Source organism: Strix aluco, chromosome 3 (genome assembly GCF_031877795.1).
Source record: "Strix aluco isolate bStrAlu1 chromosome 3, bStrAlu1.hap1, whole genome shotgun sequence".
Classification (NCBI taxonomy): domain Eukaryota; kingdom Metazoa; phylum Chordata; class Aves; order Strigiformes; family Strigidae; genus Strix; species Strix aluco.
The window spans coordinates 113,194,159-113,266,247 of record NC_133933.1 but is presented as its reverse complement, the minus strand read 5'-3'; the positions used below and the strand labels follow the sequence as shown (position 1 = coordinate 113,266,247).

The 72,089-nt window shown below is 37.9% G+C and overlaps 1 long non-coding RNA gene across 1 annotated transcript; it reads right to left on the bottom strand.

Annotated features, from left to right (window-relative positions):
• Nucleotides 1-29,189: 29,189 nt before the first annotated feature.
• On the bottom strand, nucleotides 29,190-60,513 carry LOC141921872 (uncharacterized). Its single transcript, XR_012622809.1, has 2 exons — nucleotides 60,456-60,513; nucleotides 29,190-29,372 (listed from the first exon to the last, which is right to left on the bottom strand). It is a non-coding gene; the product is annotated as an uncharacterized LOC141921872 (long non-coding RNA).
• Between the last annotated feature and the right edge of the window lie 11,576 nt (nucleotides 60,514-72,089).

Sequence of the window (72,089 nt, the reverse complement as noted above, 5' to 3'; positions counted from 1 at the left end):
CTTGAAATTCTTAGTAACATTCACTCCCTATGAGCACCTAGCACTAACCACCATTTCAGAAGTGATCTACCTGGAAAACAACACTCAAAATCCAAACATTTACCCACAATAACTGAAATGGCCTCTGATATTAGGTCATTACTAGCTATAACCTCCAATGCCTGAGGAACGTTCAGCTCTACAGCAATGAACAGTACACAGACAAATATCTTGCAATCATATATGACTATGAACAATTACAAAGCCTCTATACCTGGACTTGCTATATTGTAAACCCATTTATTTTATAATGACTGGATTAGTACTGAAATTATTAAGGTAGTAACTGAAACATTCAGTAGCATTAGGAATCTACAGGAAAAGAGCTGTCTCTGGCATCCTGAGACTTCTATTCAAATGTCTGTGTCTAAATCCCGTTGGCGGCCGGTCACGAGTGGTGTCCTCCAGGGCTCAGTTTTGGGGCCACTCCTGTTTAACATCTTTATTGATGATCTAGATGAGGGGATCGAGTGCACCCTCAGTAAGTTTGCAGACGACACTAAGTTGGGTGGGAGTGTTGATCTGCTCGAGGGTAGGGAGGCTCTGCAGAGAGACCAAATGCCGGGTGCTGCACTTTGGCCACAACAACCCCCAGCAGCGCTACAGCCTTGGGGAGGAGTGGCTGGAAAGCTGCCAGTCAGAGAGGGACCTGGGGGTGTTGATTGACAGCTAGCTGAACATGAGCCAGCAGTGTGCCCAGGTGGCCAAGAAGGCCAATGGTATCCTGGCTTGTATCAGAAATAGCGTGGCCAGCAGGGACAGGGAAGGGATCTTACCCCTGTACTCAGCACTGGTGAGGCCGCACCTCGATTACTGTGTTCAGTTTTGGGCCCCTCACTACAAAAAGGACATTGAATTCCTCGAGCGTGTCCAGAGAAGGGCAACAAAGCTGGTGAAGGGTCTGGAGCACATGTCGTACGAGGAGCGACTGAGGGAACTGGGGGTGTTTAGTCTGGAGAAGAGGAGACTGAGGGGAGACCTCATCGCCCTCTACAACTACCTGAAAGGAGGTTGCAGAGAGCTGGGGATGAGTCTCTTTAACAAAGTAACAAGCGACAGAACAAGAGGTAATAGCCTCAAGTTGCGCCAGGGAAAGTTTAGACTAGATATTAGGAAGCATTTCTTTACAGAACGGGTTGTTAGGCGTTGGAATGGGCTGCTCAGGGAGGTGGTGGTGTCCCCATCCCTGGAGGTGTTTAAGAGTAGGGTCGACATAGCGTTTAGGGATATGGTGTAGTTGGGAACTGTCAGTTTTAGGTCAATGGTTGGACTAGATAATCTTCAAGGTGTTTTTCAACCTAGATGATTCTGTGATTCTGTAAATCAGAACACAAACTAACTGGTAAAGTTTTAGCAAAAAAAAACCCAAGCCAACAACAAAAAACTCTTAAGTTTATAATAATAGTTCAAGTTATTCTAAGTTCTTTTATTTCAGAAAATGTCTCTCTTCCAGAACAAATTTTCCAAATGATACACATGACCATACAGAGATTTCAGTCACAGTAGGAAGAACAGCTGAGTTTCTAATGCAGAACCTCTAGATTTAGCAGGATGCATGGGTAGTTCAAACTTGAGATCTTGAATCTAGATCTCAAGCCTTAATGAGAACTGTCTTATTAACTGAATTTACTTTTATGAGATATCAGACTATTAAAAACCAGCACTGTAGTCTGTTCTTTTTTTCTTCACATTCTAGACTGTACAGATTCTATTTATTTTTATTATTTTTTCCTAGACACTGGGCTCTAGACAGAACGATGCTGTATGACTTGCTCTGTTTCAATAATTTACTTTGTGATAGCAACTACCATAAAATGAGAAATTTCTTCATGTATTAGCTAAGATAAGGTCCTGTGGTAGCACAGACAGCCTATATTTTATTCCTAGACACTGTATTTTAATATATAGATAAGCTCTAAAAGGAAGTTCATATTCAGATTATCCAGCGAAGCTAGCCAAGGCACAAAGCTATCTTGTGTTTACCACTGCATACCAGCTAAGAAGCCTCTCAAAACCGGGACCACTGGGGAACAATTTGCAGGTCCCCAGTGGCTGTGTACAGAGCCAACACAGGTCTTGGAAGTGAAAATCGTGTTCACATGACACTGTACCTGAACTTAAATGTTGCCAAACCACCACACTGAAATGTACTGATAGTGGTTGTGGTGTTTCTGCAGCCAGGGCAAAACTCATTTGAAACTCAGATGTGTTGCTTTCAGGTAATTCAGCTGGCTGTGTGTGAAGTACAAGACTGTAAAAAGTCACTATTCCTTGTGCAGTTTATTTCTCAACTCTGTCCCCTTCCTTCCTACTGTAGGTAATCCTCAATCCCAAGTCTTTGATGACAAAACCCAGAACAGAGCTTCCCAGCTCTTACAAACTGTTGCCACATTCACTTTCCTTTCATTTTCCCTTTCCTCATTCCTTTACTTTCCCTCCTTTGGTGGATTGTTGTCTGCTTGCTCGCTCATCTGCTGTTCCTCCTCTGCTTCCCCTTAGAGAGATACTATTATGCCAATAGAAAAGTGTTTGTACAAGTACATATTATCACCCTGCCTGCAGGAATATGTATCAGAATAAATCCATTTTATCAGCACCTTTTGCATCTGTAGTAAGTAAAAATGTTGGCCAATCAATACTCTTCTCCCTCTGCCTTGCTTCTCTTCCCTTTCCTTGCTTTTAATCTCCTCCTTGTCTCTCTCTTTTCCAATACCAATCAAAATACCTGGAAAACTCTGTGTTTGGCAGTTTTGTTCTGCATAGCAGAGGTCAGATTAAATTGCTTATGCAGTGTAGAAACCTCATGTTGCCCATTTTTAGTCCAGGATGAAAGAGGGGGCAGGACCTATCCAATGGACCTTTATGAAGGGAAAAGGCTGGTATGCAATTACAACCTGTGTTATTCCCATTCTTATTTTGTTTCTCAGTTTGTACAGATTATGTTAACTCTCATTGATCTTCCCCATTTTTTCTAGTTTTAATTTGCTCTGGACATTTGCAAGGACAGTTAATTGTTGCATCCAGATGCAAGACTGACAGAAGTAACACTGACACTGTAAGGGTGATTTGGGAACAACAGGCTTTAAGTGAAAATACAAACAGAAGTGAAGCCCAGAAAAAAATATGTGCAGAATTTATGTTTCATTCATTAGCCTCATATTTTTTAATACTAAAGCAACATGGGTATATGTGTTACACAGAGTCTTACCATGCCCAAAACTTTTATCTGAGCCAAGACAGGAATTGTATCCAATAAAAACAAGGATTTATGTATCAGTTACATCAAAATACATGAATTAGAACTTTATTAAGGTTGCAGACTGAAGTACTCCAAAAGATACTAAAAGTGCAGACTGGGGTTAACTGACAGTCTTATTTTGACTTTCCTGAGGCTTTATAACAGAGCTTTCATTCACTTGACCACTTGCTCTGTCTTTCCCAGGATCCACTCCAGGGTACAACTGTGCATGAAATAGAACTCAACACAACTAACTTTATTCACTGAACAAGAGCCTGGGCATGACCCTAAAGGTTGGAGGTTAAGGGCAATCAAAAGAGAAATTTAGGATTTGGTTTTTAATCCTGCTATTATTTCAGGTTCTTTACAGAAAATGGAAGACCTTCAACAGGACAGACTGAAATACATTCAGACTTAAATACACTCTCATCTCTTGGGGATGGAAGAGCTGTTTCAAAAGGATTTCAATCCAAACTCTAGCCACTCTAACTAAGCATTCTACCCATTAGGGGTTTTGGGCAAAAAACCATGCAGGTTATCTCCTTCATGCTCTAAAAAACATCAGCCTTTTCTTATCACATCTTTCCAAAATATATGTGTGTGTGTGTATATATATATATACACACATGTGTTTCATTTCAGGAAGACTAAAATGTACTGTATATTAAATTTGACCTGAAATTACAGTTTCGATAAATCTCAACCTGAACTTTTCACAAACAAATAGCTTGCTGAAAAGTATTTTCCCAGTCCTGATGGGACTTGCAAAGTATATGTTTAAAATCTGTGTCAGTTAATCAGAGAAAGTAATCTCTGGTTTAGTTGACAGTATCTGCTAAAAAGCAGCAGAAACTTGTTATCATATAATCTTATTCTGGATGCTTTAATCTGGATTTTATAGAACAGCATGCCCCAGACTTCATGCTACCTTTTTAACCCATAGTGTAATAAGCAAAAAAAAAAAAAAAAAAAAACAAATGAATTTAAAAAAAAAATAAAAAGACCATAATATTTACTTCTCTCAGAATGGTCAGTCCTGCAGGTGGTTTCTAACAGTTTCTTTCACCTAATGTCTGTCCTGCATATTTGTAAACCCCACTGTGCACTGTGCTTGCACAGACTAACATAGGAGGGTCCTGTTCTCAGGAATTTCTAGTCACTACCTTAATTAACATAATTAACCATAACAGTTCCACGAAGCCCAGGAGAATTAGTCTCTCTCACTCTGAAAATGGTAGTTTGCTCATCTCACTGTAATGGATATATTTTGGCTTCATTTTTAGGCTCAAGCTATGAAGTTACTCATTAAGATTTTAAAGTATAAAGAAATATTAAGGTATGCAAAAACCAGGGAGTTCCTGGCTCCTGGTCCTCTAAGAACTGCCTGCCTCTGTAAAAGAATGTTACCAATTTGAGAAAACTCTTCTTTGCATTTCCTTGAAATAAATATTTAGACATTTTAATTGATTTGTGCCATACTGGAATAATTCAGGAGACTAAGGAATTGATTATGTATCTCATTTAATTAAAACACAGAAATTACACAGTATTGCAATCAAATTAATACAAAGTGTGCTGTATAATTTGAGAGTTACATATATGCATATGTCAAATCAAATAAACCTCAGTGGGAGAACACAAAAGCATATCACGCTGTGGACTTTTCCCAATTAATATATTAGCTTATAACCATCAGCTATTTTAGTATTAAAACTACTAAAATATACAATTTTGGGAAAAGAATCCACTCATTAAAAATGTTTTCATAATATTTCTTAAAGCTGGCAAAGGAAACAATTACCTCCATGGCCCCTCCTTTGGTTTCATCTTTCTAGATGAAACCAAACAGAAAATCTAAACTGAAAGTTTAAAAACACAAGGATCTAAAATAAGGTCACCTTTATGCAACGCAGTAAGACAATCTTAAGCACAAGAATCAGAACTACACCCTACTACAATGCAGAAAACATTCAATAATGTCACCTATGGTTGTCACCACAGTTCTGATTTGTTTTTTTCTTAATGACAAAAAATTAAATCAAAGGCGGCCAGGAAATCAGACAAAAAAATTGGGCAGGGTTCGTTTTGGTTTTTTGTTGTTTTTTGTCATTTAGAAGTATTATTTCTCTTCATTTAAATAACTCCTTCTCTATACTTAAGGAAGGTCAGGCTGTCCTCTGTTTAGTTTTTGGTATGGAGTACATGATAACTTGCATCTTCCATCAGAATTGTCAAGTTCATGGAAACATGAGAGTAAGGAACCCTTTCTGGTGAGGTGCCTCACCAAATCCCCTTTTTTGCAGACAGGTGTAAGTGAGACTATGCGGCTGCTTCAAGCTTAAAACAGATCCCTTCATTCTGTATGGAATTTCCCAGCAGTTTTCACGTCCTTATCAGTACTCACCCTTGGAGTCAAGCCTTTCAACCAGGGGATGACAGATTCTAAAAACAAAGAGATGATATTGTCATACCAGTAATGACCCTGTGAACAAAGTACGAAATGGCTCTGGGTTGCATTTTGAAAGGTGGATGGGAATTGATCAGCACAATTTTCTTCTGGTTTCTGGGAGGGAGGAGGTGTGGGTTTGGGGTTTTTTTTGGCCTCCTCTGTTCTTTTACTTAGCCTAGCCATCATGTGGTTGGTAAGAACACATGCTCTGCACTAGCACTGCACAGAGCTACCCTTACTGGTGCCAGATATTACTGTGTTCTCTGGGCAGTCTGTCTCTAACCATTCTAATAGCCAACAGGTAATCACCAGGTAAGGTGCTACTCAATTTGCACACTTCTAGATTTTTACCATGCAGAGGGAGAACAGGATGGAGAAAAGCAGCAGATGTGGAACAAGAATTGTAATCACAGGACCACTCTAGCAGCAAGTCCTTCTTAAAAAGTGAAAACCAATTTTTGTCATGCTGGTTTGAAGTCTCACTATACAAATGTTTTTTTAAATTTGTGTTACGGTTAAATTGTCAGCTTATCATGGGTCTTTAAGAACTCAGATGGAAACAGAATGCTATCACTGACTAACTAGACAATTAAATATCTTGCTCCTTCCTAATACAAATTTGATTCTGTCAAATGCTCATAACCACACACAGAATTTACTAGTGATTTTTTTTTAATTGGTCACATGATCAGATGGAGTAGTTTTTGCAAAATCATGTATTATTTATTGTACCTAGTATTACATAGTATTTACATATATATTAAATATATTTACATCAGATTATCCTCTTCCATTTATAGTTTGGAATACTTCTTTTCATTCACAAAGGTTGCTACTGATTAACTAAGACAGGAAATACTAAACTGCAGCAAAAAGTCCGGAGGCCTAATTCAGTAGTAGATGAAAGCTATTACCTATCAATAATAAACTCTTGTTTTGTGTATCTGGAGAACTTTCTGGAGAACTAGAATTTTTACTTACTACCATGAAAAATCAGAAATAACCAAGTACAGTAGTCTAGACTAAAAGTGATTTCACAAATTACAAGGAAATAATACTTGGAAGATTTTTTTTAAATAGCTCTTAAAATCCGCTGCAGATATTTAAACCTCTAAGCATTCTGTAATGTCTTTTGGGTTTTGTTTCTTTTCCTCTATGAAAAGACATTTCAATGTTCTATTTGATAAAAAGTTTTGTAGTGAAAACAATAATAACTGACACTAGTAAAAAGCCATGCTTCTAACTATGTCTCACTAATATTACTTAACATTTCAAAGCTTGGCCAAGGCTTTTAGTTTCTCTTCCTTATGACAACGTATTTCAGCTAGAAAATGTTTCTACTATAAGACTTTAATGTCAAGCTTCTCTAATTTTACTGGGTTTGGAATCAAACCATCAGGAACTGTATTTCAGAAATCAATATTTATGCTACACAAACAAAAGTTGTTACACTGATCGTTTAAATGTTTCACAAATTTACCATCATCAACTTGCAAGATATCTATTAAAAATACCACTTCAATTTTTTTTTTTCTTGTGAATGGATTTTGTTGACATTATTTTACTATATCATAATGTGATGGTTTAGTCCCTGCCGGGGTCTGAGACCACACGGCCGCTGCCCCTCCCCCACAAAGGGAGTGAAATACAAAGCCCCGAGACTGAGATAAGGAGAGGTTTAATACAACAGTGCAATAGCAACACAACAAACAATAACAATAACAGTAATAGTGATAACAATGAACAGAGCAAAATATCTACCAATACAACAGTGAGAGAACCGGCTGTGCCAACCCACGCGATCACCAATTCTTCCCGCTCTCGCGCCAGGAAGTGATGTCAGCATGATATATGAATAACCCGGCTAGAGCTTCCCCCCACTGCTGGGGAAACTTAACCCTATCCTGGCTAAACCAGGACACATAATTAACATGGAGACAAAGTAATTTTGTTTCTTTTTATATAAGTGTAGTTTATATAACATTAAACTTTAATTTCAAGGACATAAAAATTATTTTTTTTAGAGGGAGAAACAACACTGAGATATGGGCAAAAGTGGTAGAAGATATTAAGTCTCTGTACAAACAGTTTCAAGGAAATGTTACACTTACTGAGTCATACTATATCTCTAGTAATAATGGCACATACAAACCGGTAATTAAACATTTTCATATGATTATTTGAAATCAATAAAACACAGATATTCAGAGCAAACCACTTGACTGCTGGTGCAGATGCAGAAGACATACCAGTATCTTACAGTTTTTATACTCTGACTCCTGTGTGCTAAGCAAAGAAAATAACAGATTTCAACTGTGTATTGGAGATCCACAGTCTTTGTAATCAAATTTCAATTATCCAAGTGTCTTTCTTTCCCTTATATGAGTAGCAGTTTTAAAACTGTATAAACTTCTTTACCCAACTGATCATTTCAAGTGTGAAGTGTCCAACTGAGAGAACTGAAAGGCATCCAAGGTCAGCAGTTTATTTTATCAAATTGTAGTTTATAACTCCTGCATAAATGTGTGTCAGTTGACAGTATGTAAAAATTACATTAACCATTATCCACTTCAATATGGCAAGCCCGTCTCCTATTAAATGAGTTATTTCTCATAGCTAGTCTTAGTTAATACACAGGTGTTTTGATCAAGAGCAGATATTAGAGTATCTGTGACTCCACGCAGCAGCAGGATATAGAACCTGCCCTTCTTGCTGCCCATGTAGTACTTATGAGAATATCTAAAAAAGCATCAAACATTACACTTTCTTGTGATATACAGTATTATCTGCCTACTAGTTTTACAGTGTGTCACGGTCTGGTGAAGTGACTTCAGTCTATTTTTGCCATCCACTGAAGAAAAAAAGGATTGTAAGCATTATTACTAGGAGGCTGAAAATCTGCATATTTATGAATAAAGGATTGATGTGTAAAATGAAAGCTTCTGTTTATTGATCACAAGCTTCTTTCTGTGACTGGAATAGCTATAGCAGAAAAATATTGGAATGAACTTCTCAGCAAACAAGAGAATGTACCACTGGGGATAACGTTAATATTCAAGGCCACTAAAGGGTGGACAGCTACCAAAACAGTATTTATGTATGAAACTTCAGGTTTTTGTACTGACATCAATGTTCAAATCATTTTCTCACTTGGGAGAGCTATCCCACTGACCTAACCAACAGTCCTTACAGAAACTTCTCATATTTGGAAATACTCCATATAAATGAGATGGAGCCAGATCTTACCCGATCATTCCCTAGAATTGGTGTAAACCTAGAGATAAAGCAAAGTTGCAAGACAACAAGCTCTCTAACTCTACTGAAACTATCATTTTTTTTCCCCTTCTGAGCAGGCATGCAAATTATGTGGCTCCAAAGAACATTTTTACAGAGAATAAAAAATTATTATAGTATTGCTACATCAACCCGAGTTTCACAGTTTAAGCATTAATATGTTGTTTTAATCTAAAACATATCGCCAACAACATTAAAGAAAGGAAAGATAAAAGGCCAATGAAGAAAAAATATTGGAGAAGTACCTGATATAGAGGTGTCCTGGCTGGTTAGAGCTAGGGGGGAAATACTGTAGGAAGTATTACTATTTACAGAAATTAATTTCTACACAGATTATGTTCACATAAAATTGAATATTTTTATATGGTTTTTTAAAATTACAGAAGTGATTCATTTATTATGCATTATAAGAAGAACTCTAAGGTCACTCAAAATTTATTTTCAGCAGCAGCAAAATTCAAACGAGCTTGGTATGACTCAACAGATAGCTGGTTTATATATTAATATTCTGGGGAAAGTATTCAACAGACAATTGCTTATTTACAATATATATTCTATTCTCAGGGCCTCTGAATATCAGATATTTTACTTTGAAAACTTTAGTGGAGTCAGACTAATAGAATATTAATAGAAATTCATCAAGTAACAACCCAACATCCTTTAATGATTCAAGACTGGAGTTAATGGCTACTCCCATTGAGCTGGAAACACACATAAGGGCAATCTTTCAGAACAGAAGAGAGAGAGGACTGGAGAAGGGTAGGGGGATTCAGCCAAGGTGTCCTCCCTGTTTGTGCCCAAGGAAAAGATATTTTGTGTTGCCTGCAGAAGTGGTATAAGAACTGGGAGAGTAGTAAATCATCCTGTAAGTCAACAAGATTCTTCTGTGCTTGCAAGCCAGCAATCTGTGTGCCTGTAAAGCCATTCAATATACATTTAATCCTTCATAAATAAGCACAGTAATAATATTAATGTACAAGTTAAAGGGTACTACAGATTGGACTGAATATCCTGGTTCTCACTGCTTGACACATATCCCTGACTTTGCATCCCATGTACCAATACATAAAAGAAAACTACTTCAGTCTGGATTGTTTCTAAGGGCTGATCACGCTCCCTATTTTGCACATTTAACCTGCTTCATTTCAAGATAGGCACACTGTTTCATCTGTATTTACTTACCAAATACAGGTTTTTTATAGTGAAAAATGGTGGTATCATGCATGAAAGTGACTACTTCAGCTTGAACAAAAAATTTCAGGCTGTATTCACAAAACTGTGGGTTTGATGGTTCATTTCTCACTTGATAGTCACCCTTTTGGCTGATCAACTCCTTTCATGAGCAAGTCCCTAGTTCAAGTCACTCCTCCAGCTAACAAAAAATAAGTTACAGAGTATTATAACTACCATCACAATAAACATAACATCAATGTATTCCTGAGAAGTACTAAATTTTTGTATTGTAAATTGATATTAATTTTCTTGTAAACTTCAGGGTTCTATTAATTTGTTGCCTGTACAATGGATTACTGAGTAGAACTGAATGGATTAGCAAATTCAGACAAATTAAAACATACTGGTTGAAGTTTTATCAGAAATGTATATACACAGACATCATTAAACACCATAACTTAAGCTGGTCTAATCCAGACATAAAATACAAAATAGCTGTCTGCTGAAGAGGCATCAATATGTGTCATCTCTGATGGTGAAATAATTATTAAGCCACTTAAATCATCAATATGCCTGACAAGAGATTAGTATAGAACTGGGTCACTGTAGACATGCTTTGACATTTTCTATAATTTTTCTGGTTTAGAAATTCACAGCTATTTTCTACAAAAGGGGTAAATACTTGCAAAGCTTATTTAGAAGCCTTCAACCTTCTACTGTTTCCCATAAGCCTTCTCTGACATTTGACCTACCTCTTACAGGTCAGAACATTTTATCCAAGTTGGGCATAATTACAACTGACAGCAGCTCATAGCTTTTTTTTCCTTAGTCTTAGTTATAGAGAAAGAAGAACAGAGACAACAGATTAGGGGATTGTTCAGCAATCCAATTTGTGGCCTATTAGAGTCTTGAGCAATCTTTTACTCTTGCTGGATGGGCTCATTTATAAGTTTATCTCATGGAAACTTTGGTCACAAGGAAAATCACGTGATAAGAAACTTCATAAACAATTCTTAATGAATTACGGTCAGAAATCACTTCCATGGAATCTGATCCATTATCAGAGAATTCAGTATCAAGGAATAATGCTGGTACTTTTGCAAGTAGGCATTTTCTAATGTAATTCTAAAAGCAGATGCTGAACACTTTTGAAGATTTTTGCTATTCTTTTTTTTCTATACAAGGGTTTCATCTCGTCTTCAGATGGTCTATTAGAAATGGGTCCTGTCATTGCTAATTTAAAAATGATAAAAAATACAAATTCTCTGACTCCATTGCCCAATTATCTGTTATAGCCAGAGCTTAGCTTTAGGATTAAGTATGGCCCAAATCAAAATAAATTCATAAGATCTGGGCATTAAATTAGCAAATGGGCTGTAACAAAAGTTCCTGGTAGTTCTTTATTCCAGGATAAATTTCCCCTTTTCTGGAAGAAAATTTTTAGTTATTTCGTATTTAGATATTTATGTTTCTCCTTAAAAACAGCAGTTAGCATCTTAGTAGTTCAATATCTTTTAATCCTTAGTGGTTTTGTTCTAACAGAATCCCTTCATCATTAGATGAACATGTTTAAATAACAGCATGATCCACCTCTAAACAGCTATTCTGCATAAATCCCAAATATTTCATTTTCATGAAGAGGAAACATTCACACGTCTATTGCAGAAGATTCTGCAGAAGATTCATGTAATAACATGAGGGCCCCTCCAGCAGTGTCCTCCAGCCTCTTGTAGAACTGATGCAATTGCTGTCGGGTAGCCACCCACTCTCTCCCTCTCCACCCCGTTTTAGTAACATTAAGTATTCCATTCAGCCCAGAGAGCAGCAGGTTCCAGTCCTTTCATAAACCTCCCACATCCAGAGAAGCCCTGTTATCTGGCAAAGCTGCCGCTGCTTCTGTCCTATGAATTAAAAAGAAAAACATAAAATCATAGAATGGTTTGGGTTGGAAGGGACCTTAAAGATCATCTAGTTCCAACCCCTCTGCCATGGGCAGGGACACCTTCCGCTAGCCCAGGTTGCTCAAAGCCCCGTCCAGCCTGGTCTCTTGCTTTTCTTAAGGTCATACTGTATGAAAATCACCTAAATGGTGCACAGAGGTTGAACATTTATTACTACAGGTATTGTCATGCAAGGGTTTGTGTCTGTTACTCAAACAGTTCAGAAAAGCTCTGCTTGTGCCACCCCATGCCTGTGCAGGTTTTATATAGCTTTTCATGCTCTGAGATTTCATCACCATCCCAGATGAGGTATACAAGGGTACGACAGGATGCGTTTGGCTTTGTCAACAAAATCACTGATCACTGAAGAATGTCTGAGCCTGTGTAAAGGAGGTAGCTAGTTTTGATTCCCCTTGTCAAGTTAATAATGTAGCCTTAGTTCAGAAAGTGGCAGGGGTAGGTTTTGTTTTGGATTTCAGTTATTATTCTTTTTGGCTCTAATTTAGATAAAGCCCAGGTTAAGCTACTTTACAGCTCCTATTTAATCATCAAGATTCTTCATTTCACCCACAAACAATGATTAAAATGACCTCATTTATTAGTGACAGCAGGGGTATTTAGCTGAAAATCTCTTTTAAATAAGCCACAATTACTGATAAATGACATAGGGCAACTAGAAGGAATACTCTGTAATTTTTTTATTAGTAGGAGGAAATTATTTAGCTATGGTGTGAATTAAACAAAATCACATTGCAGGAGGCAGTAGAAATAACATTTTCCATTACTATTGCACTACTATTCTGTACTATCCCATCTTTCACAGGTACACTGTTTTTGTCTAAAGTGTATAGAATAAAATACTATTATACACAATAATAGGATTGTAAGACAGGTCTAAATAAAAAAGAACAAAGGAATTTCAGTTTGACATAAAACATTTTCTTGTTATTGTAACAACTCTAACATCATAAAGAAAATGTTTTCAACACTGATTACTGAATGTATTTTTAATATTTGAACTATAATTATAATGGTATGTTCAGTTTTATATGGCATTTACTACATAATTTCACCAAAGCCTTGACTAAATTTGCTTAATAAGAAATATGGCCAGTTAAGAAAAGGGGAAATGTTCACTAAATAGCAGCAAAATAACTGTGACTGAAGATATAATGAAGAACCGTAAGGAAAAAAGCATCTCACAAAAACAGAACAACTCATAATTATGTAGTGCATGTTCTATTTATTGAATTCTACTTATTCATGCTATTAAGTGAATCTAAAGAACACCACACTCACCTCCCATGTATTCTATTGGGGGGGAAGGTTAATATCATTGTTAGCACTGTAGGATATGAATACCTTAGTAATTTTAAAAGAAACTCATATTTTCTTTCTGCCTCTCACCAGGTGAGAAATTACTTGGGTTTGTTTTGTATCTGTTGCATTACTGAAGTAGAAGTTCTTGGGAGTATTGCAGCTTGTTGCTGCTCTACTGAAGTGTGGAAGTGAATTCAACACTGAAATACACCTCTATCTCTATTTTCTGTGTAGCACTCACTGGGGCTAGTAATTCCCCTTCTCCAGGGGATGATAGGTGTTGATGATGATCACAGCCAAGGCAGGTGTGTTAGCTTAGGTAGCTGAAGCTGTTTCCATGGAGACCTTTGAAAACCACAGTTAAAGCTTTAAACATGGGCATACTACATGTGGAGCAAAAACCAAGGGAGCCATCTAAGCTAGGCAGTAGCAACAGCTAAGGATACTGGGCAAGTGCTTAGACTCTGCTCTTCTAGCACACTTAGGTAGGTAACTCTGAGGCAAAAAGAAGCACCTAACTTCTCTCAGCATTCACAGCTATGCATCCTCCTTTGCAGACAGATGAACAAGGCTATTTCAGACATTTGCTGCAGCAATGCTGCTCTTTTCCCTCCCCAGAAACCAGCAGACAGAGCAATTACAGTACATGTGCTAGGCACAGGTCCCCACCTTCTTCTCCACCAGATGCAGAACACAAATCTAAAGCAAAAGTCACCCCTCCATAAATACTACATTAATACCTCGGGGGTTTTGTAGGTTCCTATTGTGAATCTGCTCTTGGTTATAAAAAACAGAGGTCTCCCAGAAGACTATCTACAACACCAGGCTAGATTTACTTTTCCTTCCACAAACCCACAGAAGTATGAAAGTTTTTTGAGCTCTGAATCCAATTCCCTGTTAGTTCAACCACCAAATCTTTTAGGAACCTGCCAATTTCTATCTTAACAGTACTTAAAATTGTACTTCCTCCTACTAGGAGGCAGAACTCTGTCACTCTAATGAGTTAGAAACGTTCAGATTTCCAGCCTGTGTTTATTTCTGTCTGTTAGTTACACTCAGTTTTTCACGTGCCAATAGTGTCTCTCACCTTAAGCAGTCCTTTTCCACCTCCAGCGTTCACTGACCAGCATATTTATACTTGGCAACCCTATGCCTTCTTAGTTCCCATTCCGTTGAGTTAAACAAAGTAGTCTTTTAGGTGAGAACAAATAGGGTTAAAACAAATTGGAATTGTTCCTCTTCCTCTTTTATTAAAAGCAAAGTAATAATTCCCTTTCTTTTTCCTGTTCCCACAGCTCCCCCTCCTGTTTCCATCTATTCAGGCCATTGGGAAAAGGCAATAGCACCTGAAGCAAATTTCCTTTCCCTGTCACAGTATGGAAGTCAGTGTGAAATGCAATCTGTCAATATGTGGTGAGTTTACTTATCGTAATACTCAATTAGGCTCAAATACAATTGAGGACTAAAGACACTAGGCCAAATCCAGCCCTTTTGTTCACCTGTGAAACCACCAGGCCTAATTCTGTATTCCCACATATGTAAATATTACTCTGGGTGAGAGTTTGCATTGGTATGAGAGCAGAATTCACCCTCTGACCCAGCTATGTAGGCTCTCACACCTCTTGCAATTATCTCACATCTGTTCAAAAGAGAACTGACCTATATGTGGGCGAAGGTCTCTGCAAGCTGACGTATTCTCCCAGGAGAAATGTCATGTCATGTCATGTCATGTCATGTCATGTCATGTCATGTCATGTCATGTCATGTCATGCTGGTGTCAGACACAGACATAGGGACGCTTTTTTTGTAAGATCTCGTGAGAATTGCTTTCTTTAAATTTAGCCTTTACTATAAAACCTAAAAATTGCAAGAACTTGCAAAATATTTTCATGGTTTCAATACTTAATGACACAATTTTCAAAGCCATGTCTGCTGTTTGGATGTTCGTTTTCAAGTAAAAGTAGCAAGAACTAGAAGGTCAAAACAAATTTGAAAAATCTCAAGCTAATATATATTTTAAATGTTATGTTTTTAATGCTCTAAATGTACAGTTTTGAAGTGATGGATATAAAGAGATTAATTTACAACATTTTCCTCCCATGCTTACATGTGAATTTTTGTACCTGTAAGTAAATACAAAGTCACTTCATAGCCTGTGATTTCTGTGCTTTTTACATGCACCTGTATAGCACATAGTTTCCCATCTGATACAAAATGTTCTAGAAATAATATGTATTAGTACATATAAGCAGCTATTAGGGATGCAATACCATTTCCCAGTCATGGCTGTTCTGCAAATCAGGATCTAAGTAGGTATCACCTTGAAAATTCAAACCTTATTCATTAATGGATAAATTATTTTAGGACCATGATGTGGTACAGAAAAAAAAAAAAAAAAAAAAAAGTGAGAGAGAGAAAGGAACTTAATATATTAGAGTCTAACTCAGGTGCAGACCTCCTCAGTTTAACATACCTCCATCAACCTCAATTTTTAAAATTGAGAGCACTTCCCTGTTCTAGTATCTCTGGAGCCAGACTGATTTCTAAAAAGCTGGAGAGGATACCAGGAGAACTAGCATACAATTCAATAACAAAGATATTAGAATATATGACATTCTTCCTTTTCAAAATGCCAGTAGTCCAGACTATCGGTTAAGTGACATGCATCCCTACCCACACAACTGTACCATTTTTCTATTTTGGGCCTATACGTTAAAAACATAAAGGCATTGTTATGAGCAAAAATTGTTTATTCAAATCCATAACACATGTATGACAATGAGCCAGTGATCAGGAATACAACTGCCAATGTCTCCACTCCTACAGTTCCACTCCTTCATCTTCATCTCACAGATGTATTCTGCAACCTACAAATACCACACATCCCCAACATTGTCCCACCATCACCCACTGCAACACCTACACAAAGCTACCCAGCACAATGACTGCCCCACATTTCTCTTTATTATTTACTAGGTCCTCACACATCTCATTAAGTCTCAACAACACATTTCCTCTAGTCTACCCCACCAACTATGCAAAATCTATTTTTTCAGGATGCACTGTTGGCCAACACTCTGCTTATCAGCAGATAAACGTGCAGTTTGCAAATCATGTTAAACAGCAACTTATCTCCCTACAGTACTCTGTAGCCTTTTTGTATATTAAATTCATTTGCCAGTTCCCCTAATGAAATAGTGGCAGCCTTAGCGGTAAGAAGTGTAAACTAGTAAATAATGGTAGGCAGGTTCTTAATGTTGTAGAGGTTACTTAAACAACATGGCTTCTGGTCCATGCTTGCTGTCACTGGTTTGGCATCAGAGGAATCTGGAGAAAACATCAGTTGAGGCCCAGAAAAAGTCTCTCTGATGAGACAGTTCAGAAAGAGACCATAGAAGTGCAGGTTGGGAAGTCCCTGTGGAGGAATCAGGATAGCAAAAGATGTTGGGCAAACATAAAGTAGCAAAGGTAGGCCCAAAACAGCCCTATGTTTGTTGGCCTAAAGTAATCATAGAGCTTCACATATGCTGCTCTTAGTACCTGGAAGACTCTCAGATTCTTCACATTCACGATGTTTGTAGATACTAATTAGTAAGTTAAGCTAAAAGTTTTTAGAAGCCTAAAAAGGGCTTACACACAAGGAGTGGGATTCGTCTCACCTAGAAGTAGAACACCTACTAAGAAATTATTCTGTTCTGGTTTTCTACATTCTGCCATAGTCAAGAGGGAGAGACAAGAACATCCACAGCCTGATTCAACCCATCTGTCTAATTGCCTTAGCCAGACAGGATCTGGGTCCACTGCCTACAGGAAACAACTACCCCAGGGTAGGTGCACAGCTCTTGGTGACTGATATCAGGACATGAATCCTATGCTATGGCACAAAAGTTTCCTCAAGGTATTGTGAGTCCCAATGTAACTAACTCGATCAGTGGGAACTAGGCACCTCAGTAGCTGAGGACCCCAAACACTAAATGTACATTTAGCTAAAATAAAGCAAAAGTTATAAAATTATAACACCAAATATTGGGAAAGATAGCTCCAGTACTTTATTGTTTCTCCAGAAATTTGTTTCTCCAGAAACTATATTGTTTCCGTGAAATTCTAGAGTTACTTAGTAATGCATCCAATGCATCCTATTTGGGAATAACCAAGTACAGAAATATAGAAGACCCTAAATGCATTGTGCAGAAATGCAGACTTCAGATTTTTTTGTCTTTTTCCATCTGAGCCATGTAGTACACATATATCATAAACACAAGGCATTTAAACATTGCCAACCTTCCAGACGTTATCGGCTTCCTTTGTGGGCTATGCTATTTGCTAAAATAGACTTCTTGTTCAGGAAAAGTCTTTGGCCTACTTAGTTGACAATTCATCACTGTTTGAAAGATATCATCCCTACCTAATGTACTAAGTACAAATGAATAAATTAATCTTTTTCATAAATAAATAGAACATGTAGGCAGCAATCATAGATCTAAATGTTAAAATATGGAAAGCTTTTTGCGGTCACAGTGCAATGCTTCTAGGTTAAGGCCTGACTTATTAAATCACCATCAAAGTTTACTATTTCAGGCACATCAACTGTCGATAAAAAGCAAATAAATATTTTACTTCCCAGGTTAAGTAGAATTCATGAAGCCAAAATAATACTAATTGCTTGTTCTCTCAAAAAAAAGCTTTGGCAAATAGAAAGAAAAGGAATGTAAAGTGGATGGAAAAGAACTTGTGATAATTATCTGTCACTAATTACACATCTGGTCTCTAAAAACTGGTAGGTTAATGATGGCAACCTACATAATGATGCTGCTAAAGACTTCCTCCGACACACATGTACACTCTAAGAAACCTTTTAACTCCAGCTTCCACCTCAACATGGCAAAACATCTCATTGCTTTGCAGATGCCCAGGGAACAGTTGTGAGGCAGGGGAAGAAACAGTTCTCAACCTGGTAAAAGCCGTTTAACTTGTCATTCCAGGCAAAATTTGGACAGCCAAAAGAAAAGATTTGTTTCAGAGAGCCAAGAAAGCAGACAGTCCCATCAGGGGAGCAGCATATAAATGCTGCTGGCATTTATATGATCTCAGATTACTCGCACTGCCAGACTAAGAAGCTGCTGATTTAAAACTATCATCTCTGTTGTCTCTATCCTACATAGGAAGAGTTCAGCAGCATCTAGGATTTGGTGTTTGCCAATGGAACAATGGCATACATAATGCACACCAATCCAGCAGCTCGGAGGAGTGGAAGTAGTCATCACATCACCAAAAAGAAATAAAAAATTATGGGTAAAGTGGGGAAATATTGAGAAGTATTTGTATTTTCCTCCTTGTAGAGTGCTCGAGTGGGGAACAGCAACTGAAAATCATGAGAGAGAAGTCACTGGCAACTTTTCTGACAGTGGCATATGTACAGTTCAGCAATCTGTTACTCTCAGAGAAATGGACATGGGATTGACAAGTGACTGGCATGAATGTCTCTGGAATAATTGTGGCAGAGTAGTATAATAAGCATCAAGGGAGGATTAATTGCAGGGTGCTACATAAAAAACTGGGAAGGCTCCAGTATGGAAAAACTGTGTCCAGTAACCTTTTCTGAGCAGTGTAGAGAATGGAATCTGAAGCAAGGTCATCAGTGTTGGCAGCTTCCAAAATGGACAATACTTACAGGTCCTAGACTCGGAGACTCTAAGGCCTAAACAGGCTGTTCCAATCATCTTCTCTGCTTGCCCGCATGACACAAGCTATAGCATCCCACATAATGACAACCTGTAGAATTAAAACATATGTAACTATTATATCTTATTTCACACTTCACTTGACATGCTGTAGGTGTTTGGAAAACAACATGCAATAAGATGAACAGGAAGTCAAGATACAATCACTACCACAGCCTATAGTAGCCACAGTGCCAAGACTTCCACAAAACATGGGTAGTTCAGCTCCTGACTTCTTACATGTGATTTTAATGCATATTATAAAAGTAATGAAAAAAGGTACACCGTTCGAGTGTTCAAAGTACATGTCACTGAGTCTCTACATCAAATGTAGGGACTGATCTGAAACTCCCTAAAGGGAATGGGACACTTTTCTTGCATTCCAGAGGGATTTTTATCTATTATATATACACAATGTTGCAGATAGGCATGGATCTTATATCCATATTCTCTTATAGATTAACTATTTTCATGAAAAAATAACTTAAGTACTACTCCTGTAGTAGGACTACTCTGTACCAGCTAGAATTCCTTCTGTGAAGAGAGACCTCAGAATCTACCAAGACAAGGAGCATAAAAATTAATTTTCTGTAATGATGACTAGATAAATTGCAGGCACTTGGCCTAAAATCAACTGCCTTTCTTTATGGCCAGTAACTATTTTATGACTTCAGAATAACAACCTTCACATGCAAAACTCCACTTTGAGTTACTATACATCACAGAGTAATAGTCTTCACATCATTCACCTAGGAAATACAACACTTGGAGCCAACAGTAGAAGTGGTAACCTCTTCAATGAAAAACAACATTAGGGGATTCCACGCTGCAGGTGGTTTTTCTCTCCTTTTATTTTTCATTGTCTTTTGCTGTTTTAAATAAAACAATGGATTTGCACATGTTAACGCATCTGAATAGATACATGTTTAAGATCTAAAAGCACAGATGGTATTGGAGGTAAGCCAACTTTGAGGCTTATTTTGTAGCTTGAAGCTTTTTGCACAGCTGAGCTGCATTCAGAAGCCACCATTGGTCCCAAGAAGCAAAAGACCCAAAGTATTCACAGGCATAGGGAAAGATTTTTGTCTCTGTGTATGTAGGCTGACAAGATCTACGCTGTAGTTTTGCCAGATTTCCAGCATGCAGTTGGTATGCAATGACACATCTGCTCTGACTGAACGGAAAGGAGTGTAATGCATGAAATGGCTACTATTTTAGTTGCTGCCTCAAAATTCTTTCAACATCATGCTTTTCTGAAAAGCAGAAACAGAAACTGTCTGGAACAAGATGGAATTTAGAGGAAGGATATCCAAGTTAGTGAAGGTAAAAATAAACATGCAAAATGGCTTTACTGTTTGACATTCATTGAACTTGGATATGTCAAACATGAAGAATTTCAGGAGATGAAATTATTTCTCTCTCAGAAATACTCTCATTTTGTTCTCTTTCATTTAATTTTCTGACACATTTACAATGACAAGACCTTAGCCAGCATCCTCAGCACACAGCCGCTGTAGGGTCAACTTTTCCTCAGAGGACATGTAGCACAACTGTTACAAAGATGTGCAAAAGAACTAGAAAAGCTCCATTTCTGTTCTGTTACTGCCACAAATTTCTCAGAAACGAAGCCTATATAAATAGTCTTTCTGTGCTCTCCTTATACTTCTGTAAAATGGATGCAATTTTAATTTCATTTTTAGTGCCTGGGGGTTCAGATAAGATTCTGCCAGGTAAAGGACAGAGATGCAGAAACAGACAATCTCTGTTCTAAATCAATCGTAATATTAACTGATACATTTCCCAGAGTGCAGGAAATTATGTAATTTGGCCAAGGTAACATGAAAACCTAGGAACTGAATCCAGATTGATTACCTAAAGGCCAGTTGGGTGCCTGTGTCTTACCACTAATAAAACCCCCTGTTTCGCTTACAGGGATATTGTGATATTAAATGAATCTATGTAACCAAGGGAGATAACAGGAGGTATAGAAATATTGCAAAGTATGTTAAATTCAGCTGTAAGCAAAGACTTGGAATAGAAATCTGTGTGTCACAGAATCCCCACAAATCCTACATAAGGGATCTTGATGTCCCAATACCACTCTCCACATGGGAGAAACTTGACAGTTCAATTGTTCCTTTAGGCAGAACAGCCTTACTATTGAAAAAAGGATCCCAACATGGAACAGAAACTCTTGTCTTCACTTTGTGCATCAACATATCGTCTCCTTCCAGGTAGACAAAGTCAACATAGTTACATGGTGCCCTAATTTCTGAAGGTCCTGCATCATATGTCTTCATAGCTTTTAAGCACTAATTTATGAACAAAGAAAAATACCTCATTGCATAAAGAAAAATGCATTCCTTATTCGTGCTCTAAATACTGAAGCTGATGAAATTTATGTGGGCCTAGAAACCAAACTTCATCTCTGATTTTTGTTTCAAATTAATCAGTATTGCAGGACATTTGTCAAAAAAAAATTAAGGGGTGACAATTTTTGCTCACAACTCACAGACCACCAATTTTATAAAGTATTATGAAACTACTAAAACCACTATAATTCACCTCATGGATCTAATTACTCTTCACTCCTCTCCACATTGACTCCACTCTTCTCATAGCATCTTCTTTCTCTCTCACCATGCACTATCACTGCTGCTTTGATCTAAGAAATAGCTGACTAGTATCTCTTTTCATTTCATCAACTCTTTACTGATTCTTAAATGTCAATTAAATGCATTTTCAGCTTCCCATGTATTTTTCAGCTTCCCCATCAGTATCATGTTTTTTTCAGTCTATAATAATTTAATTTTGGAAGACATTTTCACATGTAATACTTCCATGCAAAATGCAATTTATTGCATTTCAGTGATATTTAAGAAATAAAATTTTCATACAGAAATATGCTACAAATCATCTGTAGCTAACTTCTAGCTGCTTAGTTAACTATATGTCAAATCATTTCTATCTCAACTTGGTAAAGTTGGCATAATAAAGCTGTTGAAAAGTATGATCTTATATAAACTGTACACCAAATAACTTGTAGATCAAATGTACAAAGGCAACGGAATTCAACGGATGCATTTGTTATGTCACCACAGATCAGTTAATAATGCAGATGTCTAATTATGTAATTAGATTTAGCATTCAGATGCCACACAGGATTAACTTAATTACAAAACGGATTTAAAAATCAATTCTGCAAAAGGTAAACTTTTATTATGGGGGTGTTCAATATATTTTTCAAATATTGTAAATGAAGATATAAAGTATTTAAGATACCACTAAATGCAAATTAACGGAGAAATACTTTGTGTGTGTGTTTCTTCTTAACAGAAACATACCCATACATCAAATTTATAGTCCATTACTCTGTCTAGTAGATAGCAGTAATAATGAAGCTAATGCAAAATTCTAATTGTATCTGGAATAGGATATAAAGAAAAGCAAACAATGTTGAACTAAATAAATGTAGCCTGCTCTGAAGAAAAGCAAAAATCGCAGTTGGACAAGAAAATGCATCACATTTTTCTGATAATAACCTAGAGAATATGTACAGTGATACTGATTAAAACATGAGCTATTTAAGTCACGTAATTCAGTCGTAAACTAAAATCCTAATTTGTCTAAACTCCAATAATCAGCAAGAAAAAGCAGTAAGATAGGTTGCCTGATTTCACATCAGTATTTCAAAATGACCAGGGAAATCTTCAAACTCAGATGAGAATTTGAGCCCAAACTATTACAAAAACAGACTGGAGAAATCAAGAGGCTGATTGAGTCTACATTTTATTAATAGATACTGAAAAAAAGAGGTCCACAACTGCAGAGTGAAAATATGCTTCCCTCAGTGAGAAATCAAGTGGCTCTCTACACACATGATGCACCAAATCCAAGACCTATTAGAAGTCAGAGGAAAGACTCACACTGATCTCAGTGTGCTTTGGATCAAGTACTGTCAGGTTCCCTCCACAATTATAAAACAACTATTTAACAATGGTTAGCATAGAGTAAAAGCACTGGAGGAATGTACATGGCTACTGTTTCAGTACAGGCTGTGCAGAACCAGGACCTTGCTTGAGGCAGTTTGAAATGTCTCCATAGACCTAGCTATTAAAACTACAACTGGTTCCTAGATGCAGTTTTGACTAGTCAGAGAAGACCTACTTTCTGTCCTTTATCCTCCCAGAAAGAGGAATCTAGAAAAATACATCACCTGGGACAGGCTTGGCAAGATTCTTCTTTCTTCTCTTTTCCCACTTGCTTAAGCTAGGCCCCTAAGAAATTCTTATCATTCATAAGGTTCATAGCTTAAGGTACTCAGAAGCAGGAACTAGCTTTTTTCATTAACGAATAAGAATCACTGACATTTTAAGGCCTGATCAGATACTTAGGGATTTCCTGTGATTTCACTGGGCATTGAAATGGCGCTAAAATAATACCTGAACTGGAGGAAGGCTAAGGCAGGTGGATGGCAGATTTATGACTTTTCATGCATTCATAATACCACATCTACCACAAGGAAATTTCAGAATTGCAGAAATGATGGTTGGAGGTTGTACCGGGTCTGGCTGAGCCAGAATTGGTTTTCCCCTGTAGCAGCCCTCATGGTGCTGTGTTTTATGTTGGGAGCTGGCAGGGTGTTGATAGCACACTGGTGTTGTGGCTACTGCTGAGTGGTGCTTACACAGCACCAAGGCTCTTTCCGACATTTCCCCCCCACAGTGGGACGGGGTGGGCAAGATCTTGGGAGGGGACACAACCAGGACAGCTGACCCGAACTGACCAAAGGGATATTCCAGACCATATGACGTCTGCTCAGTATAAAGCTGGGAGAAAGGAGGAAGGGGGTGGGGTCACCCTTGGTCCTCCGAGGCAACCAGTATGCGTATCGGAGCCCTGCTTCCTGAGAAGGCCCGACATCGCCTGTTCATGGGACGTAGAGAATAAATCTGTTTTCTCTTTTTTTTGCTTCTGCGCACGGACCTTTGCTTCGCTTTGCTTATATTAAAACTGCTTTTGTTTTACCCACAAGGGTTGGGTTTTTTTCCTATCTTATTTTCTTTCTCCTCTTTGCCCTGTTGAGAAAAAAGGGGAAGGGGGGGGAAGTGATAGAGCGACTTGGTGGGTACCTGGCATTTAGCCAAGGTCAAACCACCACAGAGGTCATGTAGCCCAAACTTTTGCCTGAGATGGGACTAATGCCAATTCTAGATCAGGTCAACTACAGCTTTGGCTGAGTTCTCTGAGACAGTTATGCATTTCCTTACTGGTGAAATTTTTTTTTCTAATGTCCAGTCTGAACCTTCTAAGAGCAATTTCTCCTCATTCCTCTAACCAGCAGTACACTGCCCCAAAATAAGTGTGACATGATGTTGCCTTAAGAGGGAGTTGTGTTTGAGGCATGTTTCTGTACAACATTTACTTTTCCTTCCCAACTATTCTGCATGTGGCAATGAAGACTACTATGCGTGGCAATTACAGTTCAGCAGAACCAAATCTCTAAACTATTTTTACCAATTCACTTTGCTGACCAACACAATGTTGAGAGAGGGTTCACCTGCTTCTTCCTAGCCCCTGTCCTTGCTGTTAATCACTGCAATCTGGAGCGCAGAGGAAGTAGGCCTGTAATTCATATTTGCTTAGGCTCAGTTCTGGGTGACCTACAGAAGATAGAGGATATTTGTTTCTCTGCAAGGGTAAGCATAAGCTCCAAGCAATTCACAGCAAATTTCAGTCCCTTTCAGTCCCCCAGTACAAACAGCGTGCTTAATAATAACTTGTGTTCTAATTGTGGATTTTTCCTTGTTAGAGGAGATTGTCTTCATTCTTTATATACTTTGCATACCATTTTTTTAAATAGCTTGCATTATTTTTTATATTTTTTCTTAAAAAAAAAGAGGCTAAACAAACAAGGGGTATTGAGACAGATAATTGTTGCTGACTGAAAACCCCTCAGCAGTATTAGTTCCTACAAAAACATCAGTTCATAAAATTTTAATTGCATTTTATTTTTTTAAAGAACACACTGACTTGACAAAATTTTCAAAGAAAAGCTTTGAAACAAAATATGGCTGTCATTCCTTTTTGAGTCTAAGTGGTTCATTTCAATCTTTATATTAACCTTATATATCCTGTATAATCATTACTGTAAAAGTCAAAAAGAATCAAAATTATACATTTGAAACATCTTTTAACTGCTTTAATTTAAAAGGTAACACAGTCAAAGAACATGCTGTGAGATCACCAAGTTGAGAAGGGAGTGGAAATTCTGCTTCCTTTTGATTCATAATGCAATTAATTTTTAGAATGTCAGAATTTCTCTCCAAAAAGAAATGCCAGGTCCTGACCAGCTGGGCTGATTAGGGCAACAATATTTATTTCTGTAGTTTAGTGTCTGATTTTACTATCTCTTGAGCATCAGAGTGAAACATCAGAATAAATGATCAGTAAAGGTCATTCAAAATGAGTTAAAGTCTAAAAAAAAATCTGCATAGTTACAGCTGAGATGCTGTTTCTTCTATAGTCACATTGGTTGCATGTTTACCTTGACTTCTCACACACACACACACTCCCACCAGTGTGGAGCTGGCCACCAGCCAACACAAGAAATACATAAGAGCACAAAAGGATCTGCTACCATTAGGTACACGATAAGTACTGACAGATGTGCATACAATGTAAATTTAATTCAGCATGTAGCTTTTTACTAAATTTATGATTTAAAAAAAAAAAAAAAGATTTTTTTCTGTTGAATTTAACAGCTAAAATGCTGATGGTCAGAACTAATGCTGTCTGGTGTTAGATGATTTTAATTTCCCATGCAGACATATTCAAATTGGCAGAACATGCCGACACAGTTAAGATACAAAAAGGAAACCTGTGCTGTATATGACCAGCAAAAACATTGCCCTTGTGGGACAGTCACCCTGTCCCTGCAGCTGAGTATTGGCACTTTCAGTGTGATGACACTGATACATCTTGCCACCACTCTGGAGTTTAAGTGAGATGGAGTTTAAGACCTGCCCAACTGCCTCTATACTGCCATTTAAGTGATGAAATTAAAACCAGCTGTGAGTTGCTTCCTGCTGTGCTTTGTGGAGCACCTCAGTGGACTGGTCAGGTACAACCAGTCTGCTGACACAGGAACTTGGGTCCAGGAGACAAGTTTCTGACAAGGATTTGTGAGGAGACTAAGCCAACCCATTTAAGCAATTCTCCTTTCACCAGAAAATTAGATTAACATAGAAAATGAACAAATATTGTGTGAATGGCTGTTTAATGAGCCCATGACAGGGCACCATTCATTTTAGTCTTATGTGCAGACCAATCCCATCCTGGTACTTCTCCTTTCTGACTACTAACAATAATCTTTCTCTGATAAGCTCCACTGAGCAAAGTTTTATTATTTCTAGCACCAAACAGGATCTTTAAATTCCCCAAATTGTAAATCTCCTTCAGGATGTCAGGATTGCCATGCCATCTAGCACATCCTATCAGCATGTTAAGCTTAAACTAGTTGGGAAGCAAGTCACAAATTCATGCCTCCTTTTCCTCTCCCACCATGCTGCTGCTCCTGCTTGTTCTCTCACCCAGGTACAAATCGTCCCAGTCCTCCAGCTACAGTTTACTCACCAGTGCTATCTCGTTCCTGCTTTCTGCCATAGAAATGCTGCTCTAGGCAGACCCCAAGATAGTGCCTGCACATTCAGCTAAGACGGGTGAATTTAGAACCCCTGGCAGAAGCCTGGACAGTTCTTAGCACCTGATACAAAACAAAGTAGCTGCCAAAACACACTGTGAACTTTTCATCAGAAATAATTCTAAAACCACAGCTCGGGGAGGACCAAACACTCTACCTGTTTCTACAGACTTACTGGATATTTTGCAATACAGAGATCCAAACAATCTAAACTAGCACCCTTGGCCTCCATGCCAAAAAAAGTCCTTCCGTTCTAAGCAGAGAGATACTGACAATTGCCATAGGAATGCATAGCCTTAGTGGTATTTTGAAGCACCTGTTAGTCTCTGGAGCTCTCCTAGCCCCATGATGTGAAACCTGGCATTTTCTGAGGATCAGCACTTCACTAAGCCATGGTCACACTTCTTTATGGAGATGAAAAGTTACGTGTGCTCACTATTGGAGAGCTTAATGGTAAAAGCACTTCCCTAAGGTGACAACTATAGTCTTCCTCAGCTTTAGATGTTTTAGAGCTCATCCTCCCACTCCGATAATTGCACACTCAAGGAAAGCTCCCTTGAACTCCAGGCTCTAAGTTATCCTTGATAAGAATGCTCTTCATTTCCCATATTGAAAAGAGGTCAATACGCAGCCAGGAATACAAGAATTGTCAGACAGAGAGAAGACACAAGTAGGTGATATCTGTATAGCGTGATGGAGAGGAAACCTGAGTTCTGGCCCTTAATTTCAGAAGCACTCTAATACTCCAGCTAGCCAGGAGCCAAGCCTAGCTCTCGCTGCTGTTACCCAGTAGGAGAACTGGACCATTCTTCCCAGAAGTGGTCATTACAGCTTTCTAACAGGAAACAGGATGACAGGGTTCAAATCTCTTCAGACTGAGGTTAGAAACTGCTTAGAAACAGTTTCCCTTTTCCAGGGTAAATGTTGTGATTACTCAACAATTATGTAAATGGTGGGCACCACAAGTTCCTCTGGCTGCCTTTCTGAATTAATTCAGATCTGTCAGCACTTGTTAGACAAGCTCAGCTAACAGTTACTGGATCAAACTCCTGGGGACACTTGGGCAAAGAGGTGTCTTGCTCTAGAGAGGGGTGCCTCACTCCCCCGCCCAGGACTCATCTGAATATGGATGGTAGTCTAAATATATAGGCTTAGGGAGATTTTAGGCTGGCTGGTAAAGCACTACCATGTGTTAATAAATAACGAGGAGCCAAAAGACCCCCATGACCCCTCTTCTCTGCAGGGACTCCTATTCTCTGCAGAGACTAGGGAAGACTACACAGGGCAGCCAAGTATTAGCAGCTGGCCTGCCCTCTGAGCCAGTGGAAGACAATCCAGGTGGGATTCAAAGGCCGGACAGTTACTTTCCCATAGCACTGAGCCTTCTCCAGCACATCCTGTGCCTCAGCAGAGCTCAACATTGTGCTTCCCCAGTCATATCACTTCCATGTTACCACTGCCTTGCTGCCTTGCATCCTGACAACCTGGGGCAGCACACCTGTCTGCAATCTACCTAACATTCAAACTAGCTGTTTAACAGTGTGTAATAATTTTCAACCAGCAGTGAAAGAATCCACTCCATGTCCCAAATAGACTATTTCCCAGCCATTTTCCTTGCTTTATGTACAAATGACCAGGGCACTGGAATAAAAGCATATTCCCTGTTTTCAAAAAGCCTAGTACTAAGATTCAATCTGTTCAAGGACAGTATTAACTTTTGCATTGTTATTTACATGAATTTGTGCTCTTTTAATTACTGCTGGGTCACCCATAGAGAAAGCTGCCCTCTTCTTTTTAAGTAATTAGTGGGTACAGGAATTATTCGTGGGTCATGAACACATCTCTAGTCATTAGTCTACCATTCATTTCAGATGAGGTTGATTACATTAACAATCCAACCGTCACAAGAGACCTAGAGATGTAGTAGTCATTTTTTTGATAATAAAGCAAATGTAAAAACATGCAGTCTGTTTTTCTATAGCAGTATTATCTTGACAAATATCTGAAGAAGAAAAAATGTTTCCTTAATAACAACTTGCATGAAGGAAAAACTGCAAAGAATTTTATGTACTTCTATCTGCAATCTCCTTAAACAAAAAATGAAAGGAAAATCATAGTGACAAGTGAAAAGAAACATATTAAGTGGAATTTGAGACTACTTTATTGATTTGTATCATATACACCTTTCTTCTTTTTTCATTGCTCTTTAGGGTCTTGCATACAAAAATGGATATGCGTCACAAGTAGCACGTAGCACGTCACAAGTTCCACTTTACTGTATAGTTTATTCACCAATGTACATCCACATAAACCACACTTATTGGTTTATTATATTAAAGACATAGATGATATCAGCAATTCTGTACAATGAATCTCTTGGGATAATCTTGTACTCCTGTGCAGCCTTCTAATCAAGAGCTTCACCTCTATCACACTGGAGTTAACACAGGTTGTTTTCAACCCTGTATATCACTAACTCCATTCTGCTGTCTTCATGCTGAAATAAATGAAAAACAAGTCCTGTGAAAGCATTAACAAATTGGTAAGATAACTGATAAACTGCAGAAATCTGTCCTTTTCTTACAAGCTTCCCCATTCTCCACACTTCTCAGATTGAATTGGGCCATTTGCAGCACATACAGATTACATTTTCCCAGATGTCCCTGCTTAAGTACTACCTTTTCAATAGGCTATGTAAATTGTCATTAGAGCTAATGAACCTATTTATTGCAAATAATTTACTGGTTGGATTTGGCACTTTCTCCATTAATGACTCACCCAGGAACCAAAAGTGACCTTTATGGATGACATATGATTTTCTCTCTAAATAGTATGGTTTTCCAAATTTTCTTGTAGCGTTCTTCATCATCTCATCAGTGGTTTTGCAGCATTAGTAACCTTACATAAATCACATTTTTTCTAAAAGTTGAATCATGACCAAATGCAAGAGTATCCCTAACTTAAAATGCCAGTTTAAATTACTTTCCTTAGGGAATATTTGCTATAACTATTGTATAAACAATGACCTTCCTTGATGCTTAACTTTTTAGCTTTCTAAAAATTGAGAGCAAAGAATGTATAGGATGAACAAGCTCCCTATATATGTTACAGGAAGCTGGAAGGGCTGTAATCTAAAATAAACAGTTTAATAAAAAGGGGCAGTTTCTTAATTGCCCCTTATAATCACAGTCAAAATCTTTTAGATGATTACTCAGGACTTTTACAGATAGAACCACATATAAATTTGACCCTTTCATAAGGAAATCAAATGCGGTATGCCGCAGATATGAAGAACATGCCCTGTTTTGTGTTACACTGTGAATGAAAGCCACAGTACAACCTTCTCAGAAGTTGCAGGGGGGTATGAAAGGGCTGTCCTGGGGCAGGGGGGCACACGGCAGGCCCCCTGTTATCATGGACCATTCTCTTCTCCAACTCTCGTGCAATAAACCTCTAAAATGAATAGTTATTTGTTAGTTTTAATATGTTGTTAGAGTGACCATCAATTAAACATTTTGAAATGTGATACATGATGACTTACCATAACAATAGAGTTAAAACCTTTTCCAACATTTAACCTGTAGCCTCACAGAAGCAACAGTCTGTCAAACCCATTTTTCCCCAGAAGCATCTTAACAAGTTCGCACTGATACAGCAATCAACTGAACACTGAAGACTTTATTTTTAAAAGAACAAAATCATGAGAATTTTACACTAACACAAGATATTTTACTCAAACATACTAGCCATTCAAACATTGTAATCAGTAATTTACCAGTAAATTAATTAATCACTAAAAGCCTTCATGTTGATTTGGAGGACTTTAGTTTGCCTCTCCGTAGGCCCTGTCACCAACTCAAAAGCAAAAACGTCCACAGATGTGTGAGTTACAGCAGACACATTGCATATACTTTTCACAATCATGCTCACTTTGTTGTGACTGTGAAAGAGGATAACATTATGTCATGAATAAGAAAGTAGATTAAAATACACAGGCATTTCAATATAACTTTTTCCTGAGTCCAGTAGTTTGAATTAAATGTTACTTTAGCTTGCACACATCAAGGTGCAGAGCTTTTCCTATTTCTATTTGTATTTGTATTGTGCAACTAGACTGATCTTTATGCAAGTCTCAGTGGCTATCCTCTGATTTGAAGAGAGTATTTTAACAGTTTTTACTTCCAGGTTGCTTTAGTATTTGTCTTATCTAATTGCAGCAGATTTTATTGTTGTTGCTGCGGCCAAGGTGAGTTACAGAATCAGAGGCATGAACATGACATTTTTCAGAAGAATGCAGTCAGAATGGTCATTAGGAGGAGTTTTATCCACAGCTTCCCTGTGCACAAACTGCCTTTATGAAAAATTAACTATAGGTTTAAGTTCTTGGCCCCTAGACAGCAGCAATGTCTGACTCTTGACATTGCTGAATGAGAAGCAAGAGGTCATTCAACTTACAAAGCCTATCAACTTAAAGTTCCAATTAAGAAAACACTTACAATGTAAAAGACTGTTTCAAACCAAGGAGAAATAAATACAATTTAATATCAAGAGTACTATGAAACTTAGCAGGGAAAGTGATCAGGAAGGCTTACTTTTCAAAAACCCTAGTATATAACGGAGAACGTCTTAAGATACCAGAGTGGAGAAGCAGCATACTGCAAAGTAGCATTGTATCACCCTATGAAACAAAAAGAAAGTGGGACTATAAGCAGACAACGGAAGGCAATATTCATCATATCTGTTAGCATAAACTGAACTGCCTTAAGAAATAATTCGCTGGCAGTTAAGGCTGAATAGTTTAGTGTCTCTCCCATGATGCGTGGATATGAATATACAGGACTTAGAACACAGTTTTAAAAAATTAAGGTTGCTAAGTGACAACATACTTTATCAGCTCATTTATGATTTCTGAAGACTCACACTGAGGAAAATAGATAACATTGGTGCCCCTACTGACTTCTGAGCAGACAAAATTTATTCTTCGCTGGTATGAAAATTTAATTTTAAAACAAACTAATGTCTGTGTTTATCTAGCAACAGAAGTGTAATTGTTCATTTCCATGCTCTAAGGTGTATGAATTTGACAGAAAAATGCATTGTTAGAACAGCCTCTCAGTAATGAGTTCAGTTCTCTGGACATTTTAAAGAACACTTTTCAGTTTTTCAGTTTTTTGTTAATTGTCACTACTGTACCAACAGTATAGGCCACTGTGCTCTTAAAATGCAGATACCTGCATAGATTTAAATACACTTTTTCTTTAGCCTTGTTGGAAGATTTCTAAGTCATAGCTTCTGGAAACAGTGCAGCTGCCTTAGGTCTGATCAATCTCTGTATACTCACCCAAAGTCATTAATAGCTCAAGAGCATTATCCCAGAATATTCCAGCTTGTACAGGAGCTGCACACTTCAACAACATGTGATATCTTCATATGTGTTACTACATTCAAGCACAATTGCCTCAGCAAAACCTCAATTATTTATCATTTAATTTTATTTAAATTAAAACAAAAATTAAAAGCTCCATATGCATTTCCTTGTCCCGGCTTCCTCTCTCTTGTAAGCACACTATAAACCAAGGTTCAGAATTCTCTGAATAAAATGCAGCATAGTTTCTGCTCTGAACCTTTGCATTTCTCTTTCTCTTCTCAACAGCCAGGATTACAATTCCTTAACTTCTGAAATATCTATCCTTCCTGATATGAAAGGTTGTCCTTCCCTCTGGCTTAAGTCCCAGGTATCTGAGAATTCTTCCTGTTTCTTTCCCCTTACATTTTCAAAGAACAATAAAAACACTTGGGTTTGTTTGTGCTGTCTCTAGAAGTTTGCTTCTCTAGATTCCAACACAAACACAAAAGTTGGAGAGAACTTGTTTCCCTAGGCTTTAACATGCCAAGAGGTTTCCATCTCAATAGGATCTTCTGGATTTAATAATTAACTATCGTTCCTGCCCTGGGGATTTCATCAGTATGCACTCATACATACTTATCTCGACCCCACACTTTCAGGAAACATCTCTGGAACAAAGTTAGCCCCTTAAATTCATACAGCAAGTAGAATAAGACTGAACAATTATTTTGAGACATTTATAACATTTAATTCAAATAACGTTGAAATCTCCAAAGTTTGTCTCACAGACAAAAGCAGCAGGGCAGACCCTGAACACTTATTTAAGAGTCTTGCTGCTGTAGCCCACGGAACTTCTTTGATTCATAGTCAAACAGTTAAATGAAAGAGGTGGAACAGATCACCATACTGTTAAATTAAAGAAATGAGCAGAGATGACCCAGCTAATACCAGAAAACTAAAATCTATATTCTCCTTGTAACTGAAGCAGAAGCAAGGGGGAAAAAAATAAATCTCTCAGTGGAAATGTACTGTCTAGTAGCAATACATCACCCCAATATGTTAGCATAGCTTGCAGGAGTCACTGATCAATGAAGGACCATTGTCTGTCTCTGATACCTAACCTCAGTATCTTTCAAACTGAATTAATATGTTCATGACAAAAACAAATATTTTTGTCTGTTTTTTCTTTCTTCAATCAACTTCCATAATGAAAAAATCTCATCCAGTTTTCAAACAGCAACAGTTTCTAGACGTTTTCTAGGAAACTGGTGAACCTTTAAATTATATTTATACAAGTTCAGTAGCTTCAAGAGAGATTGAAAAGGAACCCAATTCCCTTGTTTTTAAAAGATATAGAGACAACATAAGAACCTAAATAAGGTGATTTAATATAAGAACTGTTATGGAGAGAGAAAATCTTAAGAAATAGCTTAAAGAATAAGAAGCCATATCAGGGGAATTGAGAAACGGGTATTTATTTGGATCATAGTTACTTTTACTTCCATGTGCTTCGTTTGGAGAGTTAAGCTAGTCATTACAGCTTGGCTTAGATGAGGAAAAGCTTAACTAGGTGAAACGAGATTTAGTTGATTTAGAGGACACAGCCAGTTTCAGGAAGACTGTGTTCAGAGAAGCAGTAGAAGGAAGGATGAAAAATGCTATCATCAAAACAAAAGGAGAGGACTACAACCTAAACATAGCTTTTTGCACGTGATGCAGCAAAGACTGATGATTCTGATGACTCATGTTTTGACAAATGAGACAACTAAGTATAAATCATACTTTAACCCTAATATATTTCAGATATTAATACAAAGCACAGCATTAACTTGTAGTAGTAGAACGGCTGGTGATTGGGAGGAAAAACAGAAGTAAAACTTTGAGATCAAAAGCAATGGCCATATGTTCAAAGGCACAGAGTGTTTATTAATAAAAGCCTGTCTGTATCTTGTCTTCAACATAATATTTGTGAAAAAGAAGGTAAAGCAAAATGAAAAATATGTGCATCATAACTGAAACTCCTGTCACTAGAGTCAACTTTTTTGTATAGGTACTTGAAAATTTTATTCTGACCAATTAAAATGTCATTAATATCAATAATAAACCATGTTTTCTCTCACAGTTTTATTGGGAGTCATGTTCATTTCCAGATAACTTTTTTCCCAACATATTCTTTCCTGCATTATAAAATAGAGGATGCTAAAACTTCTTCTGAATACAGATATTTCAAGCCTATATATCACTGACTACTATATCTATACAGTGAGATAAGAAGTTAAAGTGAAAATAACATATTTCTCAGTATTTCATGGTATACTAAACTCAGTACTTTTAGTATATGGTCCCTATGCCTAACTACAAACTTCAGTATCTTATTTCTATACACTATATGGAAAAGTCATCACTTTAGAATGCATGACTGATCCACTTATTGCACAGTGAAATGGTAACTATGGGTTTCTACATGATGCGTTATTTAAATAATAATCATGTCACTAGCAGTATCAGAGGTCAAATATTAATATCTTTGTTGATATACAACGGTTCCTTGGGCAAACACTAGTGACATCAAGCCATGTCATACTAAAAGGAACATTTAAGAAAAATATCACTAATATATGATGTTTCAACATACACAACTTTTGTTTATAAAACATGGAGTATGTTCACATTATCAAAGCTTCATTTAAACTACTTTCTTCTCTTTGATGTTGCAGAATCACCAACTGCTCCTTTGAAATGCAGCAGCAGCTGAACCAAATCTCTCAATCGAAATAGTGATAACCCATTCAATCTTCTGTCCCACGGTTGACCTCAGTCTGGTTTTGATCAGAACTAGTTTGGGTAAAAGAGCATTCACCTTCACAGGCTGACAAGGGGAGTCAGGTAAATTGAAAGCTATTTATGCCAGCATTTAAATATTGTATAGCTATTACAAATATCTATATAATCAGCATTATATAAAGTAGATTGTATGCTATCTGAACTTTCAGTTTATTAGAGATTAATATTTTCATATATGGCTAAACGAATTCATCAGCACACACAGACTCTTTTTCTTTTTTAAAATCCTGAGTTATAAATTGACAGCAGCAGCAGCTTTCATGCCAATGGTATCAAATATATGATCAATGCCTGCGAGAAATTCAAAGTGACTTTAGATAGCAATGTCCTAAGCTACTTTACTCTGCTGACTGTTACAAGATTGTGGATTTGGATATGCATTTTAATTTGACCTTTTACAGCCACATTACACTTTCACCAATGGCTTTCATCTTTCCCATGCTTGCTCCGGATTCTGAAGTAACTCTGTCTAAACTTAGAAATTGGCATTAGGCAAATTCACCACTATTTCCCAGGTCCTAAATGTTTCTTTGGGGGGGATGCTAATCAAAATATGTGAACATATGGCAAAAGAAACAATTATGTTACGAATTTGTCTGGGAAAGGCTTAAGAACCCCAGTTCCATAGATTGATGCTGAAAACAGTATTTTTCTGTGCAAAGTTGAGAGCATTCTATCCAGGCTGCAAATACACACAATTTGTTTCTCTGAAATGTTGACATAAATAGCTTTCAATTTACCTGACTCTTTGGAACAATATATTCCAGTTTCAAAGGTCTAAAACTCAGCACATGAAAACAATGTGTTTTCAGAAGCACATGATGTAGAGCATTTAGTTTTCAATAAATCAGCTTTGTCATATGGTATATGGCATTATACTAGTACTAAATTTTTTCCCTCTGTGCCATCCACCAATAGAAACTAGATTTCAAAGACAAATAGAGCAAATCTCAGTCATCAGTTATGGCCACGTACCCCTACTGCCTTTAGATGGAGTTGCACAGCTGTAATAAATGGCAGAATTTTGCTAATTTAGGCAGACAGCTACACTGGCATGGTGATTACAGGAAGTGTTTCTGCAATTACAGATTCCAGTTTATATAATATATTTAGAGGCTGTTACAGCCAACTCTGACTGATAATGTAACATATGTTTGGTTGCATATGAATACTGTAACCAGGAACCACAGGCAGAAAAAAAAAAAGCAAAACATTCAGAAATTAAAACATCAGAATTACATCTAAAAAAGACCTTAACAGGTCATTTAATGACCTGTCCCAAGAACAAATCTGTCTCATACCTGGAAGACTTTTGCATAGCCTTTTCTTAAAGACCTCCAGCGGTGAAGACTTCATGGTTTCTTCCAAGCAATGTATTGCAGCATTTACTTACCTAATTCTGCTGTTAAAAGATTATTCCTGATATCTAATCTAAATCTTCCTTGCTTCATCTTAAGCCCTCTACTCCTCATCTTCTCCACCTCTGTTTAACCGCTGGACAGCTCTTGACTGACAATGCTGGTGACACAGGTAAGAGAAAACTGGGCCCAGGAGATGTTGGTTTAGAACCAGACCAATTACAGGAACTGGAGGCGGGAATGGTTCATCTCTGAGGCAGAAGGCAACCTTTGTTCTGTCAATTCTGTTAAAGATAAAACAGTCTTGTGGTATGCAAATTTGTTGAATGTGTGTTTATGGAGTGGAATATGTCTTTCACAGTAGGAATTTTGTAAGTTTATTCTCTTCTGCCATGAAGAATCTTGAGCAGGTATCTACATACTCATGTTTATCCCAATGATGTGAAAAAGAGCAAAATAAGTATAAATGAATTGAGGTTTAACCAAAACTAGGAATATATGTAAAAATATTTTAATTAGATGATTTGGTTCCTAAAATTCATATAGCAGCCATGTCAGTATGAGAAGCCTTACAGAAGTTGACTCATGAAATCTGCTCCTTGTTCTTTGAGTGTAATGAGTATTATGCTACTGTGAAAGGAAAAGTTATTGGTTTAATTCACAAATTAAGGCTTAATTCACAAATTAAGGCTTAATTGGCCTTACACAAATTCTTGCTGCTCCTAATTCTCTCCATTTCACTTTAGGTGCTTACAGAAACTTTAATTACGTACGACAGTTGAAGTTAAAGTAGCTGAGCTATTGATTTCCCCACTCCTCCATTCCTTCTTTCCTTTTTGATGACAGAGGTCGCATTTGCCATTTCCTAGTTTTCAAGTACATTAACTGTCTCATACAAATCCAACATAACTTCTGATTTTTATGAGACCTCCTCAGTCAGTCTTGAATGCCCTAGGAAGAAATCCTTTAGGCCCAGTGATCTGAAAGTGTACAACTTACTCAATTTCTTTCTAACAGTTATGGAAGAGACAAAAACAAAGGTAGGCTTGGGAAAATGCTAGACTAAAAGTAAACTAGAGTAAACAGCACAATATCTTCCTTGAATTACAAACTATGAAACAGTTGGTCATCAGGCACTTTCTGCTTCTGACAGTATCTTATCAGTACTCGATCACTGAGGCTTCTTTAGAAGCTTCTCAGAAGAATCTAAATTCCTTAGACTTGCAAGTATCAAAGCCTACATAAATTCACATCTACCATTTATGTTGTGGTATTTCTGACATGTGATGGTGAAGTACCCCCGGCAAAGACATCTTAACTGAGGCTAGAAACAAATATTTATTAGACAGGCTGCCGGGTCTTATGGGAAAGTGGAGAAGCTGAAATCAGACAGCAGGGGACCAGCTATTTCTGAAAGTTCTAATATGCAGAGGAGTTTATGATTCTTCCTCCAAAAACTGTTCTAAGAAAGATTTATGAAGCTTTATGATGGTTACAAGAAACAGAAAGCAATCTGAAACATATGAGACAGTTGTAACTTCCTTCTCTGTCATTTTTATAAATTCTTATACTGATTAATAGTGCGCCAGCAACAAGCCCTCAGACAAACAGGATAGTCAACAGTCTCTAAAAGCATTCAGGTCACAGTCTATTGGCCTAAAAAAAAGCAGATAGTCAAAGTTCTCTTACCATCCAAAATTATCAGAAATTTTATTTCAAAAAACTTATAGAGTCTACATTTTTCTTTAGAGTTCTTAAGTTAATGTTCAATAAACAGAGGGACTGGGAAAGCCAACTCAAACAGAAGTGACCCCGACAGACATAATGAAACTCAATGCCTCAGATAGAAGCAGTTTCCCAGACATCAGTAAGAAAAATATTCAGGAAATTGTTTAAAATTCCTCACTCCTCTACCAAGTATCAATAACCAAATGAATAAAGCATTTCATTTCTGTTTGGCTAGAAGTCCTGGATATTCTGAAAGGCCATTAAACAGATAGCTTTAGCGCGTGAAAAATGCACGTTAGTCGTTTTGTTCTTATGTCAGTTATTTAACACATTGTATATAAATCAGCTTGCAAGATATAGAGTTTAATCTTTTGTGGTTTTATTGCTTTACCATTTCACTTTATTTATCCTGCAATCTGTGAAGATGGAAGTTTGATTTAAAATTTTGCATTTGTAGGCCTGAGTGTCAATACTGCACACACAACTCAGACAATCACTCTAATGGGAATCACATCATTGGGCTTTGCAGATATCATCACCTCTATGCATCAGCATAATTCGTGGCCCCCAATGAATTCACACTGAGTGTGCATACAGGACAGTATTGTCCTTTGGGCAAGGGCTACTTCTCATCGTCTGTGCAATATCAGGCACAGTGTAGCCTCTATCATGTTCAGAGCCTCTAGGTGCTATTATGTAATTTATGTTCATTTATTCTCTCTTCTGGTAAGAAATAGTAATTTATTCATCAAGTATATAGCTATGTTCTACCTTTTCTTTAAACAGCATAGAAACTCAAAATAGACAATCCTTCCTGGGGCATGGGGGCCACTGTCCTCCCATTGCAGGCACTGAGTCCTAGAGCCCCCTTCAGAAAACAAACCAAACAGGAAACCCCTTATGCCCCACCTCATTAGTAGGCAGTGACATTTACTCTCACCATGCTCATTCTTGTGCTGGAATATTCCTGTGCTGCTTTTGTTCTGTCTTCCATGTTCACACTTCCCTTTCCTTTTATTACTACACACAGATGTCCCTTTTCCAATTCTTCTTACTTTCTTTTTTATTCTCAGCCTTCATCCTATTTTCTCTTTCCTAGGTCTCTCAGAATGTCTTATCTTCTTCTCCTCTACAACTGTCCAGGCACCATCACCTCTCTAATGCACAATGTTTTGTGTTCAGATGCTACGGAGGCAGTAGTCAGGGTTGAAAGATCGTATCTCATAGAAAAACTTACAATATTAATTTTAAAATCTCCTGCCATGGAGAATCTCCTCCACTGTTAAAGCTTTCAGCCATTCTCCTTTCTGGTTTAATAATCAGTTTCTTTACCACACTACATTTTTATCATACTCTGAAATCAATTCTATCTTCTAACATGAACTTTGCATGTCCTGATTTGTGAATGTATAACCTTATACATTTGATTTTGTCATAATATTAGTTTTCTGTATTATTAGTTGTTATAAACAAACATGTCACCTGGCACATAAGAGGTCCACAAACACCTTGGTCTGAGTGACACCTAGAAAAAAGATAGTCCCCATTTCAAGTATGTCTAGCTTCCACAATTTGTCCTATTTTTAAATAAAAGCTGAACTGTCTTTATACACCTAAATGCATGACTTCAGTGACTGATTTACAGACTCTGAATCCCATTTGGCAGAGATACTCAGCAGCCCTGAACCGTAACTTCAGTTTAAAACAGATCCCTCTATCCTGCATTCTCTCCCAGCTGCCTGAAGCATCCTCCTGCCCAGGGAGTTGGAAGCTGTGACTCCTCCCCACTCACAGCACAAGGAATTTATATGCCTAACAGCACCATGAATTCCACCCAACTCTCAGGCATTACACTGCTAAGTATTCTACCTCCCAAGCCTACTTTACATTTGGCCTTAGGCGTTTTTTCATAGAGATGTATTTAGTACAGATGGCAAGCCATAAAACTGTTAGAGAGATTATTTATTCTAAAATATTTCACCAGGAGAAACTCACCAAGATGACTCAGTTCATTTCCAAGGCTATCCCAAGGCAAAATACGTTGGTAGAAAAGTCAAATAAATAACACATACAAAACACAATTACAAACAATTGTGATTTTTGGGGAGAATAAGGTTTTAAAAGCTGTAAAACTAGGAGCTAAAGTCTTTTAGCATTAAGGTTTGTTTACATATTCCCATCCAGGGCAGCTCTCTAACATGCTAAGTCTCTTATCTTTCATAATCATTAGCTGTATGTATTGAAACATATTTTTTCAATCCAGTCAGGTACTAGATTACCCTTTTTCAACTACATGTTGGAATATTGAAAGTACAGGCCCAAATTCTGCTAAGACATGCATGGCTCTCAGAGCTGTATTCACCCATAGGAAGGCTGCATTGACTTCATATAGAATAGATATGTCAGGTAGATGATATGTGATCCTTCTGTAGATTATACTAATAGATGCACCATACAGAATATATCTAGGAAGAAATAAAAGGTGACTCACAGGAGATGGATGGGCTTGGAGTTGCCTGCCCCAATCCCCATATGTCCTATCCCTACCTTCAGTAACTTCTCCTCAGCTAAACCCTCTGCTCTGCTCCTTGAGATCCCCTAAAAATTATCCTGTCATTAAGTATGTAGGCAAGTGAGAGTTCCTCCCAGAGACACAGCACTACCTCCAACGTAGACAGTACAACTACTCTGAGATGATTACTTGTACAGAGGGGTACAGGGAAGGCTTAAGATATCACAACTTCACTTCTTAAAACCTTTTCAACTCCAAGTAAATTTGAGTTTATAACTTCATGATGAGCAATTTCAGACCACAGAACAAGACAGCAGAAGCATCAAGGCTGTAAGGCAAGACAAGCATTCAGAAAAGCTGGAGCCACACAGGGAAGGAGAGAAACTAATTTCAGGATAAGGATTGTGGTAACAACTGGATATAGACAAACCTGGAAAGAGTGAATAGTCTGGCCAAAGCATCGATGCAGCAAAGAGGAGTAATGATGCACATAGCACTCATGTGATTATTATCACATAAACAAAAATGCCCGGGATGGTGTGGAGAGCCTCATTCCTCCTGGCATGCTGTTGGGTACCCAGCAGAGTGCCCAATAAAGGTGGGCTACTTCTACCAAATTCCCGAGGCTCACGTGGAGACAAGCAACATCCTTGTCTCCCTTTATGGTCATTTGAAAGTAATAGGCACCTGTAAGTATGATTTATCTAGCCTATTTTAGGTGTCTATTTTAGAATGATCTGAATCACAGTCTACAAGTGCCTATTTCTGCATTCTCTATAAAGGGAAACTGAGATGACTAGCTCAGAGATGAATATTTACACTGGAGACATCTGCATTTGGTGAGATGAATTCAAGCCTTAGAGTTTAAATAGACAAGATAAAGAATAAAGTGTTTCAATAGGATGAACAAAAACATGGCTTGCATCAGTATCTTGCAATACATCCTGAGATTTTTATCTTTGCAGTAAAAGGGGTTACCAGAGGGACTTGGCCTTTTTAAAACATTATTGGATATGTGTTTGCTAAGTAGAGGGTAAACAGGAAAGAAGGGAAAGGAAACAGAGGTGAGGGACTAATGAATACAGGACAAGGAAAACAACAGGAGATCATTCATGATTGACATGAGGCCATCAGTGTGTGAGGAGTATGGTGGGGCATGAAAAGTCAAAACCATCAACCAGGAAGCTTAGGGCTGGTGGTATCCAGCCAGAACTCGAGAGAGCAGCTTGATCACACAATCACTGCCTGATGAGCCCAGAATTGCAGTTTCTGAACTTTCACAGATTGTGAATCCAAGAAGACAATGACATGGACCTGAAAGGCAATATAGAAATGTTCTGACATTTAACAGCAATAAAAAACACTATATATCTGTATTTTTTGATATCTGATTGCACATTCTTGATTTTTTTGAGCTTTTATCTAAAACCAAGAGAAGGAAGTAAACTCACTCTTACAAAAAATTAAGATCTCTGGCATTCGTTATACAATAACTGAGCTCCTAATACAAACATTAAAATTTGCCAGAGTTGTGATTGAAATTCTAAAAATTAACAAAAAACCTGTTCTTTCAAACCATGCCTGTCCTTATTCATTGAAATTTGTGGGACCTCAGGCTAGGACCTCTCTGCCACTTCTTTATTACACAAGCCTGCATGATTTAAGTGATTCAAAGCTGTCATATGGGCTCTTTTTCTATGACAACCAGCAGTTAATCTTGACATAAATATCTCCAACTTAGTTCTTAATTGTGAATCATCTGAACAGAAAGGAAATAACGTTTCTGCTATTCTCTCATAGCTGCAACAAAAGATCAGCATTGTCTGAACATAGACAAGAAATAGATGACTTGCACAACTACTTCCTTCGGTATGATTGCAGCCTTTGAATTTTTCCCATGCTTGAACTGAAGGCTAATTCTACTGTGCACCTGGGAATGAGGTCCCATGAGTGACATGAAGACTCAAGTGCCTCATGACCACTTTTCCCTTGCAGGCAATCTATACCTGTCCTGAGTCCAGAATCACTACAAATCCTGACTTTTGTGGTTAGCAGAAAAACCCTCCTAAGTTCCTGACCATGTCTGTGATCATACTGTAGGGACAAATGGGATAAATGGAGGCTTCTGGGATTGCTGAAAAATGCCTATGGCAGATAAGAGGATACCCTGAAGCACAGGGAGTACCTGGGGTTTGCACCAGGAGTACTAAAAATAGCTGTCTGGGGTGCTTCAAAAGGAAAGAAGAAATAATGCATGAACCAGGCCTCCAGCCAAATCTCCTGCCCAGAGCACAAATCTCATCAGCAAGTTTCCAGAACTGCTGAACAGGACAAGGTTCAGCACAACTGCAGACACAGCTGTTTTAGACTTTGTTAGAAGATGGGAAAGTGTCTTGTTCTGGTATTCAAACTCACAGAGCACATGGCTGCATGTCAACGTCTCTCCCACCTGAGTTAAAGAGAATTCCTTGAACAGCAATAGTGCTCAGCACAAGTAGCCTAAGAACAAAAGGGCATTTTAAACTCTCAGTGCTTAATACAGGCACCACAAATGTGAAAATGCTTCTTTGTAGCAGGTTATTTACATGTTATAAATTTATATTATACAAACATTTTTATATTATCATATGCATCATAAATATATTATTTGCTTCATTTGGCATTAAAATTTGTTAGTTTCAAAAGGAATAAAACCTTAAGAATTATTAATTCTTTGTGATTTGGAAAATAATTCTAAGGAAACATTTCATTTTAATTTTAAAAATTTATGCAGGATTCTCTCAAATATGATTTACATCTCTTAGTGGGTTGGCTTTTGTCCCTTATTTTTTGTACAAAATATAGATCAAAGCTCTTTGTTTTTTTGGATAACAACACAGCTTTCACATAAATGCACATCTTATGTATCCTAATTTTTCATACATACTGGTTTAAGTCCTGAGGGAAATAAATGCCACAAAGTTAAACTGATTTACATCAGCTGATATGGCACCTTACACAATGTGGAGATTTAGCCTGCTTTAAATATTCTGAATTGCTTCAATTTATACTGCACATCCACGGAAAATTAAAAATACAGGAAACGCCACTTTCACTTACAGACTCTTTTGACTCTTCTGCATTATTCCCAGACTCAACAGAATCTCACAAGTAGAAGTTTTGCTTTGCTCAGCTTTCATTTCTCTCTCAGAGGGCATAAAAGAAGCAGAACTTTATCCAGGATTTATATTTATTTCCTGAACATTTGGATATTATCTTCTCCTCTTTCCAAATGTCACTGGAATGATATGTGTGGGTATTTCTAGAACAAGTATTTGTATGGGCTTCCCTTCTCAGAAGCTGAAAGATCATGCACAATCAGTATCCCATATGTAGCTGTTCCTTTCAGGTACGTTATCTTCACAATTTGGTTATCAAATGGATTTGATCTATTTTGCTCTGATGTGAAATTGCAAACATTATTTCAAACTCATTTTTCAAATAATGTTCTCAAATGTAGGACCTCTCTGAAAAAAAATTCAGTTTTGACAAGTTGGAATTTTCCAGTGAAGAAACAAGCTCTCAAAAATTCCTCCAAAAGTTTGTCAACAACTTGCTGAATTTCCCCTATGACTTCCTTCTTTGAAGGTAACTGACCATTTCTGAGGTCTTAATGCAGGGTTTCAAGAAGAGGATTGCACTGGAAAGGATGGTCTTTGTTGACAACAAAGGCACGAGACTGAGGGACACTTCCCACTTACTAATTTCCCCATCATGCTTGCAAGCAAACTTCTAATACTCTATGAAAACACCAAATTATTTTCATTGCTCCAATTCTTCTTGTAATCTTGGCCTACGCATTCAGGCAAGATGAAAGCACACAGACAGATGGAGCCGGATGTATTCATTAGGAAAAGAATCCATGCAACTCCCTTACTCTCCAGAGCACTCAATGCAGTGTGCTGACTATCTGCAGATATACCCTTAAAAAGGAATATGAATTCAGCACAATAGAATGAGTTTGTTTTCACAGTGCCAATGTGAAACTAGTTTACATGATACAATGTTCCTATGAGAGAATAATTGTGTCAGGATAATGTAAATGCCATTTACTTATTCATTTGGAACCTCTAATGAAAACTGTTTAGGAAACAAATGGCTAATTATGTTCTACATGCAAAATAATTAAACATTCAGAACATGATATTTAACAAGACTGGATATTAGTATTAAATATGATATCCAATTTTATCTAAAAGAACAGATTAGGCCAATTCAGGAAAGGAAAAAAGAAAAAAGAAAATGTAGATCACCCATGAGATAAAAAGCTGCTGGGGAAGAAATTTGCGAGTAAAAATATAATATCTGGAATAGCTCCAGAGATTCATCGTACTCACACTTGTATTTCCTCATGTATACTACCAGATATTTATCAAGCATGGACGATAATTTATCAGATGAATATTCACTTATTATTCTGAGTTCCTAATCTTCACAGCCATAATATACTATTTGACTCTAGCTGACCTCTCACGAATGCAGTGAAATTATGCCAGAGGGAAAAGATCCTCCCTTAACTCCTTTAGGGCACACTTACACTACATAATGTAGTGCAGCACGGAGATATGCCAACCAGTTGCAGTGCATACCAGGAGCAGTGTAGTTGCACCATGACATTACTCCAGCTGAGCTGAGCAGCTCTGCTAATACATCAAAACTCTTCTGGGACTGGAACCTGCTTTTTCAGCCTGCACTCAAATTTCCCCAGAGAGTGCAGCTGAAACAACCCAGCAGCCTGTACAGCAGCTAACATCTATTATTAGTAGCATCAGAAGCATTTCTGAATGTATACTGAATATTTGTCCTAGTATGTAGTTCCTACCTTCTAGTTACTACAATCCTGAAGTTTTTCTTAGATAGTTTCTAAACCCTTCACAGGGCTCTCAGAGGTGCAGGCTAACCTTGGGATCCCCTGGTACTTCGTGTATGTTTGAGCTAAACAACTAACAAAGCCACTGAGCAGTGCTGCTGTAAGATTATTGACTCCTATGTAATGTGACCTAACCTTCACAGAGAAAACATGCCACACTGAAAGGACATAGTTTCATAATTTATGCTTAACTTAAAAGCTCAAAAAAATAGCCTAAGCATTTTGTACAAATTCCTTCTTTCCAAGTGCTTAGAAGAAAATAGGCTTGTATACCATGGGGAATGAAGTTTGGGGTTTTGGCCTGCACATGTACAAGAGACTAAGGCTTCCTCTGCATTTCAATTCTGCCTAGCTGTCACAATGTGAGTAACAAACATATAAGTGTTCCCAAAGTAGGATAAGCAAAAGGAAACAGTTGTAGGTAACGTACAGCAGAAAACAAGGGCTGGGCCAACAATACGCTCTGAATTCTGCTGCAGCAGAAGAATGCTGTTAATCATCATTTGTTGTCCTCTGCCCCTTCTACCATTTCTTTGTAGAATAAACAGCAAAGGAATTAAGATCAGAATGGTAAATTATTCTTATCATTTATAGTGGTTAAATAAATAGCATCCTCTGTGATATGAAGTAATAATTATTTTCTCCCCTCTCTTTTTCTTAATTTTTCTTCCAAATACTTCTGTGAACTGTTGACTACCAGCAGAAGTAGGGAGGTGATAGTCCCCCTGTACTCTGCACTGGTGAGGCCACACCTGGAGTATTGTGTCCAGTTTTGGGCACCTCTACGAGAGAGATACCGAGGTGCTGGAGCGAGTGCAGAGGAAGGCAACGAAGCTGGTGAAGGGCCTGGAGAATAAATCCTATGAGGAGCGATTGAAGGAGCTGGGACTGTCCACTTTGAGGAAGAGAAGGCTGAGGGGAGACCTCATCACTCTCTACAGCTACCTGAAAGGACATCGTAAAGAGGTTGGTGCTGGTCTCTTCTCACAGGTGATTAGTGACAGAACAAGGGGGAATGGCTTTAAACTGCAACAGGGGAGGTTTAGACTGGACATTAGGAAAAAAATTTTCACAGAAAGAGTGGTCAGACAGTGGAATAGGCTGCCCAGGGAGGGGGTGGAGTCACCATCGCCGGATGTGTTTAAGGGTCATTTGGATGAGATGTTGGGGGATATGGTGTAGGGGAGAACTTTGTAGAGTAGGGCTGATGGTTGGACTCGATGATCCCAAGGGTCTTTTCTAACCTGAATGATTCTATGATTCTATGATTCCATGACTTAGCAGGTGTCTTCTTAAATATGGTTTCTGTTTTCTTCTGTAAATTTCTCACAAGAATGTTTTCTACACTTTTGCTTTCCTAGTCTAGCTGAAACAAAGAGATATCTTGGAGTTAGTTAAAAATGAAATACAATAAAAATAATTACGCTTTATAATCCTAAATGTTACTACTGGAAAAGGCCTTCATTATATCATATATGTCAATGCTTTGCTAATGTAGAACCAAATACTGGTAAGAAGATAGGGCATTTTTAAAAAATACAGTAACAAACCTAAAATGTGTCCCAATTAAGCAATGATGTTACAAGTCCAGACATTACCTAGTCATCTTCATATAAAACCCAGATAAAAGCTTTTGCCAAAGAGTGAAGGGAGAAGTGGCTTGATGAAAGAGCAGCCCAACACTGGTATCATGTTAGATGCCATAAAGCAGCAGGGTCCAGTGGGCAGCCTCCAACAGGCATCTTCCATTTGGTCTTCCACCTTTTTCTAAGAGGCAGCAAGACTTTGGGCCAGGAATGTCCAGGTCCATAGAATCTGAACCAGTGTTATTGCACATAATTACGAAGGAGATATTAGGGTTAGACCTTTTCCTGAGCAAACAATGTCCTAGCACAGAGTTAAGAACTCTCACTGAACCCCTAATCTAAATCTCCCAGCTCCAGAAGCTGCACTGTCCTGGTGAAGATGACTCTTCCTGATTAGTCTACTGTATTACTGTAATCTTCATACTCCTGCCTGAAAGACACCAGAAGCTTGATTTCAGCACTGGAGCTTAATACTCAGTGGAAAATCTGTGAAGACTTTTTGTATGGCTTCTCTGCTCCAAGTGTCACTCATTGAAAAAATCTGCATTTCTACATACGCTTCCTCTGTAGCTCCATGAAACTGCATATTAGCTACAAAATGTGAGAACTACTGGACTGTTCACCAGTTTTCGTATGCTACAGAAAAAAAACATTCCTGAAATTGGGATGCCACAGTATTCTGGTCCCTAATCTCATAGCTGTAACATATTTATGTCCTTAATTAAAAGTGTAATTTCATTCCTCTAAGGTACTTTAAACTTTTAGCACATTTTTTAGGATAAGAGGATGGGGGAAGCAAGGGAAATATAATCCTGCACCCTAACCACAAATGAAACTTAGAAACTAGGAAAATAAACAGTTACTTTCCTTTCCAGGTTGAGTGAAAAGCACACGGACAGCAAAAAAATGGCAGTTCTGGGCCTCCCTCTGCTCTCTGGCCAGAAATTCTTTTTCCATCATTGCCTATAAAGGGTAGGTATTAAAAGAGATAGCAAAGACAAGGTCTAGATATTTCAAATAATTCTGTTTTCATTTATCAATTTGATTATCTGGGAATTTTGTTAAAAACTCCAATGATTTTTATCTTGACAGTGCCTCTTTAATAACTAAATGGAATTCATATTAATTATTTATCCCCTTTAAAGTGCACTGAATAGCTTTGCTGAAAATTACCACGTTTATATTTATAGAACACTAACATGTATAGATAGGTTCAAAATTCATTATTTATACAGTGCTGGCTTTTTATAGGAATCAAGTTCAGTAATTATCATCATGTGCAAGACGCCACCCATTCAGCTTCAGTGGAGTGGGCACAGGGTGGAAAAAAATGCTAAACAGAAAGCTCTAGTAGATTCAGCAATCAATCAAAATATTCTCTAGCCTACTGGTTAGCAGGGAAATGTCTCTAGCAGTGACGGCAAAGTTGACGGAAATAATACCATTAGGTCTGCTTTGTCATTCCTGGATTTTTAGTGACTGTTTTAGTTCTTTAGTCTTTAAATGTTCTACTCAGTGTAGTTACTCAGGCTTACCTTGTTCTTTTAAAAGAGCTGGAGAAGAGCTCAAAAAGAAAGTCCATAAAATACAGTGGGCCCAATCCCGCATTCAAAACTCCTTACTTCTAAGGGTACATAAGGACAGCAGTATGAAAACAACATGTGGAGAAATTTCTTCTAGCCATAGAAAAAATATAGCCCCTTTCCATGTCAGTGAAATGAATGACCTCTCTGTTACATGGGATTTTTGATGTCATTAAGGTTCTGAAAAACTCCAAACAACATTCACCCTATATTTGCAGGTTATATTGAAATTGGCCTGTGAAATACAAACCTTAAACATTCAGAGGTTTACAGAGAAAAAGCTTAAGGCTGTAATCCTGTGGCCTTGTACCTAGCAAGACTGAATGCAGCCCACTTTTACTGCCATCATGTAACTAATGCACCATCAATATTTCATGCACGTAATTTCAAATGAGTAAATAGCTTTCTGCAAGTTGCATAATTTGCTCATAATCTCAGTGCGTCTTGTTCCATTTAAAGCTAAGTGCCACCATTTTAAAAATGCCCCAGCAGGAACGATTCAGTCTAGCCAAGAATGAATGTATCTTACAAAGCCCCCAACCTCACTCTTGCTGCCACCCATCTTCACCACCAGGGCGAACCATTTATCCCAATGCAAACACCAAAACAAAGCCAGGCAACAGACTCTACCAAATATTTAGCATTATGACTATTTAGTCACTAAGGGAGAGACAGGAGAGCAAGCAAAGAGCTAAGCTTTTTGTGACATATGAGGTGTGCTACGTTTAGGGAAGCTAATGAAACCGAGGGCTCAGCCATTAACCTTCAAGGAAGAAAAGCCAGGACTACTGCTTTAAAAATTGCTGGGACCAATCTTTCACCATGACAAGCATTAGTAATGAATAATTAAGCATTTAATATAATGTTGCTTTGGTGAAAAATGATAATTTTACAATTGATGGCCCCTAAACCTATTCAGTGTTATTACGGTGCAGTAAAAGCAGGAAGAGAGCTTTGATGAAATGCATGTTTTTCAGTGGATGGGTTTTCTTCCCTGTGTTTTTTTTTCCTGATGGTTGGACTGAAGCAGTTACAGTTATTAGGTTCAAAATCTTTTCAGAGATGAACAGTGGCCCTGCTGAGAGAATTTCATGAAAAATTTAAAAAGGAAAATTCAACCTGGAACAGTCTCACGTCTCATGCCAGCCCGCCTGAGGTCGAACTGTGTTTTTCTCCATAATATTCAGCTAATGTCAGGGAAATATATCATTCAGGAGATGCAAATGCTGAAACCCTCCAAAATGAAACTTTAACAACTTGACTTGAGAACCTATTTTGATTAAGCGATATGGTTATTTAAAACAATTTAACAGATGCTCTCTTAGTTACCCATAATCAGATGTTTATTGAAAAAGAAATATTTGAGTAGTAAATTATTTGAACTGCACTCTGAGAACTCTCTTTGCAGTTAAGAAAACTGAAGAACTATGCTGCAGTGACTCCTCACAGACATTTCTCTGTTCCTCAGAGCCTGCTGCTGTAAGCAAGAATTTTAACTGTAGATTATCATAAAATAAAAGTTTTGGTGCGTCTCATGAGGAGACAGAGTGCATTTTGTCATCATATATCAGGCCAAATTATATTGGTCTGGCTTAAATTCGTTCAAATATAACTGCTTTAGAATCCACTTTCTAATATAGTACAGAGGGGTTAAATAAATAATGACACCTTTTATATCATAGCTAAGAGGTGATGGGAAGTCTTTGCTCGTTACAGTCTGTACGCTTAGGTATGACATTGGCCAATGACATTCAGTGTACATTTGGTTTGACTCCCCCTAAACAGCCACAGGCCCTGTGAGTTTTCAGGGTATCATGAATTATCCTTGAGAAATAAAAGGCTAAAAAAAAATATCTAATCCTTCAGTAACAGGATTTAGGCTATATTTCCTCTCAGTGGAGCTGATTATTCTTCTAACCTCACAAAGACTGCATTACCTCACATCTATGGTAAATCTCTCCTATGACTTTAAAAACCACCGTGAATTGTGAGGGGTGTGCATACGTGCACATACACATGTGTTTAGAGGTACTAATCCCTCAGCAAAAAAATATAAATCAAGAAAGAACATACAGTTATTCTCCAGATAGACTGCAGTCTATAACAGTTGTGTAGAAATGACCACTAGCTGGGTGCAATAGCTTCTTTTCACAGGGTTTAAAAATGCATCAGCTACCGAAAAATCTAGTAAACAGATTACTGCTGAAAGTCTGACCTTGAATAGTTCGTAAATGAATGATTAATCCCAGGCTCCTAGAAAGAGATGAACTACAGCTTTTTCTAAACACCTAGCAAGCTTTCTAGAAGACTATCTGCAGTAACCAGAGATGGAGCATTATGAGTCTCTGAAGTATAACTATTTTTCCTTTCTCCTGATAGTACATTTTTCAAATTTAAAAAAAAAAAAAAAAAAAAACCACAAACAATAAAATGATGGAATGGGTTTTTCTTCTCAAAGGTTGTTCTTGAAGAGCAGACACTGTAACTCCTCCATGATTTTAAGTAGATCTTAACTATCACTGTTCCACTTTGCAAATAGAGAAACAGAGATACAGAGTTTGGGGTGAAGTTACCAACAGAGGCACAGCTAGCTGTGCCACCTCATCTGCCCTTAGACTTTTGTCATCTGACATCATCTGTGCCCTATCCTCAAAGTTTATCACCATCATGACACCCCATTCCACCTACATGTTTTGGAAAAAAAAAAAAAAATCTTAGGACTGACTCCGAGGGCATCAATACAAAGCCTAACAATTTATGTTTTTAATTTAAGAGAATTGATAAAACTTTTAACCTCACATCAGTCAAAAAATTATTTAAGTCAGTCAGTGCTGCAAGATGGTAAGTCATGACCGAGTTCCTCTCTCCCAAACAACAAAATCAAATGAAATAAAGCAGAGTGAAGCTAATAGCTGGAGTTTATTTTCTGCATGTTTGTCTTCAGGTTTGTTTTTCCATAGGGTTTTTTTATCACATATAATATCTTTACTGACAAAATTCTATAACATCAGATACACTAAAGTGGAAAACCTGCCTTTTTCTCTTAAACTGATTACAGGTAATCAGACTGAAGCCATCCAATCTGCATATTATGTATTTTTTGTATTTTCACTAGTTTAAAACCATTTTCTGGTGGTATTCTCCACTTCTTTTTATAAAAGAGGAAGAAACTATATTTTAAGGCTATTTACTGGACCTTATTGCAGGAAAGTACCAGTCAAATCTACTATTATTTTTCAAAAAGTTTGTTTGTTTATTTTATTTCTACATTCCTTAAAACAATGGATGAAAATATGTGCCCATAGCTAAAGGACAGTGTTTATAATAGTAAAAGATTGTTCCCAAAACAATACTTTATTACTTGATCCTGATCCATCCAGAGGGACCTTGACAGGCTGGAGAGGTGGGCCCATGCAAACCTCATGAACTTCAACAAGACCAAGTGCAAGGTCCTGCACATGGGTCAGGACAATCCCAAGCACAAATACAGGCTGGGCAATGAGTGGATTGAGAGCAGCCCTGTGGAGAAGGATCTGGGGATATTGGTGGATGGAAAACTGACTATGAGCCAGCAATGTGTGCTCACAGCCCAGAAAGCCAGCCATATCCTGGGCTGTATCAAGAGAAGCACGACTAGCAAGTCGAGGAAGGAGATTCTCCCCCTCCACTCTCTTGAGACCCCACTTGGAGTACTGCATCCATCTCTGGGGCCCCCAATATAAGAAGGACATGGACTTGCTTGAGCAGGTCCAGAGGAGGACACGGAGATGATCAGGGGGCTGGAGCACCTCCCTTATGAGGACAGGCTTGGACAGTTGGCGTTGTTCAGCCTGGAGAAGAGAAGGCTCTGGGGATGCATTATACGGGCCTTCCCTCCCCTACAAGAAAGATGGGGAGGGACTCTTTATCAGTGCAGTGATAGGACAAGGGGTAATGGTTTTAAACTGAAAGAGGGTAGATTTAGATTAGATACTAGGAAGAAATTCTTTACTGTGAGGGTGGTGAGACACTGGAACAGGTTGCCCAGAGAAGCTGTGGCTGCCCCTCCCTGGCAGTGCTCAAGGCCAGGTTGGACAGGGCTTTGAGCAACCTGATCTAGTGGAAGGTGTCCTTGCCCATGGCAGGGGGTTGGAACTAGATGATCTTCAAGGTGCCTTCCAGCTCAAACCATTCTATGATCTTATGATTCTTTCTTTATGCAACTAGGATGAATTCTTGACTCCACAGACATCAGTCAACATCTAGGAGTCAGATTTCACAGTTACCTCGTGTGAGTATATTTAAGGTCATGGGTCAGAAGTATGTTGAAGCTCATTCTATTTTCTAGATTGTTCAATACAAGCCAGGTCTGCAGTCACATTGGCACAGCACTGAATCCAAGCTAATGCACGCACTAAGAAACATAGTATATCAGCTTATATAGAATCATAAGATGCTTCTGGCTGGCTCTGGTCATAGGCTGGGCAAGACGCCCGCAAAAGACCAGAGACATGGCATTAGTAACTTCAGGGCCCTGCATCTCTCCAGATTCTGATTCCACAACAGTTTCTTTAAAAGGTGATATTCAGGAACACATAAATATCATATTTTGCCAGAGTGGAACAGTATAATTGGTATGACTCTGTGCTCTGAACCTCAGTTTAAAATGCCCATTGTGCCTGTCATATGAATTGACTAAGATCTTAACATGCAGTTTTAGAGTACAGCACAATCAGAGTAAGATTAATTGCAGGAAGTTTTCTGTCTTCTATCAGGAACAAAGTTCTGGCAATAACAAGCACCGGGTTTTCATCTTCTCACTGTATATGCCTCAAATGGCATAATGACTGAAATCTGAAAATTCCAGATAAGAAGGGAGCTCAAGACTGAAGACATTAAATAGAATCCATTCTATTAGTAAATAATACTGAAAAGCACGGAAAATTCCAGGGAGGGAAGGAGGAAGTCAATTGTATATAGAAAGAGAGGTTAACTTGCTCTTGATAGCAGAAACAGAACACTGTAACACACATTGAATCTACAAAAATATCTCCGGTTCACTTCTAACATGAGTTCTCAGGCTTGGGCTGTGGCTGAACAGGAATATGTGGCTAGCATTCAGTTGGGCCAGCTAGAATTACATTTTTTGTTACAGACACCAAAATAATACTCAGAGGTAAAGACCTAAATATGACCATCTATTGACTGTACTGACACCTGGAATGTAGAAACACAAAGGCAGTTTGCAGAAGTTTTCTCTCCAGAAACATCTTCTTAAAATCCAACAAAGAAATTAAGCTCAGCACTCATTAACCCCACATGTATATCCGTAGAGGATAAGCAAAGAAAAAGAGATCTTATAGAGTGCTTCCTCCACATATAGAATCATCTCTAACATGTATACACCACCAATATTTTCAAAGAACAAAAACACAGATGGAAAACTAGCATATGTAACAGGGAACAGGAGGGAATATAGGCTCATATAAATGCAATCCAAAGTTCTTTGGAACTGCATAAAGTTTAGGAAACCTAGTAGTTTCCTATGAAGTCATTTTTCTTGCTTCTCGGCAGAGACAACACCAACTGGGTAAATTTATTGCTATTAACACCAGAAATCCCTATAGACAGAAATTACAATGGGGCCTCAGTACCTCACTCTGAAGACAAAAAATTCTGTAAATTTCAGCAGCACAAGCCTTAGTGAGGGAAGACACACCTTTGAGAGGGTGGAGGGCATAGTAAGACAGCAACAATCCAGACAGCAACAATCCCTCAGAGAAGCTCACCTGGGATCAGAGAGGGAGCAGCAGGCTGAGGCAACTGTTAGCCTTCCTATCTCTCTATTTCTCAGGATTTTTCATTGACTTCTACCCAGTCAGTGGGCAGAATAAATAGACAGATTCAACTGAGAAAGCTATTTCTGCACAAGACATGGGCTTTACATTTCATAAACTTTACGGTGTGAATTCAAACAGCATGTCTCCATAGACATGCATACCCTTTCACTGAACACCCTTTCACCCAAACCCAAGCCAACACTTTCAAAATGTGTATCTGCATTGATGCTGAGAGAGAGAAGTCCGGTGTTCTGAACACATGATGGACTGAGAACACACCTCTTCTATTTATAAGCTGTTCAGCATTGTTTCCCATTATGCATCTCCCTGTCTTTTTACAGAGATCTACACTGTCACACAAAGCAACACTGTGTATTGTTTAAATCCAACACGGGATTATAAATATAAGATGCAGTCGACGCTCTTCCTTCCACATTTTCAGTAATTTCCACTAAAGGTTCACCTTTTTCCAACAATAATTTGCTTTTGGAAATGTTAATGTAATGGGGGATTAGTTTACTGGATAGAGCCCAAAGACTCATAAACTCTTATTGTGTTACCATATCATTACTTTAACCAGTTCCCTATCAGTAAAATCGTCCAAGACATTGCTACCTAAATTTTTTACACATGTTCCAGGGGATCAAAGCCAGTAACAATCATATGGACCAGTTACTTTGGTGAATACAGGCAAAAAAGGTATCTAAACAGAGAGACATAACTACTGGGTAAAATTAGGGTGTATATATAGCATAGGTAATTTGGGACCTGTTGTTTTATAAATACATTTTGTGTATATATATATGCATCTACAAAAAAGTAAACTGTATGAATAAACAGTATGAAACAGCAGTTTCTAATACACAGCTCTAATGCAAATTACAGTCCTTTCCAATCACAATCTTTTGAAATTATTTCCTTTGTTAAGTTGACCATAATAGATCCAATACATGAACAAAAGGATCCAAGGAACAGCTACTGAGGATACACCCAGTCTGCATGATTCACTGTGTTCACTGAAGCAAACCAGCAGTATTTTGAGTCTTTCATTTCATCCATATAATTTTCACTATATATTTTATCATGTCTGCAATATCTTTGGTAATAGAATCTGCTGGAATTTGCAGGAGGTATTTTAGAAATTGCTCCTTCCACCCTCACCCCCAGAAGATTAAAAAAACCCCAACACTTTGGTGGTCTAAGTATATGTGAAACTGGGTGCATTGTAGAATGTGCTTAGATTTCACAGGACAAAAGATTGCTGCCTCAATACAGGGACCATCGAACCCTGAGATCCCTGTGGATGAATCAATACCTTGAAGTGTAGCCATGACAACCATAGAGATCAAATAGGCTGAGCACACACAGTATTCACAGTATTGATTTTTCAGCACAGGACAATACAGTGCTCTCAGTGCCTGAATATGGATGAGGAGTAGCTGGCTGAGGCAGACTTCTCTTGCGAAGTCTGAAGTGATGCTGCTGAGGAGAGAGCAGCACTTCAAGGAATTTCACACTACTATAGCGAGAGTGTCCATTCTCCAATCATTAAGACAGACTGCAGCCTTTTTGTCCACATCTCACAGCCCCAGGTTTCTGAATAGCTGGTTAGTCATGATCATGAAAAGAAACATTTACTATTCCCTTTTTTTGGAAATATATATCACTGACATGCTGCATATGCTTATGATCAGGGCTTTAGATCTACAACTCTCAACATTTAAAGTATGAAGCTACTTCCCTTTAAATAAATAATTTATATATATACACATATATATAAAATAAAATGTCACCAGCAGTTCAGAACAGCAGTCCATCTGCTCAACAGAAGCAACAGCAGTGCATCATTGCACTGTTGGCCTCTATTCCGCTCATGTTCTATAGGGGCTAGAATCAGAGATTTGGTGTTTGCAACATTCTCTAAAACCATCAATATGACTATGATCTTGAGTGGTCTGGAATGCTACGTCAATGCGATTAATAGTGACCACACCCAATGATCATGACCTCTGACAGTTAAATTTAATTGGAACAACGGAACAGTCAATTCAAATGTGTCAGAAAAAAAAAGAAGTTCAAGAATATGGAACGTGTTCATGGAGCTATAATCATCATTAACATAAAAACTTACCCAGAAAATGACATTTTCCTGCATTATCAATTAAACACCTACAGCCACAAACCAGGTTAAAATTTTTTTTTCTACAAAATGTCATGAAAATTATCTGCTTCCATCAAAAAAACCTCAGTGTGTATTTTAAAATAACAGCCAAAAAATCAAGTAAGTTTCAACCAGGGTGCAATAATTTCCAACTGTCTGACTGCGATGCTTCACAACAGCTCTTGTTTCACCACCTCTCAGGTACTTTCTCAATGGTCTGAAATTCCTACCTAAGTCAGTGCCAACATGTACCAGGGAAAGGTTTTTGTAATGCCATGCTGAAGGCACAAGCTGCCTAACCTAAGGCTGGCAATAAAGGGGGGGGGGGGCGGGGGGGTGTTTCGGAGCACAAAGTTCACGAAGATAGGGCCATGGGGCTGTGTAGGGACCCAAGCCCAGTTCAGGCTTTTCCATGCTGCCTAGTGGAAGTGGTCCCTGAAATGGACAATTCCCAGAAGCACACTTGAGTTTCTCTGAGAAAACTTGGTTGATTTAGACCAAGAGATCTCACGAGTGAACCACCATAGCCACGGTGCCGACGATCTCACGGAAGGAACTTGGGCCAATAGCCAAGTAGTGAAAATAAAAATAATTTTCTTTTGAGTGGAACAGAATATATTTACATGTTCGCTTCTTAACTTTAGGGCTACAAAATCACTATGGCTAGACAGCATGTAAAAAACCAAACTAAGATACTGTTAACATCATGTGGCAATTAATACAGAAAGAACTTCCACCACACTTACTGTATTGCTCCTCAAGCAAGATTGCATTTCAAAATTGCAGGTTTAGAAACCCACAAAATTTGTTATTCTTCAGCTTGATTTTCTTGATCATTTGTTCTTTTTTTCTTGAAAGCAACTCTTTCCTCTTTCTGCAAGTGTATATTTAAAAAAATAGGCATCTAGAGGAGATGCAGGTATTCCAGAGCATGTTCATACTCATTGGCTGCTTATATCAATCATCAGTATATCCTTTATGTCAAAAAATACAGTAATGATAGTCACTATGAAATAATTGTGAATACACAAATAAACTTTTAGTGAGCCAGCAATAGTTTAAAAAAAATGCAGCATGTCTAATTATATTAAGGATATTTACACTGGGTATTTCCTCTCCAGACTTGTGTTGTACTGCTGCAAGTCTCCAGCTGATCTTCATTGCTGCTAATGTTAAACCAGCTCTTTGTTGCCTGTGGAATTATGCCAATATGGAGCAAGAAGGAATCAGGCCAAGCTATTTTGCAGAAAAAGCACTCAAAATACTAATGGCTAGGATTCCTAGAGTCACATTTAAGTAAAACTATAAATTGCATTTTACCAAGTGCTTCTACTGTAACACCTTATTTCTATATGGATACTCAAAGAGCAGCAAGAACATGTGTTTGTTACTACAACTAATAAAACTTCTGCTGTATCTGCTGGCTCTCATTTAACAGGCCATAGAGGAGATGTGCATCTTTTTCTCTTTCTTCTCAGTCACTGCCAAACAAGGGGCTGAAATTTCCCAGCCTACCCTGTGAACCAAACTGAGCTGCTGGGAAACCATCCACTAACACCCAAAATAGCTGGAAAAATTATATCTAAAAGTCAGTTACCACATAGGAAGCTATGACTAGGTTCAGAGATAAATCTCTAAAGATAAGTAAGGTTAGATATCTCATGGTCTCAAGCTACATAGATAGTACATGTTAATCTAGAATACAGTCTGAGTAAAAAATGCTCAACAAATTGAAATATTAGTGTTATTAAGGAGAAAAATTCATGCACATCCAGCAGTAAAAGTATTACTTGAGACAATGCTATTTTTCAAAAGCATTGCCATATTCCATACTATATAACAAACTGATTGCAGTCTTTGGTGAATGAACTTGACCTGCTTCTCCACGTGTTTCATAATGCACCTGTGATAAGTTTTAATGGTCCGTGACATTTATGCACCTGTTCCTTTGCTCTTGATTTGCATTCCTTTATTGAAAATAATGTGGTCTTGTTTCTAATTGCATGCATCTGTCCACAGTTCAAAGACTCTAATTCTTCCTAATTAACAGATAACTGATTATTTAGAGAACCTGTCTGTACAATTCATGAATTCTCAGTAAGATTATGATCTCTGAATATGCTTATGTCAAAATGTAGTTTTATTCAGTGACTTGCCTTTGCCTGTATAATTTTTTTTTCCATGTTGCACACTATTCAAGAGTAGAAGATAAGAACTAACAGAAGAGGATGGTTTACTTAAGCACTCTACCACTGAAAAATATTTAGCATAACCACCAAAAACATCTCTAAAGGATGTGGTCACACACACAACCATGTTACCTGGCTATGTTTGTTGTGGCCTTAGGGAAACTGATCAAAGTAATACCTGATAAAGAGTTTGGAGAGTAACACAAGGGCAGAGTCTGCTGTTGTTCTTCACTTGTTTTCAGTCACTAAAACCATAGGTGAGCAAGCTGTCTGCAGTAAGAACCCGGTGAAGTGGAGGAAACACTGATATTCTAACAAATACACTTCCCACAACTTCCAGTGAAAGGATGAACTAGAACAAGGAAGTTCATTGCTTTTTTTCTAAAGCAATATCAACACCTGTATGTTTTCTTCAAGAAAGTAAAAATGTGATCAAAAACTACTGAAACCCCTGTTCTGTTCCTCATGTGTTTCTTCATATCCTATCCTCAAAAATACATTTATGAAACACCACAAAGAGATTCAAATACCTCTAGAGACTGTGAAAAAAAGGTGCTTAAGGTATCTTCTCAATTGTAAGGTCAGACACTAAGGACAACATTACAAGCACATTGAATTTCACTTGGAAGGGGTGTTCAACTATGCTTCTCTTTATACCTAGTAGTATGGGGTGGGGGGCTGTTTGCAACAGCAATTGACTTGAGTTCAATCTTGTGAATCCCTAACCTTCTCTAGAGTCCTTACCACTTTTCCTAGCCTGTATTTGTCCATCTGATAAACCTTTCCTATAAATAGTACTTGGCACTTGTTCTGATTAAGCAGCATTTTTCCTCAAATACATATAGTTCATCTAAGTCAAGGTAATTCTGAATATCAATTTTAGACTGCAAATTGCTGAAAAAATGTTTCATTGAAAAGTTTCTAACAAATTCGTAAGTATGCATGTGTAAAGTCCTGCAGACTATTTATTGTATATATATATCTTCCATAAAATATATTTTTGTACTTTTAAGGAGTCAGAAACCAAACAAGTGTACGCAGAATACTGTAGTAAACTAGAACTCAAAGCAATAATTATAAATAATGCATTTTCCAGGATACTGTGATACTGAGTAGAACTCAATCTGCTTAAGAGGCTACACTGCCTGTGATGGTCAGTGAAGGCTTTTAAGTCTTTTTAGCCGTGAAACTTGATAAATCTATTAGTTTAGCCACTAAATACTGATGTAAGACAGAACTGGTATTAAAAGTGTGAAACACAGATGCTTGTAAGGCTGACTTGTGGCACATTTTTTCTGATTGAAAAGGAAAAAAAAGGAACAGTTTCTCAAAATGTTTCTAAATCATATGTTTTTTCCCTGGGAGACTGCAACCATTAGCCTAGAAAATTAGTGACTTGCAAACTGATCTGTTTAACTCTATTTGCCTGCAACAGGACTTCCAAGGGCTAAATTCTATGTAGAGGTTATGAAAGGACTTCTGTGTGGAAGAACAATTAGTTGGCAATGAGGGAAAAGTTTTCAGGATGTACAGGCAAAACTCACCATTTGTTTTGCTGACCAGCAAGATGCCTTGAGGGTACTTTCCTAACATCATCCAGCAGTGGAGATTCCCACAGCAATGGAAGCACCTGTTTCAAATGACAAAACATATACAGCTTAGTATAAGAAAGACTTCTTTAAGTAATTAGTTTATTCCCTCCATTTTAAAGTTCTTTGCCCCCTTTAGTAGCCCTAAGGAAGGATGAATTCATTTACAAAAACAACTCACATTTCTAATGTGAATTGAACTTTCTCATTTGCCAATATGTATTACACTCCATTTGAAAAATTAGATCAGAAACTTTGGCCTGGATTTTTCACTTTTAATCCAGTAAGACCTTGCTATGGTTTGTATTGTTTTGACACTCTGTGTACATACCTTTTGAGAGAATTTTTGTGCAGAGGAAAACTGGAAGTGCTAAATAAAGAGAATCTTTGTGCCTGGGAGCAGGTGTCCCAGCTGTTTGATAAGATTTGCAGGCTCAAAAGATATTGCTTTCTGTTATCCCAAATGTCAGTTGCATGGTTACAGTAGTCATATATTTAGTAGAGGAGCTTAATCCTTCCTGCTCCATCAGCACTGAAGCTGTAAACACTTCTGGTTTATGCCAGTGCAAAGTCAATTTAAAGGATACCAAATACAGATGAGCCAACTACGGTAGATGGAAAGTAGTAGTAAACCATCCATAACAGCTTCAGACAAACTGCTGAGCCTTGGAAAATTATGAAAATTAAGTCTGAATTCTTGAGTATTTTCAGTTTCACCAGTCACTGTTGTCTATAAATCTAATCACAGCAGAAAAAAATTATAATAGCATGACAGATAAGGTGAGAAAGAAAAAGAAATCTTAAACCTGGTTAGAAAATGGCTTGAAGTTTTATATATAAGTACACATAGACAAAAGACATTTCTGTCAGTGGCATTTGCACACCTTTCCTTACCTAAAGCCCGCGCATGATCCAGGAACAGGAAGGTTTGGCTGAAGTGCCCTGAGGGCACTAATAATCCTTAATGGCCTTAGTGATCAGGGGGCGGCATCTGACCCTAGTAATCCTCACCAGGCCTGATCCAGGCCTGTAGTCTGATCCCCCAATTTGACCTGCCTCATCACTATGAACCTGTCTGCTGATCTGGGCTCTTGGTCAAATGTGGCCATGGTCGCTGGGTCTGCTCTGCTGGCCTTGCTTGCGTGGGTCTGGGTCCTGGTTGGCTGAGTTATCCCCGTAATCGGTTCCTGCGCCCCATTCCTTGGGGGCAGCTGTTCTTTGCTGCTCCCATTCAGTTACTCAATTAAACTGCTCAAGTGGAGAAAACATAAATAATTTAAGTCTCTTTGTTTACATTATTCCACATTTAAGTTTCAAGCAAGAATTTTAAAGATCTCTCAGAATGTCTGCATTGTGCTTTGCAGGAGGAAAGGATTTTAAATTATTTTATATTCTCTTGCAATTTTTGTTAAATGTTTTTGAAAAGTTCTTTAATTTACAGCCCTCACCTGGTGGTTGGCTAGAATGTCTACTAAAACATGAATTTGGTTTTAAAACTCCATTTTCTGTAACCTTGGAAGAGAACTCACACCAATGAGACACCATGAAAAGTGACACTGTAATGAAGACAGACATTTTCAACGGTTGGGAATGGGGGCAGGTTTACAGTCATGACTAGTGTTATTAGCTTAACTTTTCAACTTGTCTTGTTGCACAAAATCCCTATTCAATGCCAGGTGACAATCTTAGGAGTAACAGTCCACAAGGTCTGTTATTCTGCTACAAAAGGAAACTAAACTAGGTTGGTTCAATTCAAAGGGTAGATTGTTATTCATTTTCATTTCTCCCTAGTGCTTACAAAAGCTTGCTTGGTTATTTGTTCCAAAGTTTTTTTCTAGAAACTGAAGTTTTGTTGGCTGATCTATGGTTCCTTGACTCTCCTTTTCAAAAGATAACATGGTGGAACTCTTCAGTTTTCTGGCAGGTATACTTCACCAAATAACCAGTAAGAACCATTAATCTTTTTGTAACTAACTTATGACAAAGCTTGTCAAGGAGTTGACAAGAAAATATCTACTTCATCTATCCACCCTGTACTGTGTTCTTGGCTGAGTTCTTTCAACTCTTCGTAGTTATAATTGTACTAAGCAGCTTCTCATAACCAATCTTTTCATTTCTTTTTGTGAGCACCGATTAAAAAAGCAACCATTAAACACTGCTATTTCTCAACACCATCGATCAGCAGTGAAAAGGAACAGATTTTCCTCAAAATTCATTTTGCTGATAATATAGTTACATAACTATTTCCTTTACTCTTGATGTCTCCTGCTAGTTCTCCCATACATTTTTTTTATATTCTTTTATAATTTCCTTATACACATCCTTAATAATTTGATTTAGTTTATACTTTTCACATACTTTTATCTTTTGATGTCAGTAACAAGTTCATGATTTTGCCAAGTCAGTCTCTTTCCACTCTTCTTACTTCCTCTTCTGCAACTAGTACCATACTTCTGAGAAGTTAAAAGCTTTTTCTGACATTTTTATATAAGGTTTGCCTCCAAGATCTCACCTAATTCTCTCAATTTAATTATATCATACTGGTTTTTGTTTTCATGGGTTTTTTCCCCTTCATAAGGATCACAAAATTAAAATTATTTTAAGTTTCTTTAACCACACTACTTTCCTTTCCAATCTTCCTTTTGAGTAAAAACTGTAGATTTTGCTTTTTGGACTAACAAAATGAAAAGAAGGTCTAAATCCATTCTTTATCAGTTACCTATGCCTCTGCTGATATTCTTCTGTTCAAAATTTTCAGAGAAAGGTTATGCAATAAGGGGTCTTTGGCATCAGCCCTTTGAATCAATAAAGAAGTTGCATATAAATCCACAATGTTCTTCATTTTAAAATATGCTGGGTAGTGTATTCTATCATACTTAGAGGTGCAGTTCTTTGACTAAGAAACTAGTGAAAACATCCATCAATATATGTACTGTCATCTATGTCTAGAGTACATGCTATGTTACAGAAATTTTAAAGTTACATTTACAGGAGTGAATAACAGTGGTGTTGGATGTTGGCTCATGTCCTGGTTTTGGCCAGGATAGAGTAACTTTCCTTGGGCTGAGAGGGAGGACAGCTAAAGGGCCAGGCCGGATTGGTCACTGGAGTATTCCATATCACGTGATGTCATGCTCAGTATATATTTGGGCAACACAGAGAAACACGGGCTCCTTTATATACTGAGCATGACGTCATGTGATATGGAATACTCCAGCGGCTCATCTGGCCCAGCGGCTCTCTCACTGTGCTCCCTCTCAGCCCAAGGAAAGTTAACTCTATCCTGGCCAAAACCAGGACAGCTCAGATTTTGGTCCAGGAGCTATGATTCAAATATAAGCAGCAGGGCCCACCACATAGTCAACAAGAACAAAGGGAGTTACCAGGCAAAGCGTGACAGATGGCAAAACAAATTCCCCCCAACAAATGGGGGAATACTTGAACAAAGACAATAGATTGACAAAATATCCCTAGGCCTGGCATCTGCCATGACATCTCCTAAGTCTGTTGTACCTGGATTTCCATCAACTGAACAGCATTCCACTGATTTAGGTAGAGATGGGGCAAGAAGTGAGGCCCTGAGGTCAGACACAGATACTCTTCTAGCAGGGGAATATCCAGGGCAAGTATTGTTCTGGTGAAGAAGTGCACATGGATTACAGAAAAGTTCTTTATTTTTAGAGGCACATTTTGGAAATGATTTCGTTCTCTGACATAAGAAATAAAAAGCACAACATAAGGTAAAAAAGCTGGTTTCCATCCAAACTAAAATGGTAAAAATATGTAACAGCTTGGCTTTAAAAGGATGTCCATCTGTTAGTAAACTAGTGATCATACCATATCCACAATGGTCTAACAAACTAACAGGCAAAAAAATTACTGCCCACACCAACGGCTCAATAAATATTTAGGGCTGTGTTTTTGTTTACAGCAAGACCACTTTAAGTGATTAATGGTTACATGTAACTTTGCCCATTTAAAAATGTCTTTAAACTTCCAATGTCTTACAGAAATACTGTGCTGGTTTTGGCTGGGATAGAGTTAATTTTTTCCATGTTATGGGGCTATGTTTTAGATTTGTGCTGGAAACAGTGTTGATAACATACAGAGATGTTTTCACGACTGCTGATCAGTGCTTACACAGCACTGAGGCCTTTTCTGCTTCTCACACCACCCCACCATCGAGTGGGCTGGGGGTGCACAAGGAGTTGGGAGGGGGCACAGCCAGGACAGCTGACCCCAACTGACCAAAAGGATGTCCCAGACCATATGATGTCATGATCAGCATATAAAGCTGGGAGAAGAAGTAGGAATGGGGGGAAGTTTAGAGTGATGATGTTTGTCTTCCCAAGTCACCGTTACATGTGATGGAGCCCTGCTTTCCTGGAGATGGCTGAACACCTGTCTTACTATGGAAAGCAGTGAATGAATTCCTTGTTTTGCTTTGCTTGTGTGTGTGGCTTTTGCTTTACCTATTAAACTTCCGGGGGAAGTAAGCAAGCAGCTGGGTGAGGCTTAGTTGCCAGCTGGGGTTAAACCACAACAAATACATAACTGAAAAATGTTCTGATAGACAAAACTCCTCTCCTCACAGGTTCTAGTGGGAATACAGCAAGCCAATTCTTTTGCCTTGGTAGGAGAATCTTGGTCTGAATCCTGATCGCAGTATTTAAAAGTCAATGCATGAGCCTGTGGAGGTAACAGTCTTCCATAAAAGCATACTTGGCTAGAAATGGTGTTCTTGACTAACTGGTTGGATCACGAATGAAATAGCTGCACTATCAATTTCAGCAGATTGAAGATTGTGTGCTTAGCAAACACATGCCAAGGCAGCTTCATTACATGCCATATCTAAGCCAGCTATATCTAACGCTAACTTGGGCACAGTAGCTAAGCTGAAATCATGTTCCTAATATACACAAGCCCTTCAAGGCTTTATTTTTTACGTTGTTTTAAAAATTTTTACACCATTAAAGAAATACGGCCAGAGACTGGGTCTACTTACATTTTCTTTGGTTTTAGCATCTCCTGCTGGTTCCACCAGAGCTTTGTTTGAAAACGAACAAAGCTGAAGTCTCAGAAAAAGAGGTGTTTGCATTTGCTATACTCTATGCAGCACACTCCCTGCACTGATGTACCATACAAGGAGATACAAGTGACACGTGTAGAGCTGTTCGGCAAAAATGTCACAACAAGAATCTGTTCCTACTGCTTCATGTTATGAACCTAAATTTCACAAGGCTGGAAATGAGGCAGCAACTTTTAACTAACCGTGAAAACAATAATTATTAAAATTACATTACTTGATATATTTTTGTTTGACTCTCCATTTATCAGTGTTTTTTAAAAGCGTGTGAAGAATATAATAGCATAAGCCTTGTATCCAACACACAGAGAGTCTTCATCTTAGAATGGTTATAAACATTTACTATCTTAAGTTTGATGTAATAACAGTCCATTTGGATCAACAGAACTACAGTTCTGCTGTCACTGGCTACTTGGTAAACAAAACCCCTTACAAATTAAAACCTCTTATGTGCCTGGCCCATGAATATGAATGAACGCACTGGAAAACAGAAAAGTTAATTTTACAATACTAATCCAGAATGACTTGCTAACAACATAACCTTTGACCTTTGAAAACACATGAACATTTTTCATCTCAAACACTGGAAAATGCAAAAAAAATCAGAAAGATTAATTTGTAGATATCTATAGCCTATCAACCTTCCTTGTGAGAGTCATTTCAGAGGCATTCAACAAAGCCACGTGTGGAACAATGCATACCACACACAAAGCTAGTCATAGTCATTTTTTATTTTAGCATATAAACATACAGTGTTCCACTCCGAGAAAAGCAACTGATTAGTTGCTTGTATTTGTATATGTTAAAATGGAATGTTATACTAATTTCTACTGTCTTCATTTGGGACATCTATTCTTGGCTACCAACACCAACCCTGTCCTCTGCAGGAGCCTGCCTACAGGGACAGGTTCACACACAGACTCTTCTGCCAGTGCACTGAGCTGGGCAGATGTGTCCATACAAACCACATTAGCATGGCACACAGCTAATAAATGTCCCAGCAGGACCCAGAAAGCCCTGATGTAAGGCTGCATTAATGTGACTAATAACCAACAGGAACTGGGACAGACCCCTCCTGACCAGCTCAGACCATGAAATTCAACTCTCCTGCCCAGATAACCATGCCCACTGGCTCTTTCCCATAGCTCCTGATTGCCCTCTCCCTTCTTTCTGTCAGTGCCCTTTAGAAGTAGTCCAAGTTATTTTGAATAAAAACTTGTCCCTAAAATGAATTTCACTAGTCATCACCCTTCTTTTACAAGACTCTGCCCCTGCATGCATGCTTCCAGGCACAAGGACTGCCCACAGGGGCTCCTTGGAGAGGCCTAGGCTTTAGACTCCCAACATGATGGGCAAAATAGTCCAGAAAAAATACTTTAGGACTTCATTTTCCCCCACTCTGGAGCTACCTGAGCCAGGACAAGATAGCTGGGATTCTGAGTGTCAAGCGGGTCTGCAGAGGATAAAGGTCAGCCTTTCTTTCATTTGCTTTGCTGCTTTAGATTGAGCTCTCCTGACTGCAGCTAAGGAGAGCCCACCTGGAAGCTGGAAGGCAGAGTCCTTGAACATGCCACGATGTACTCTGCAACAGAACTAGTGCTGTTTTAAATGTTATATAGTAACCTTCCAAATGGTACTATTTTTAGGGAAATGTTTTATGGTATTAGTTTAATTTATAGAATCAGGAGACTAGAAGGAACCTGCGTCATCATGTCCAATCCCCTGCTATTACAAGCATTCACGTCATATAATCCTTTTAATAAACTGAAGTGCACTTGGATACCATGGTGATGAGCACTTCATAAATATGTATTTTTGTAGCCGTGCAGAAAATAAAATTATAAAATTGTGCAGTGGATGAACAGGATTATGAGTGACAAAGGTGAGTACAGCACAGCTCTAAGGGTATTACTTTTTTTTTTTCCCCCCCAAGAGACTAATGAAAACTTTACTGAAACCTTCATACCATCTTAAGTAAGAGTTACGTCAGCTAGGGAAGGGGCCAATTTCAAACACAGGACAATAGCAGAAGAAAGACAAAAAGAAGGATAACAAAAAAAAAAAAAAAGGTCACTGTCAATATAGAAAACTCACTCCATTCTTTGTAATGCATGATGCAATGGCAACAGCTCAAGAGAACAAGCCCACAGGCACTTACAGATTTATCCTCAAGTTATTTAATCAAGAAAGTTTATAGGAGAAAAAATGTACCCTTTTTTTAATCTTTTCCTTACCTTTGTACCTATCAGAAAACCAGACATCCAAACCAGGCCTAATTTAACATTCTTAATCACAATAATCAACTTCACTCATGGTGCACTTCTAATTTATTTTCCTATACTTGGCTTTCCTGCTTTTGCACCTTAGATCTAGAATATAACTTCCTTTTAATCAAGGAATTTTAGTGTATTTTATAACAGCTGCAATTTTAATTTCAATAAGGTTTATCTGTTTCAGCATAAAATTGAAGTCTCCTATATATCCTTGATTCAATCTCCTTCCATTAGAAGACACCCTCATTTAGTAGCCACACCTTTATCACGCAAGCTGCCAGAAAAAGGAATTAAATTTAATAAGAGACACCTTCTATTTACAGCCACAGGGAGAAGTAATTAAATTTAATGAAAGCTGCAGCTCTAAATAAAGGCACAGAGAACCTCTACTCCTATCCTGCTGAAAATGAGGTTACAGGTTACATACAATGAGTAACATTCAAAACCTTTGCAACTCCATTATCTCTGATGGACTTACAGCAGAGATATATTTGGCATAGTTTTCATTCCAGACAGAAGAGTAGGGAGCAAAATAAGAACTGATCATTTTCTTTCAAGTGCACAAAAGGAAAACTGGTAGCAAATGTTATAATAGGTATGATTACAACAGAGTAAAAATAAATGCATTTTATCTCCGTTTGTTTTTTTAAACAATATAAGATACATGGTTAGGTAAAAAAGTGAAAGACTAGTTTATTTGCAGATTTCCTAGAGAACACCTATAAGGAAAAATGAAAGCATTTAGTAGGGGGAAAAAAACTGATCGCTTAATTTCTTAGACAGTTCAAAAATTCTGTAGCAAACACAGGAAGCAAAATAAATTTAAACTCTATCAGATAAGATATGTTCTCCATTGTGCTACAAAGGGCAGGTATATATTCCTTTGAGACGTTAAACAGATTGTTTTGGTGACTCTCCAATGAAAAATGCAATTAAAATTAGGTAACATTTTGGGTTTTTTTTTCTAAAGCCATTGCTACATCTCCTTTAGTTGGCTGGCTTCTGAAAGAAATCCTTGAAGGTTGAGAAGCCTTTACAAGGGAATTCTCGGTACGGTCATAATACATCAATCAGTATTTTAAAAAAATCATTTAACTTTAGGAAATAAAGTTATTTAATTAGAGCAGGACAAATATTTTCTGGACAAACTGTGTGAGGTTTTCAACCAGATAATTTTTTCTGCAAAAATTGCTTCCTATTTTGTGAGAAAAATCAGTTTCACTCAGTGAAGGAGTCTTCTGAAAACAAGAGGAGATTGGCCAAAAAATTGAAATGGCTCAGTCTTACTGTCATCTTGTGGCTTGCACATCTGTTGCTTGCTCATATGCACCTCCCTCTCTTGACCAAGCCCACAGCCAGGGTACAGCCACTGCTACATAGGACAACCAGAGACTTCTGTGAGGCAGGGCATTCTCTGTCAAGAGCTCAGACATGTAGTTGTAGCAGAGAAGCCTTTACTCTTTGTCAAGAATGATCAATAAAACAAAGAAAATGTCCAACAGGTTGTAAATTTCAGATTATATTCGCATTTACCAGGCTCTGTGTGGCAAAAAAACAACAGTCTGGCCAGAGTATTGAGGCCTCACTAACAAGCTGCATTTGTGGAAGTATAATGTGATGGCCATGAACCGTCTCCATCACAAAATGGGACCCAACTCAAAAGTACTGGATCTTAAAGCATGTTCTTAGCTAGAAGACTGGGACTAGCTCATGAGATGAACGCTGTGGCTATAGCTATACTAAAAAACTAAGCAGGGCAAGTTGGATCCATTCCTGGTTATCTCTGGTGAGTGGGACTGAACAGTTTGTGTCCATATGACAAAATCTTCTGTTCATGCACTCAGAACAGGGTAGCTTCACTCATACTGTCTTTCGAACTAGCCCCTGACCTGCACTGTCCTCTGATGTGTACCCAAACATTACCTGGGAATATGGTATTTAGTACAAGTTAAAACTCTGCCAGGGAGCAGGCTAGCTACTAGTTCTGCACTCTGAACAGTCACAACAGGGCTCAAGACCATGTACTGCTGAGGTAGCTATAGCCTATAATTCCTGTCACCAACAGGAAACTGAAGTCTGAGGGAAGTGAGACACAGATTAAATAAACGCCTATATCTTCTAGGACTACATAATGTAGAAGACCAAGACAGTAAACAATGACATACATACTTAATACAAATGTGCCAGTGCACCAAAATTTAATCACTGTGGAATTTCAATATCGGACCCAATGTTGCAAACAAACTCACAATCCGATGTCTGAAGATGATTACCAAGAAATCTGTGAGCACTCAGCACTCTCAGTTTAAGAAACGTAGGAGTCCTCAAACAGTCCTAATAATCACTGCACAGGATCATCCCAGTGCTGCATGTTCCTCTGATTGCACAGGTTTGTGGTATAAAGCATTCCTTGCATTTTAATTAAAGTCTTCCCCATTCTTTCAGGCCATTTTTATGCCATTGTCATGTATTTATACAATTAGATCTAATTTATAGAATTAGATCTAATTACTTAATTGTTGTAGCATGCATGATGAAATAATGAGAATGTGTAATTAAGATATGCAATTACATAATTACAATGTGTAATGACATTAAGTGTAAATATCCTAAAATGTTATGGGAAAAAATATACTGTTGAAATAGGAGATTTTTTTTAGGTTCTGTTTCAGTTTTAAAAAAGGACACCAAATTATGAAATCATTCCTCAAAGCTGAGGAATTTTCTTCTCATTGTTAACTCCTCATAGTGAAGCACTGCCCATTTATAGCAGGGAAAATTGGTTTAATACAATCAAAAAGGGTAGAAAACTGTAGGAAAAAATATATATACTGAGATAACCGAGGTTATTTTTATTCTGCTATTTTAGAACATGAGGCTCCAACTTCCATGTGTCTTCTTTGTAATCTGGAGCAAAACTGCAACTTTAACTGATGCATACAAACATATTTAAGACCATATATCAAATAACACAACTTTAGGGTTTAGTATGATTGTACAACATGGAGCCAAGGAACTACCAAATTAATAAATGAAATAGCTAATTCCAGCTTTTTTCTGAAACCTGGTATCAACCCCTTTCAAAAATACATAAACAGAAAAGTATCATGCCATCAGGAACTTCCTAAAATATCTGTTTGATCTGCCCAAGGTTTGGGAGCTCCCCACTGCCCCCCCTCCCCAAGAGCTCCCACAGATCCCCAGGAAGACATTCCACTGCATTCGCAATGGCATATCGCAGACAGGCCTGTCTCACTTAAAGGCTGTTTACTAATTAAAATTAGATTTAATTCCTGTATGCATTTAAAACCCACAGAGATACAGAAGGGTGAGATGGATTCCATTGTAGTTGTGGCAACTTCATTGCTGTTGGTAGCACACAAGCATACGGGCTGACTTTGCGCTCCTTACATAGCTGGCAAGTAGAACAGCAATAAATTTACAAGTAAAATTAGCAATAGTGATTATAATTTTTATTTTCTTCAGAAAAAAAGATGTTGACAGAAGATTTTGACTAGCTAAATTTGAATTTCCCGAACACTTATTTTAGCAATGTTTCCACTCTGAAAATTCAAAAATGAAAAATTATTTTCACCTGCCGGTTCAATATGATACTTCATGTTTATTTAAAAAGTTTTTCATTGTAATATTTCATTGTACTGAAATATTTTACTTTTCTATTCTGGGAAGTTTTATTTTCAAGTATCTTCCCATTACTCATTAATTTCACTAGAAGAAGGAAGAACAGCATAAATAAAAGTTTGGTAAAGTTTTCATGGCCAATACTAATGTTAAAACCAACTAAAAGCTGTATGTCATTTTCTACCATCAATATCTGAAGTATAGTATCTGAAGAGGATGTGAAGTGATAGAAAGTTAAAAATTATTTCTCTATAAGGAATACAAAGAATCCCAAGCAGCTTTAAGTGGGTATGCAGGAAGGCATAAAAGGATCAATGCAAGTAGATGGCTGGGGGATGCTTGCAGTCTTAAGCTCTAGACCTCCAGCCCCAAGACATGGGGAATTTGTACCAAACTGGGAGCAGAGCTGCCAGAGTACAGACGTGCATTTCAGTCCCTCCCGGCTGGGTGATCTCTGTGGAGGAGACGGTGCACAGGTAATTAGGTTGGTAATTTGGACCTCAGATCATCTGTCAGTTGTGGGTGTTCCTGAGGCAACAAAGATTCCTGTGACATACCAATATATGCAGCACCTACATGGAAGTGAAT